Source organism: Mya arenaria, chromosome 10 (assembly GCF_026914265.1).
Source record: "Mya arenaria isolate MELC-2E11 chromosome 10, ASM2691426v1".
NCBI classification, from domain to species: domain Eukaryota; kingdom Metazoa; phylum Mollusca; class Bivalvia; order Myida; family Myidae; genus Mya; species Mya arenaria.
The window spans coordinates 38,341,108-38,402,055 of NC_069131.1; the positions used below are offsets into that span (position 1 = coordinate 38,341,108).

The following is a 60,948-nucleotide window of genomic DNA, read 5'->3' on the forward strand; positions in this document are numbered from 1 at the left end:
TTTTGATAGCAGCACGTGTGTTCAAGTTCAAAAACGATTTGCTTAGGGATGATGGTGTTCATTTACCCTATCAATTAGTATGTACACAAAACGATATTTGTAGGTTTTATTTAGATGCTCACTTACAGTGCAATATTACTACTAATAATGGTAAGCTTGCTTAGTTGCAGGTGAGTGTTTGGACATGCTTTGGTTATAATTACTTGCCTTCCTTATATCTTTAAACACTACGGTATTCTTAACTTTAAAGAAACACTAATCCCATCACTTTTGCCGACATAATGCTGTTCTGATTGCCAAGTAGATATGTTTCACTAATTGTAAGTTTCTGAAGACTTTAAATGCAATAATGGTACAGAAATGGAAGGATCCATACCAATTGTTTAATCGAAACACTGCATCATAGAAAGGTGGCCTGCTTCCCTTTAACATAATGTACAAACGACGGTTTATCACCTGACAATCACGGTCTGATATGATGATACAATCGCAACATTTGGTGTAGACTTCCATACAGGTGCCTTTGTTGATGAAAGTCTAGCTTACATTATGAATGACAGTTTATTTTATTCAGCAGAAAACAAACACTTAAAATACTTGGTAAGCGTAAATGTAAATTAGCAAAGTTACAACTTTAATATTTTGTCCCAGTACGATTTTGTTTACTATGAAATTACTCAAGTCAACTTCCAATCTCACTCTCAATGGCAACAACTTAATTTATCGCATAACATCAACAGGTTTTTAAAATGATATATGCTTTTTTACCTGTTACAATCACATTCTCTCATAGAAAATGTTGTATTTGTTTATCGGAATAACAACATGAAAGTGATGTCAGAACAACTGCTTGTAAAACAACACGATACATAAACGGATTACAAAATGACGATATTTTAAGAACAAATGGATAACATTGACAATGACAGTTTTTTGATTAATCAGAAAAAAACTCAAAATTCTATATAAACGTACTAATTAATCAGACGAGATTAGTACAATTGAAAAATGTAAGCCTTGGGCGAGCCCCATACCTACCATACATTGTTTACCTATGCTTATATGCCTTTTGTCATTAGTGGTTCGTTTAATTTCCCATATTATACTAAATCATATAGTAAGACATTAAAGCTCTTAACATAATATATTTTGAAATTATACAAGTATTTTGTTGTCACCAGGACCTAAATATTCAAGTCAAATCTCAATCTTAATCTCAACTCATTTTTCCACATAACATCAAAAGTTATTAAAATAATATATGGGTTTTTGTATTACTTTTTAGAAACTCGTTCTCTCATAGAATATGTTGATAATTATATTGGGTCACGACTCCAAGAAAAAATATTCTACAGCAAAAATGTAATTGAGTACAATTTATTGCTTTAACAATCATTCAAGTATAATTTTGCTATATAATAAGTTTTCTTTTAAATATTGACATAGTTTTTATCCGCACATTCTATGGGAAAAAACCTTCTTAGATAAAGTAAAATCATACAAGATTTTAATTAAACTTAATATGCTTTTATGAGGTAAAATAAGTTTAATTTGAGGATGTGATTTGACTTTACTGTGATAATGCGGCCAGGACTCGAAAAATCATATCTATTTGTTTATACAACATGAACGTTTTGTCTAGAAAACTTTGTGTAAAACAATACGATACCAATATTGATTACTAACAACTAAAGAAAGGGTCGTTTATTGACCACGAATTGAATTTGGCCCTCTTATATTATAAGCTTTTATAAAAAGCAAACTATTCATCATAATTTATTTTTGATTCTAATTACCATCCAAAACAACACATCGTTTATATATATAAGTATTTTTAATTATGTTCATTGTAAGAAATGGCTTACTTTGTATACTATCATCTTATTAAATGAGGGTTTCCATTTGTAAGAGACCTACTTGAAATGATTGTGGATAGAGCTTTTGATTATGCAAACTGCCCATCCTTTGTCTATATAAAAGTTAATGAAATATCAAGCAATGATTCGTGCAGACCATTGAATGTCCGTTAAGACCAACGATATTGTATAACAACATTTCAAGTACTGTCTTGTGTGACAAAAAGGACAATCGTATCTAAATTAGGAGTTAGAGAAACTGGAAGACTTTTAAATGTGAACTTTAACATGACCAAAATTTTCATAACATAGTTTGCATAAACTTGTTAAGATATGTTCCGGGAAACGATTTGGCGAACTGAAGGGTGCTTATGTGAAATGACACACATCATTACATTTTCTATGGACATTTAATGGGCATAAGTAATATAAGAATACAACCTACATTTTCAGCCAATGAAATTGCAGATAGGCAGTCATTAAGTTGTAGACTTAATCGTTAAAAATTTCAACTTCCGCGCGTGTTTAAAGATCCGCCTACTGCCAAGCATCCGATACACACTCCCTGCGCCAGTTTTGCGTTGACAATATATCAGCCAATGAGGTTGCTCAGTCAGTAAGATGACATAAAGTGATTTCTTAATGTTTAAAAAGGACTCGCTCGCTACGCTTACTCCGCCTGTTTTAATCATTAAGAATTCACTTCATGTCATCTAACTATTACATAGCTGTAATTTAAGTCGTGCTGGAAGGTAGACCGTTCGGTGTAGAAGTTCATCCCAAAACATTTTCTGACTTACAATAAATGTCAGATAATATAAAATGTATAGAAAAAAGTAAACATATTTTAGCACACGTTAATTAACAGTCGTATGTATTATATTTACATACAGACACATCAACATTTCGACTATACAACGCAGTGAACAACATATAAAATACATTATACAATGTAATTGGCATAAAGAGGCTAAGTTGGAAACATACAAATCACACATATGCTTTGATAATTGTAATCATTTACACTTTGGAACAATTATTCTTAATATATGACTTACTCAAATAAAATAAATATTGTTTTAAATATCAACATGAAGGCAAAACTTGATTTTAATAGACTTAGCGGTCATCATTTAATTCGTCAAAGGAGCTGAATTTCTCATATTCAAATACATTTATTTTGGTAATTCAGAAATAAGCAGTTATTGATTTTTATCAGGTGAAGCGATGTGTATAAGCGGTGACTGGTAAATTTAGTAAGTTTTCTACACAATAAAACGTAGACCACTGAAAGGTTAATGCTTGTTTATTGAAACAAAATACATGGTAAGTTGACTTGTGTTGCATCAATTATTTGTGTAAGTTATCATATTGCACATGCTAGTAGTGTGTCATTCTGGATTGTGCTTGACCTTAAATGATAAATGAGCGAAAATGATAACCGATATTGTACACCAAACGTCCACAATTAAGGATAAAGGCTTTATAGTAAGTTTCAATTAGATACTATTTATAACTTTTATCTTTCCATCATATGACCCGTTTAATATCTATCTAGAACGCTGATAGAACATTAAACACCAAAATGATATATTATCACCAGGGCGGTTCAAATATGAAGTACTCATTTTGTGTATTTTTACAATAAGGTGATGTTTTTTTATTGATTGTAAAAAGACAAATTGCGTTTCAGTGTTGAAACGTTCACAGTGCAATTTAGAGCGATTGCTGCACACCCTTCACTTAGCCTTTGTAAAAGGTTATAAGTATGTATTTACAATAATAAACTTGCATCGCAAACACGCAACCATTAATAGCAATGCAGTAGGCAGAGTACTTAACAACAGCACACAGGCATAGCAAACATGCAACCATGAATAGTAATGGGGTATGCGGGATAACTTAACAACAGCACACAGGCATAGCAAACATGCAACCATGAATAGTAATGGGGGGTAGGCGGAATACTTAACAACTGTACACAGTCATAGCAAACATGCAACCATGAATAGTAATGGGGGTAGGCGGAATACTTAACAACTGTACACAGTCATAGCAAACATACAACTATGGATAGTAATGGGGTAGGCGGAATACTTAACAACAGCACACAGGCATAGCAAACATACAACCATGAATAGTAATGGGGGTAGGCGGAATACATAACAAAAGCACACAGTCATAGCAAACATACAACCATGAATAGTAATGGGGGTAGGCGGAATACTTAACAACAGCACACAGTCATAGTAAACATAAAACTATGAATAGTAATGGGGTAGGCGGAATATTTAACAACTGTACACAGGCATAGCAAACATACAACTATGGATAGTAATGGGGTAGGCGGGATAACTTAACAACAGCACACAGGCATAGTAAATATACAACTATGGATAGTAATGGGGTAGGTGGAATACTTAACAACAGCACACAGTCATAGCAAACATACAACCATGAATAGTAATGGGGGTAGGCGGAATACTCAACAACAGCACACAGTCATAGTAAACATAAAACTATGAATAGTAATGGGGTAGGCGGAATATTTAACAACTGTACACAGGCATAGCAAACATACAACCATGAATAGTAATGGGGTATGCGGAATAATTAACAACAGCACACAGGCATAGCAAACATACAACTGTGAATAGTAATGGGGGTAGGCGGAATACCTAATAACAGCACACAGTAATAGCAAACATACAACCATCAATAGTTATGGGGGTAGGCGGAATACTTAACAACAGCACACAGGCATAGCACACATATAACCATGAATAGTAATAGGGGTAGGCGGAATACCTAACAACTGCACACAGTCATAGCAAACATACAACCATGAATAGTAATGGGGGTAGGCGGAATACCTAACAACAGCACACAGTCATAGCAAACATACAACCATGAATAATAATGGGGTAGGTGGAATACTTAACAACAGCACACAGTCATAGCAAACATACAACCATGAATAGTAATGGGGGTAGGCGGAATACCTAACAAACACACACTGTCATAGCAAACATACAACCATGGATAGTAATGGGGGTAGGCGGAATACTTAACAACTGTACACATGCACAGCAAACATACAACCATGGATAATAATGGGGTAGGTGGAATACTTAACAACAGGACACAGGCATAGCAAACATACAACCATGGATGGTAATGGGGTAGGCGTAATACTTAACAAAAGCACACAGGCATAGCAAACATACAACCATGGATAGTAATTGGCTAGGCGGAATACTTAACAAATGCACACAGACATAGCAAACATACAACAATGGATAATAATTGGGTAGGCGGAATACTCAACAACAGCACACAGGCATAGCAAACATACAACCATGAATAGTAATGGGGTACGCGGAATACCTAACAACAGCACACAGTCATAGCAAACATACAATCATGAATAGTAATGGGGTAGGTGGAATACTGAACAACTGCACACAGTCATAGCAAACATACAACCATGAATAGTAATGGGGTAGGTGGAATACTTAACAACTGCACACAGGCATAGCAAACATACAACCATGAATAGTTATGGGGTAGGTGGAATACTTAACAACTGCTCACAGGCATAGTAAACATGCAACCATGAATAGTAATGGGGGTAGGCGGAATACATAACAACTGTACACAGGCATAGCAAACATGCAACCATGAATAGTAATGGGGGTACGTGGAATACTTAACAACAGCACACAGGCATAGCAAACATGCAACCATGGATAGTAATGGTGTAGGCGGGATACTTAACAACAGCACACAGGCATAGCAAACATGCAACCAGGAATTGTAAAGAGGTAGGCGGAAAACTTAACAACTGCACACAGGCATAGCAAACATGCAACCATGAATAGTAATGGGGTAGGCGGGATAAATTAACAACAGCACACAGGCATAGCAAACATGCAACCATGAACTGTAAAGGGTAGGCGGAATACTTAACATCTGCACACAGGCATAGCAAACATACAACCATGAATAGTAATGGGGTAGGCGGGAGAACTTAACAACAGCACACAGGCATAAAAAACATGCAACCATGAATTGTTCAGGGGTAGGCGGAATACTTAACAACTGCACGCAGGCATAGCAAACATGCAACCATGAATTGTAATGGGGTACGCGGAATACTTAACAACAGCACACAGTCATAGCAAACATACAACCATGAATAATAATGGGGTAGGCGGAATACTTAACAACAGCACACAGTCATAGCAAACATACAACCATGGATAGTAATGGGGGTAGGCGGAATACTTAACAACTGTACACATGCACAGCAAACATACACCCATGTATAGTAACGGTGTAGGGGGAATACTTAACAACTGCACACAGGCATAGCAAACATACAACCATGGATAGTAATTGGCTAGGCTGAATAATTAACAATAGCTCACACGCATAGCAAACATACAACTATGAATGGTAAAGGGGTAGGCGGAATCCTTACAACTGCATACACGCATAGCAAACATACAACCATGAATAGTAATGATGTTGGCAGAATACTGATCAACTGCACACAGGCATAGCAAACATACAACTACGCCTAGAAACTGGGTAGGCGGAATACTAAACAACTGTACACAGGCATAGCAAACATACAACCATGAATAGTAATGGGGTAGGTGGGATACCGAACAACTGCACACAGGCATAGCAAACATACAACTACGCTTAAAAACTTGGTAGGCGAAATACTAAACAACTGTACACACGCATATCAAACATACAACCATGAATAGTAATGATGTTGGCAGAATACTGAACAACTGCACACAGGCATAGCAAACATACAACTACGCTTGGAAACTGGGTAGGCGGAATACTAAACAACTGCACACAGGCATATCAAACATACAACCATGAATAGTATTGGGGTAGGTGGAATACTTAACAACAGCGCATTGGCATAGCAAACATACAGCCATGAATAGTAATGGGGGTAGGTGGAATTCTTAACAACAGCACACAGTCATAGCAAACATACAACCATGTATGGTAATGGGGTAGGTGGAATACCTAGCAACAGCACACAGGCATAGCAAACATACAACCATAAATAGTAATGGGGCTGGCGGAATACTTTACAACTGCTCACACGCATAGCAAACATACATCCATCAATAGTAATGGGGCGGGCGGAATACCTACCAACTGCACACGTGCATAGCAAACCATTAATAGTAATGGAGTTGTCGGAATACTTAACGACTGCACACGTGCATAGCAAACCATTAATTGTAATGAGGTTGTCGGAATACTGACCAAATGTTGATGCGTGTGTGATTTATTTGTGAAGTTTGTAGGTATGTGACGCTCGTGTAGTAGTGTTTGGTCCATACTTGGTGCCTGTAAACAGGGCTCATATTTGAGTTTTACTCATGGGTTTGTCTCTGTAGTTGTCAAGGTTTTCTTCTAAACACTGGTTTCTTTTTTCGTTCGTCGTCGTAATAAAACTCAAGCCTTGGTCGTAACTTAAACATGTCAGGAACTTGGTTATATGCTCCCAGACATCAGGCAAATATGTAGCAAAGTCCATAGTCAAATATGTTATTTTCCGCCAATTTTTGAGATCCTTTTATACCGTACCAAAATTTAACTGAAAACAATCTCATTAGCATATCCCGTAATTTACTGCAATGTCAGTTTCTTTCTCCATGTGAACGTCACTTTCATACTTGTTTTCAATACAAAGTTGATCTATTATCATAATAAATAAGATATATATGGTACGACGAAGGCGTTTTGTTTTTATTATTAATATATTTTATGAGATAATAAAATAATCAAACTGAAAAAATATATTTAAAGTCCAACACATGTCGTGGTTTTATGACCTTGTCGCTTACATTTAACCTCAGTTTACTCCTTGACGCATGATAAATGTAACACGAATATCCACTGTGTATGAATAAATTTGGCATAGCCGTGTTGGTTATATTTTATAAACGATGTTTGATTAGTGATTTTAAACCCTGGATTTGCAGATAAGATATTCACTCAGGTACTATAAATAAGCGTATTTCTACAACGTTAAGTGGCGTTATCATCATATAAGACTTGTGTGGTGAATTAAGCTTAGTATAATGAGTGTAATGTAACCGACTCACGGTTGCCTCCCTTAGTTATTAAGAATCCATTTGCTGTCATAAACAAGGTAGATATTTCTCGTCATTTAAAAGGTTAGATATGATCAATTAAGTCATTTTACACGAACATCAGGTTGAACGCATTTGTTTAAAGAGGTAAAAACGGGCAGTGAAATACCGACTTTAGAAGACGAATAGTATTGATAAATGACATAATAAATATTTAGATTCCATTATAAAGATTCACACTAGTTGTTCAGTTTGGCTCCGGCCGGACTCAACGGAGTGAAAAAGTAAGACTTCGACAGTGAATCGTTCACCTTGCTGGGACAAAAGTGACAATCACTGATAATTGTTTGTTTTCACTGTGTGGCTTTCCGTTAACGACCTTGTAATGTTGTTGAAAAGTAGGGGCGCTGTTCATAAATTTCTTAAGTCATTTCTTAACTTAACTCTTTCCTATGTATCTAATTTCCTATTTTTTCATAGTCAAATTACATAGGATGGTATTATTTTTTATAAAATTATTGAAAAATAAGTATTTCATATATAGTGAAGTTATTATATCATATGATAAGAGATTTACATAAGTTAGGTAAATGACTTCAGTTAGGAAATGACTTAAGACGTTTTATGAATACAGACCCTGAAGTGTGTTGAAGGAAACAGTAAATTAATTCAAGGTTAATAAGGTGATAATGCTTAGTTTTCTCTTTCTGGTGTCTATCCTGTGTGTTGGCGTTTGAAGTCAGGCCCTGAACACTTTGTACTTGTTTATACTTGGTTCTTTGAAAGGAAAAAGGGGTTTTGTGCCAAAGTCAACGCATTTGGAATTGGGTTTTTAGGTGCGGTGTTCTGTAATGCAGGTTTATATGACTTTTTAGGTAACTCAGTAGGTGTATTGGGGCTTTGTTGAGTCATAGGAACAAAGTAAGTGTCCAAGTTAGGGCAGTCCTATAGAGGCAAGTAAAACAGACACTGTAACTATTGAAGTTATTTACTGATACGCTTCTGGCTAGCTCTTTCTCTGTCCTGTAGGCTTTTGTCTAGGGATAAAGCAGGCGTTGAGGTGAGGGAAATGTCAACAGTTTCCATTATACAGGCAATTGAACAGTCAAAGTAACTAGTGATGTATTATACTGGTACGCGTCTGGTTTGGATCTATTGTTTGGCGCTGCAGGATTTTGACTAGGGGTTAAGCAGGCATTGATGTGAGGGATGTTTACTACCATTATAGAGGCAAGAGAATAGTCACTGTAACTATTAAAATTATATATACTTAAAGGTTTCTGGTGTAGACCTATTGTACGCAGTGATTATTTTTGGAATTATTTTTACCGCCCGTGCCATGCAAATTGGGAAAAAAGTTGACTTTGGGAAAGGTACAAAATCAGGCCAAAATAGCTTATATTATGGCAAATATACATGTTTTCACTTTTTTATGAACACATGGTGCTGTGAAAGAGTTAGTATTGTCAAGAGTATGTTTAATCTTAAAGAAATGAAATGGTTTTTATCCACTTACCAAGTCGGCATTTATCAAATTTGGAAAAAAAATCAAATTTTGGGGTGAAAATGGACCTTTTTTTCGGAAGGGGAAACAACCTTTAGAAGGCAGTAAATTGCACCAAATAATCACTAGTACGCAGTTTTGTGATTCGCTTTACTATTTGTAAACGTTATTTGGTTGATTAGAATGTTATTTCTTTTCTAATTTAGCAAACCCCAATAAAATTGTTTTTTGAATCATTGGTATCTTATATAAAAGCCCAGGAAACTAGAGGGAAATTCTTTATATAAAGACCGTTCGGAATACGTTTCATAAATTGGTGGGAGCGGTTGGATTATTTATGATGAAAGAAAAATACCTCACACATGCAATCTTAATGTTTAGAACAATCAAAATACTACCTATTTATTGGCATCCTTATGACACATGTTTTATATTTAATTGTATGCAATCTTTTATTGGACATGGATCGATAAATGAAAGAAGTCGTGTTGTTGTAATATGATATGTTTGTATTGATGCATTCGCGTCACTCAACTTTAAGTATATTCCATTAGTTGTATATTTAAGAATTGACCTTACTTATTTTCGAAAATTTATTCGACAGCAAACACATGTTATTGTGTACAAATTATTGTTTTTAAGCAATTTCTCAAATACATGTTTTGTTCTAGTTATATTATCCCCGAACATTTAAGAAGGGGTATATTATTTGGGCGTCAGTCCGTCCGTATGTACGGGACTATATCTAGGTAGGAATTGATCAGATCATGTTAAAACTTGGTCAGAATGTTCCCCATGGAAAAATATATGCCGGTTGTAAAGGTTGGTATGAGGGGGTCAAAAACTACGTCATTATGTCAAATGTAAGAGAAATCTTGGGAACAAACCGAGGCAATATATTCGTTTCAATATTAATGAAGCATATTTAGGATGATGAACTCTTTGACAAATTTTAAACTGGATCCCATTTGATAAAAATAATGTCAATAGGTCAAATGTTACATTGTTTTGTCTCGAACCATATAATATGAACCATATATTGGTAGGAATTGGTAAGATTATCAGAAACATTTAAAACTTTGTCACATGTGATCAAAAATTAGGTCACTTGGTCAATTCTTCTTTGGTCTCGAACCATACCACAGTAATGCACAAAAACTCGTCAGAATGTTACCGTTTTAGAAATTTCATCACATTTTTAAAGTTTGTAATATTGCGTCATTAAAAGGTCACAATATCAAATTTGTAAAGATTTTTTTTGAAATATACTTAACGCAATATATATTATTGTCCAATATTGATCGATCTCAATCAAGATGTTTTCCTTAAAAAAAAATATTGACTTGTTTGAAACTGGGACACATGAGGTCGGAACCAAGGTCATTAGGATAAATCTTAGAGAAAACTTGGTAAATAATTAATATACACGCTCCAATTTTTATGAAACCAAATCAGAATATTTGCCTCGATTCAATATTTAACTATATAAAAATTACTTCATATTGGGTCAAAAAAGGTCCTATGTCAAATCTTAGAAAAGCCTTCTGATAACTCTAGAGGCTATATAATTTCTCTAATGGAAACTTTAATCAGTTTGAAACTGGGTTATGTGGGCTTAAAAACTGACAAGTATACTTTCACTTACAGTTACTTGGTCAAATCTTTATGCTTTACTATAAACAAAAGTCTTACATTTTAAACAGATACAAACAAACGGGCGAAGATAAAATGCCCGTATGGAACTCCTTTTTAATGGTCGCCACATTGTAATTACCTCCCTTGTTGAAGACTGTCGCCGGTAGCATCTCGGTAATAAATTATTTTGCTTCAAATGTCACCTTAAAACAGTTTTCACGCATCATTTAAGAAATAATGCTTTACTCTTCTTAGAACTATTTAAAGACCGATTTGACTATTAACATAATCTGAATCACTGCGCGCAAATCCATGACAACCTCGATTTATGGCATATCCATACGCAATTAATTTTACTAAGCACAAAAGAGTTCCAGCAAAAAAATACAGTTTTACTTAATTTTGTTAAACTGAGGTGGGAGAAAAAGTATCTACCATAGCCGCTCGTGTAAGTAAGTTCATTCCGACCCTCGCGCATGGTGTTTTGCGGAAATTCGGTAAATCTCGTTTCCGCAAAACTCCCTACGCTCGGGTCGGAATGAATCTATCTTACACTCTCGGCCATGGAAAAACTTATAATCTTTATCAACTCATAATTATGCTCCTATGCTCGATATTTCACTTTCATATTTTGGTTGAATTATGTAGGGCCTATATTGCATGCTGTAGACATTAACAAATCACCCAAATGTCTGTTTCAATAGCACCGTCAGTTCGTCTGCTTCTGTCGTAATATTTCCCGGGCTCTTGTAAAAATAGCATGTAGAAACTATATTGTTTGTAATTAAAGAAGGTTACAGGTAGTTCGGAAGAGAGAACTTATTTAATAGGAAAGGCTACACATTTACATTTTGAATTTTTACTTTTTCGAAACTATTTTCTTTCATATGGCAAGTTATTTGTTGATTAAACAAAACACATGTAAAATATATCTGCAGGGGGAGGGGGCTCTCAAATGTATCAGCATAAGTGCAGGGGGAAGGCATTTACACATGTATCAGCATAAGTGCAAGGGGAAGGCACTCACACATGTATTAGCATATGTGCAGGGAAGCGGGGGCAGTCACATATGTATCAACATAGCAGCAGGGGGTAGCGGCACTCAAAGATGCATAAGTACAGGGGTAGGTCACTCAAACATGTGTTAGCAAAGGTGCAATGGGGGAGGGTTCTCACATGCATCAGCAGTGGGAGGGTTCCCTCACATATACTAGAATAAGTGCAGGGAAGGGCGGTTCTCACATGTATCATCATGTGTGTGGGGAGCTTCACATATGTATCATATTGTGTGAACGTGCGTGCGGGGGATTGAAAGGGGATATGAGGGTATAGGGGACACTTAAACGTGTATCAGGGCAATTGGGGAGTGTGCGGACATGTGGGTATTTACACATGTATCAGTTGCGGTGGAGCTTGCACAAATGTATCAGGGCGATGGAGTTTGTTGGTATGCCCGGGAGAGGCACATGCATCAGTGGGGATGTTTTTTCTTTGGTGGGGATGCCCGGGAGGGGCACATGCATCAGTGGGAGTGTTTATTTTTTGGTGGGGATGCCCGGGAGGGGGTTGGGGAAGTGTACGGAAGTCGGAGGTATTCACATATGTATCAGTCGGGGATGGAACGTGCACAGATGTATCTGGGCGATAGAGTTTTGTTAGTGTGCCCGGTAGGGGCACATGGATCAGAGGAATGCGGAAAATGCGGACGGAATTTGTGGGCGTGGTGGCTATTATATATGTTTTAGGGGAAACGGGAAGTGTTTGGGAGTGAGTGTCTATAAAAAATGTATCATGAGAACTGGGAGGAGCTGTGCGGGTGTGGGGGTCACCTACACATGTTACGTTTAATGTATCAGGTGAATTTGGGGCTCCCCATGTGTGGGGGTTTGGGGGCACGCATATATGTATCAGAGGGATGGGGTGCTAGCATGTGGGGAAGACTACACATGCAACACGGATATTGAAGGGTTGAGGGATGTTCGAGGGTTGGGGTCACGCACACAGGTACCATAAAGAATGTTTGTTTCTCCATTAAGCCGTGGTTCGAAATAAGCAGCTTTAATGTAATAACATATCAAGATAAAAGCGCATATTTTAAAATCATTACGATCATACTTATATTATGAACAATATACATTATATTTACATTTTTGTTTGATTTTACAACTTCAGATGAGCGTGAAACACTATGCTGAAACGTCGACGTAGACCTTCGCCTAACATCCAGCACATTTGGAAGTCACTATAGACATTCAATATATTGATTTAAATTAACAAAAAATGCGAATCTTATATTTAAAAAATAAACTTTAAATTTTACGACTTAAATTCTAAGAAAGATGTCAATCGTTGAAGAAAATTAGTTGGTTAAAACGAGCTTAATACAAAAATATACCGTTCATATAAGAAATACAAAATAGTAATCATGGGGAATAGTTTGAGAAAAACAAGACGAAAAACTGATCTTAGGACGCATCGAGCAGAAATACGTGATAATGTGCGGTCGCATCAGATGGATAGACCAATAGAAAATATACCGATTAGAACACAAGAATCAAGTATCAATGAATTAGTCATTGACATAGAGAGACACATCGAAGACACAACGAGACTTCACCAAGAGTTGGAGAACAAAGCACATGTGGTGGCTACATACATGGAAGAATTTGTTGATCGCATTGGTGAGGACGTAGAAGCCCACAAGCAAGACTATGACGCCCAGAAGGCTGAGATTTTAAAGCAGCAGAAGCAGGTGGATGAAGCCTTCAGAACGGGTAGGTAAAATGTTAACACTATTGGAACGACGCAAACCGGTATTTAAACGATAAATTTGATTTTTTACTTAATCACTGTCAATTGTAACCATATCAACATTTCCGGATGTGTCTACTATCATTTTAATATATTGAAATACCGATTAGTAATTACTACGCAATTTTAACTGAATATAGAGTATATCTTCACACTTTGTATCCCTTTGAGCGGCGAAAACACTTGTAATCTCACAGTATACAATATTAAAATTACAATGGCAAGTATTATTGTCAAAATTGAACAATGATTATTTAGATTGTTCAGCCTTTGCTTCAATAAAAAGGCCAATCAAATGTCAATAAGCCTCTCGAATGTTAAATAGTTATAATTGTTGCATTCATTTAAAGATGCAATCTTACTCCCAAAAAGATTTACCACAATTAATTATATTGTTTTAATATTCCCACAATGATGAATAAATGTCGAAAATAATAGTTCTTATGAAGAATACCGAGTTTAATTTGAAAGAAATGAGCATAAAACACGGTATTTCTACCTTGTGAGACTAATGTAGATCACATTAAATCTTTTAGCATTCACCAATCATTTAATATTTTTGCGCTTTCTGCTATTGAATACATTGTTACAATCTTGTTATCAGTAATTAATATTTTCCATAAATGCATTATTTAGTAAGAAGTTCAAGTTTTATCTGTCAAAATTGGTGTTTGTTAAACATGTGTATGTATTGATATTGAATAAGAGTGTCACTTTAAAAAAAATGCTTACCATAACACCCTTATCGTGTGTACCTTTCTTATTTTATTTCTCTTTCGAAAATTCAAAACCTATTTTACAAACCTCCAGAAAACGCTTTTGGATAATTAGGCCATATTAATTCATTTCTATGTTTAGCGTCCGCGGGAGGATAGGTTTTATTTTTCCCGGTCAAAAAACAGCACAATTTATATGATCATGGATCTTACCGAAATATTTCCAGTTTATTTTAATTTCGATGACCAAACACAAGTGTCTACAGTATGCTCATACGCTGTACTTGTATTCATGGTATTTGATATCTGAAATGATGTGATTCCCGTGACCAGCCCACTAAAATAAAAGTTTTATTGGTCTGTGGAAGTCTATCTAAAAAATGAAGATTGTCCAGAATTGAGGCTCTAGAGTCTATATTATACATCGAATATCACTAATTTGGTATTTGTTTCTTCCGGGGTCCGTTTTTTTCAGGATAGTTAAACATAAAATACAATTTGGTTAATTTTACCTCAGGTGATTTGTCCATGTTAAAATCTAATACACATCATGAGTAACATCATACGGCACTTTTTTTTAACCAGTTGACATGATTCTGTCACATAACACGCGCGTCTTAAAATAGACTTCTTTGGTTTCAAAAGTCAGAGGTTGATATAACACTTATGGTGGGGTTTCTTTATATGAGGTTGCGGTGGTTGCAGTTGTGTTTACATTTCCCTTGCTTAATTTATCTTAAACTTGTTCTAGTTGGCTTGCTGTTTTTGCATTAATCACGCTGCTCGTGCTATCGTTAATGAAATTCTAAAATACACATTCCTGGGTGACTCGGTGCGCAAAAAGTACACCTTCCTGGGTGACATGTGGGCAAAAAGTACACATTCCTGGATGACGTAGGTCGCAACATGTAAACATTCCTCGATGAAGAAGTTGCAACATGTACACATTTCTTGATTACGTGTACAAGTAGCCGTACAAGTAGTGTTTCACAACCTTACTATTGATCGTGAAGACATATACAATTTAAAATCACAACAAACACACAATTGAATAAACAAGTACAAGTTATGTGTTCAACATGTGTTTTGTAATGTCAATTTCACCGTTGTCGTTCTCATTTGTGATCGCGTGCTATCTTTACGCCTCACAGTGTCACTTTAATATTCGTTCAATATCAAATGTAGAATATGACCAAAATATAACATGTTTCAGACCTCAAAACAACTCTACTTCAACACCATTTAACAACCAATTCTACCCTTTCGCTGGGGCCGTTCTTTCGTCATGGTGACTCCCGCCTGAAGGATTTTTACATGCCTCCAAGGCTTTTTGAAGTATTGCAAAAAATAAAGATTGATACCAAGAACCGGGCACCAGAAAACCAGAAATCTCGTATTACATCACTTGAACAGCTTCTGACACCTAATGATAAAACGAACAAAATCACAATCATAACCGCGAATGCTGGTGTTGGTAAAACCTCATTTTGTAAGTTTGTAGCTGTTTTGTGGTGCGCATTGCATGACGACCAAACGGATACAATCAGCAAATTTAAAGAGAGGTTTGACATTCCCTTTGATTCTTTAGAAGACATACCCTATCTCCTCTACATTCCAATGAGGGATATTCCGCCGGACCACACCCATTCCATTGAAGACATCATCTTTGCTCACTTGGAAAATGAGATTGGATACCAGAAGCAAGACCGAGAAAAACTGGAAAGGGTATTCATTAACGAACGTTGTTTGGTCATCTTAGATGGACTGGACGAGGCTTCTTTGTCAATGTTGAACTCACCAATGGCAAACCGGAAGTACAGCATAATTATAACATGCCGCCCATGGAAACTCGCAGATATGGCATTGCCGAAGTGCATGCATGTTAGTATTGACGATCTCAGCCAAATTTCACAAAAACAGCTGTTTAAACACGTGAATCAAATCTTAAACATTTTTTACGGGACAACTTTTGAAGTTGAAGACTTCTTTGCCACTTTAAAAACACTGAAACTCCAGTCACTTTCCTCCAACACGCTCGTGGGACTCCAACTGTACTGCGTCTGGCAAGACCGACGTATGGACGACGAAACACCAGAAAATAACAAAACTAGTTTAACGCTTGGACCAACAAGATCACACATCTATGCAGATATATTGGAAATGATGTTCAGCTTAGTAAACAACAAAAGCAAAGAAAACTCAGAACGTCCACAAACACCCCCTCCAATACAAAGGCCTCTTCCTACATGTTTCGAGGGACGGCAGCTGTGTAAAGCAAAATCTTCTTTGATTTATGAAACAGGAAAAGTTGCTTTTGATATGTTAATTAACTCGAAGAACGATTTTAACCAGACAACTATGAATTCGTTACAAGATGAGCAATTTCTTTTAAATTCAGGACTGATCTCAGCCGATAGGTCACACAAGTGCAGTATTGAAAGCAAAGTGTACCGATTTCTACACAAAACCTACCTGGAAATGTTAGCAGCATTATATATTTCGTCACTGGATTTCAAGAGTGACGACTGGCTTGCGTTTGAGAACAACTTTAATACTGCGTTTTCACCGGACTTAATGTCCTTCCTGTGCGTGATGAATTACGAGCATGGCCGGCGATGTTCGGAAATGTTCGGGGATACGGAGCGTCAGTTTTACAGAGGAGATACAATTTATAAAAATGAGATCATCGAGTACCAAGACGCCGTGCTACTTTCGTACAACGAATGTGTAAATAATGGTCAGTCAAATCCGCAACTAACGTTAAGACATGCATGGCTAAATAGGAAACACTTTGCGGCAAAACATCCACTCTTGCAACACAGCCGTAAAGGATTGAAGTCGTGCGCTATTCAATGTTCCGAAGAATACCCTGTTAATATCAGCATGACAGGCATGGAACAACTAAGCACACTATATATATCCAGTGAAAATGAGAATGATACTTATCCACAAACTATTCCAACATGTTCTTTAAACAAATTATCAGGCCTATTTTTTTTCAATTTGTACATAGAAAATGACAATTTACACCTGGCATTATGTGAGAATCTTAAAATATTGGTTCTGGAATACGTCCACGTCGATCATGTGACTATCGCCCCTGCCCAGCTGGAGGTGTTCTGGGTCAACATCAAGAAACAAATGGAAGAGAACACACCCCCTATTGAGGTGACGTTCGCACAAGGGGAACAGTTTACAGACAAATTACGAATGCTCACTCTGGTCAACGTTACTTTAAATGAAGCCCTTAATATAGAGCAGTGTTATAAACTAAAAATTCTAAACCTGGACACATTAACACTTCCTGACGACTTCCACCTGGACCTGTCCTCATTCACGGGCCTCATTGATGTAGTACTACATGACCTCCGTCTCCACCATGTGACCATAGCCCCGGCCCAGCTGGAGAAGTTCTGGGTCGCCATCAAGGATGACATGGTAGAGAAGACACCCCCCATGGAGGCGACATTCGCACAAGGGGAACAGTTTACAGAGAAATTACGAAAGCTCAGTCTGGCCAACGTTACTTTGAATGAGACCCTTAATATACGGCAGTGTGATAAACTACAAGAACTGCAGCTGGACACATTAGCGTTTCCTGACGACTTTCACCTGGATCTTTCCTCCTGCACGGACCTCACTGAAGTTACACTACAGAATCTCCGTCTCCACCATGTGACCATAGCCCCTGCAAAGCTGGAGAAGTTCTGGGTCTCCATCAAGGATGACATGGTAGAGAAGACACCCCCAATGGAGGCGACATTCGCACACGGGAAACAGTTTACAGAGAAATTACGAAAGCTCAGTCTTGTCAACGTTACTTTAAATGAAACCCTTAATATACGGCAGTGTGATAAACTACAAAACCTGTGGTTGCGCACATTAACATTTCCTGACGACTTCCACCTGGACCTGTCCTCCTGCACGGACCTCACTGAAGTTACACTACAGAATCTCCGTCTCCACCATGTGACCATAGCCCCTGCAAAGCTGGAGAAGTTCTGGGTCTCCATCAAGGATGACATGGTAGAGAAGACACCCCCAATGGAGGCGACATTCGCACACGGGAAACAGTTTACAGAGAAATTACGAAAGCTCAGTCTGGTCAACGTTACTTTAAATGAAACCCTTAATATACGGCAGTGTGATAAACTACAAAACCTGTGGTTGCGCACATTAACATTTCCTGACGACTTTCACCTGGACCTGTCCTCCTGCACGGACCTCACTGAAGTAAGACTACAGAATCTCCGTCTCCACCATGTGACCATAGCCCCTGCAAAGCTGGAGAAGTTCTGGGTCTCCATCAAGGATGACATGGTAGAGAAGACACCCCCAATGGAGGCGACATTCGCACACGGGAAACAGTTTACAGAGAAATTACGAAAGCTCAGTCTTGTCAACGTTACTTTAAATGAAACCCTTAATATACGGCAGTGTGATAAACTACAAAACCTGTGGTTGCGCACATTAACATTTCCTGACGACTTCCACCTGGACCTGTCCTCCTGCACAGACCTCACTGAAGTGACACTACAGAATCTCCGTCTCCACCATGTGACCATAGCCCCTGCAAAGCTGGAGAAGTTCTGGGTCTCCATCAAGGATGACATGGTAGAGAAGACACCCCCAATGGAGGCGACATTCGCACACGGGAAACAGTTTACAGAGAAATTACGAAAGCTCAGTCTGGTCAACGTTACTTTAAATGAAACCCTTAATATACGGCAGTGTATTAAACTACAAAACCTGTGGTTGCGCACATTAACATTTCCTGACGACTTTCACCTGGACCTGTCCTCCTGCACGGACCTCACTGAAGTTACACTACAGAATCTCCGTCTCCACCATGTGACCATAGCCCCTGCAAAGCTGGAGAAGTTCTGGGTCTCCATCAAGGATGACATGGTAGAGAAGACACCCCCAATGGAGGCGACATTCGCACACGGGAAACAGTTTACAGAGAAATTACGAAAGCTCAGTCTTGTCAACGTTACTTTAAATGAAACCCTTAATATACGGCAGTGTGATAAACTACAAAACCTGTGGTTGCGCACATTAACATTTCCTGACGACTTCCACCTGGACCTGTCCTCCTGCACGGACCTCACTGAAGTTACACTACAGAATCTCCGTCTCCACCATGTGACCATAGCCCCTGCAAAGCTGGAGAAGTTCTGGGTCTACTTCAAGGATGACATGGTAGAGAAGACACCCCCAATGGAGGCGACATTCGCACACGGGAAACAGTTTACAGAGAAATTACGAAAGCTCAGTCTGGTCAACGTTACTTTAAATGAAACCCTTAATATACGGCAGTGTGATAAACTACAAAACCTGTGGTTGCACACATTAACATTTCCTGACGACTTCCACCTGGACCTCTCCTCATTCACGGGCCTCATTGATGTAGTACTACATGACCTCCGTCTCCACCATGTGACCATAGCCCCGGCCCAGCTGGAGAAGTTCTGGGTCGCCATCAAGGATGACATGGTAGAGAAGACACCCCCAATGGAGGCAACATTCGCACACGGGGAACAGTTTACAGAGAAATTACGAAAGCTCAGTCTGGCCAACGTTACTTTAAATGAAACCCTTAATATACGGCAGTGTATTAAACTACAAAACCTGCAGCTGGCCACATTAACATTTCCTGACGACTTCCACCTGGACCTGTCCTCCTGCACGGACCTCGCTGAGATCTATTTTGTGAACCTTCGTCTCATGCATGTGACCATCGCCCCGGCCCAGCTGGAGGTGTTTTGTGTATCTATCAATAATCAGATGCGGAAGAAGACACCGCCTATGGAGGTGACATTTGCAAATGGTAAACACTTTACAAAGAAACTACGAAAGCAAAGAATGGACAATGTTACTTTAAAAACAACCCTTGATATACCAGAGCGTGATAAACAAAACAATCTTCGCCGTACCACATGTACATTATCGTAAAAGATAAACGTGAAATTAAGTTATTTGAAAAATGCTAAGGGTAAGTAATCTGGACGTTATCAATATATATGTCATTTTCATGAACAATATTTTCTTATTAATATATCCCACAGTTAAATCAGTTGAATAGCTATGATTTGTGCAAGTTATCCAATATATCTTAAACATTTAAAAAAATGAATTTACTTTTCTTTTTTACTTCTTAAAGCTGCACTCTCACAGATTAACCATTTTTACAACTTTTAATTTTTTGTCTTGGAAACAGCAATTTTTTACGTAAATATCTGCAAACCAATGATAAAAGAATGCTGACAAATGATCGGATCGCAGATTTGTATATTTCCGTTCGAAAATTAATGTTTAATGGCTTTAACCTTACTAACGGTTTAAGTAAAATGCATAAAACCTTGACCTAAATCTAAGATCTAATATTTTGTCAGCAGTTTTATATAACTGGTTTCCATGGATTTTCGCAAAAATTGGCTCGTTTCAAGACTTAAAAGTTGTCAAAACGTTCAATCTGTGAGAGTGCAGCTTTAAATATGTTTTTCATATCTTGTAAATATTTTGATTTATTATTTAATTAAACATTGTTTTACCCCGTGAATCACAGTCCTAGGAACAACTTTGCTGATAGGTGTATTATATCGAAAGACATATTTTGTGCAAATAGTTTGTTGGATCAAGTGGGATACTTTAGATAAACATAAAATATTCGTGATATTGTATATAACTACTCGGGTTTATGAAAGTAATACTAACTGTGTAAATGTGAGGATAATTCGAATACTTGGCCGATTGTTCGGAACATTGTTCAAGTTAACAACGTTGTTAAGGTCATCGCTTACGTTCAGATCGTTGCTGCTCTGAAAATCTAATGGATTTAATCGATGTCTGCTGTATATTTTAAAAAGGATTTAAGACCGCCCAAGCAGCTGTATGTTATATATTTCATATAAATACGCTAACACATAATGAAATTGTTATTTTTTTAAACGTTATTATCGATGTCGTAAATCACATTGATTACTTCGACAAAGTTCTGAACAATCGAGCCAATGTTTACAACTCCAGTGAAAATCAATGTGGTATAGCCTGAAAAGATCATCAATTGTACATAGTGTACATATATAACTAAAACTTATAACAATATTCATTAACATTGATAGTTATGGCAATATTTATAAACATTTATAGTTACACCAATATTCATTAATATTTATAGTTACACCAATATTCATTAACATTTATAGTTACACCAATATTCATTAACATTTATAGTTATAGAAATATTCATTCACACTTTTGTAATCTGATGACATACATGTTTAATTAATGATGGATTGCTTATCTTAATGCACTAACACATCTTTGTATCCTAAAGATGGATGGCTTATCTATTGGCGTACCCTTATGCACTTACACGCCTTTTCATCCTAATAAAGGATGGCTTACCTTAATGCAATTATACATCTTTGCATATCGATGATGGGTTACTTACCTTAATGCACTAACACGGTTTTGCAATCGAATATTAGATAGCTTCTTTAATACATTAACACTTCTTTGCAGCATAATGAAGGATTGCTTACCTTAGTTCACTCACACCTCTTTGCAGCATAATGACGGATGGCTTACCTTAATACATTAACACTTCTTTGCAGCATAATGAAGGATGGCTTACCTTAGTTCACTCACACCTCTTTGCAGCATAATGACGGATGGCTTACCTTAATACACTAACACATCTGTGCAGCATAATGAAGGATGGCTTACCTTAGTTCACTCACACATCTTTGCAGCATAATGACGGATGACTTACCTTAATGCACTAACACATCTGTGCAGCAGATAGCTTACCTTAGTTCACACACACATCCGTGCAGCCTTATGATTGATCATTAACCTTCATGTTGTTCTAAAAAACGAACATTCAACAATTCGCATAGATACCGTCCACGCAAATATTGCTGAAACTAGTTTTGTCACTTTTTTAAACAATGAAATCTAAAGAAGTGGTGAATGTGTTTGAAAACGAAAACTATTGACATATCAATGTATATTTACATGTATTTTGTTTAGAATTGACAATTATATGTCCATTAGAATTTGCCATATAGTTCGCTATATGCTATCTCTTTGGTGTAATTCTCTGTAGATTATGTTTGCCATGAACTTTAAATTATGCATGTATTCACATTAACTGTTGGATCTCATGTAGATGGTAGATATTGTCAATCATATTGTAATTTTCATTACGAACCTATGTTTAATAATGTTGATCAGATGGTCATCTATTAAGACGTTATTTCATATGTAAACACACTTAAGAGTGTACTTATTGTCAACGAATCTATTTTTTTCATGTATTGTGCTTGCATTTTATCATTATTTGATTTGCAATTTAGAATGTAAATTTGAAGATGAAGCATATGTTTCATCTGTTATGATAAAAGAAGGAACTTTTAACAAAAGGGTTGATTTTCGTCGGTTAAAAGTGGTCACAATGTGATCACAGTCACTTGGAATTTCTAAACCAAACATCTATTTAATGAGTGGTCAACATTTTATTTTGTCCTTTCAAAAGGAAATACTTCTCAAGTGTTCTGATTTTTCTGACATTTATTTCTGTAAATAAGCAGTTTGATTTTTATCAGATAAGGCGGTAAAAATGAATATTGACTGGTCAAGAAAGTGGGTAGTTTACAAAATAGTATGTTGACCACTAAAACATTTTATATGTTCTTATGTTTGTAATTACGTACTTACAATTATTAACCATTACATAATCAGTAAATATATCTTTACTTTACAACGAAATGGACATGAGCATGAGTCATATAGTTGTTTATTTGTGTCTTTTTTGAACACATGAGGTATTTGTAGTGATCTTTTTCTTTATCCATCTGAACACCTCGGCCATTTTCCATCGAAAACTACCTCTGATGTATATTGGCGGTTTAGATTGTCAGAATGTTTACATTTAAGTACGCTACAAGTTGATCGCGTAGTAATTAAAATGTAGCAGTTTAACCCAATGGCTTTCCTCTAGGAACCTTAATAAGTTATGCACTAATGCATTTCAATTGCAATCCCTTTGAACATAGAAGTATACAATACACTTTTAACACTGAAATTAATTGATCATACAATTCAAAATTTTACGAACTACTTCTACTGATGTACCGGCCTACAACCGAGTATTTTCTATGGAAAATGGCTGATGTTTTGCAAATGTGTATGAAGTTGCGCCAGAAGACCACCAGACATCTCTGGTACCTAACTCTCAAAACTCTGGTGTCTCCTTGCGCCAGAAGAGAAACCAGACATCTGTGGTGCCTGTCTCTCGGCACTCTGGTGTTGCCATGCACCAGAAGACCACCAGACATCTCTGGTACCGGACACTCAGCACTCCGGTGTCGCCTTGTGCCAGAAGACCACTAGACATCTCTGGTACCGGACTCTCAGCACTCTGGTGTCGCCTTGCGCCAGAAGACCACCAGACATCTCTGGTTCCTGACTCTCAGCACTCTTGTGTCGCCATGCGCCAGAAGACCACTAGACATCTCTGGTACCGGACTCTCAGCACTCTGGTGTCGCCTTGGCTTTAGGTATGTACTCGATATACATTTGTAAACCACAAGCCATCTATTAAATGAACAACTAAAACCACGAAGAAATTAGGCTGGTCTGTACATAAATAAAATACATGTAATTTATGATAAAAATAATCAATCATCCTGTTTTATGTGATAAAATAAGTTGCGCAAAAAATGTTCACACAAACCCATATATTCGTGTGTTTTTTTGTAAAGAAGACAAAACAAATACCGAAAACTTTCTAATATTTTTTATAATGTTTGTAAAACCTCTAACTGAAATATAAACATTCTCCTTTTAGATTAATGGTTCACTGGGTATTTATGTAATTGCAAGAAAAATAAATTATAACGAATGATTCTCAGCTTGCTTAAACAATGTTGTCGTCTGCAATCATGTTTTATAGACAAAGATCTAGCGTTCAGTCTTTGTGAAGTGAAACCAACAAAGTAGCAGACATCAGACAGTGGAATGCGAACCACTGCAGGGAAATACAGTACACGTTTCACATACGAAAATGTAGAGATACCAGTTGCTACTTACCAAAGCGGACCACGAGGTCAGAGATTATTATTACAGGGACTTCCGGATTCTATCCTGGACAAAGATGACCAACATTATAGGTATGATGCTCTGGCGATGTAAATCAAAATAATAGATAACTTAAATTATGTCACTTGTGTTTTGTTTATCATTATTATTATTATTATTATTATTATTATTATTATTATTATTATTATTATTATTATTATTATTATTATTCATAGTTTAAAGGTCACACAAGGACAGTATCGTCAAGGTGACTGATAAATCTGATCGGCCTCCGTCAAAACCTATGGTAGCTTCAGCTCAGACACTCGGGATGTTAATGCATCAATGAGACACCAGCATAACAAGGAAAACCTTCCCTTAAATACTGTGTACAAAACTGGGAGTGAACGATCTTTTTTCTTTTACATCTATTGTAATTGAATATTTCTAGTAGTGCTTATATAATATTTAAACAGATCAATTGTCATTGTATTTCTTGTGTTGAAGTTTGTTTAACTGTGCATTTAGTACTATAAACGATAACACTTACTGACTTTTTCATTTAGTAATTGTGATGTGTTTTATTTCTTCAGCGAGCTGTCACTCACCAACATCAGGAAACATCCCTGATCAACGTCTTTTCCAGTTCATGTTGATACTGACCAAGCCAGCAGCAGTACCGCTGATCTTTATCCATATGCTCTTGAGGATAAATAAGAAGGTGAGGAAAAAACATATACTTTTTTCAAAAGTTTATGTGTTTGCGGCATTCAGTTTTTATAAAGAAGATGATATCCTTTTAGTGTACAAGTGTTCAATACATTCTTGTCAAATGCGTGCGTCAAATCTGTTTTGCAAAGGAAAGTAATGGTATTGTTATATCCTTTGTTGGCATTTGCTAACCAAAAGTATGCTTTGGCCTTATTAACTAAAAACTGTAAAGAACATTCATAGAATCTCTGTATACTTTTTAGCAGATAAAAATAAAACACATGTTCAGCAAGGGGCATAAAATTGTACATAATTCGGAAAGTTCTATGTTAAACTTTGATATAAGTAGTTCCAATTGGTCAAGTCAGGCCTGGCGTTGTCGTCCTAAAACGTTATCTCATAATTCAAATTATTCAAATGAATCTGAGTACACACATTGGTTTATACGTATTTATCTGGTTCATTTATGACGAAAAGATACTAGCTCATAAGTTCACCCTCGCGTCTGTAATCTGTGCAGAAATCAGTAATGTGTCCTTTTTGAGACGCCATGGGAAAGAACCCTGGTGGGTATCGAACCCACAATCGCTAGGCCGTCTTTGCTGTGATACGGACACCTTCAGCGCTAGAGCAATTTCACCCTCTGTATAAACATAGGCCGGGACAATGTCATAATTCTTACTAAGGGGCATAACTCTAATTTAAATACAGTAATATTTACTAAATAAAATACTGAGGTATGCTCCCTTTTTGTCTTCAAAAATAAAGACGAGCATTGGCGTCCGCTCCGTGGCGTGTTTCCAATGTTCATTGAGACTATTCCGAGTACATTGCTTCTTTTATGGGTTTCCAGTTTTATATTCTGTGTTACAGAAGTCTCATCTGATACGCCTGCCCATTCTGTTGACCATACCAATCCAGCTGCGGAAGACTTATTGGACCAACTTACGGAACCAACCATCTCATTGACTGCTCCAACAGGACATTGTTCACTGTCATGAATGTAACGAACTACAGTCGCAACACGTTAACATACGAACCAAACCTACCTACTGATTGCTACTTGTATATCTTCAATTCAATTTTACCTGTGGAACTCCCATACCAGAGTGGTAGTAGCTAGAAAACGTTTGGAAACTCCATAGTTATATCCTTTTAGGCAAGCAAATTAAGTAACGGAATGAACGTGTGTTGTGATTCTGGGACATTGGTGGTGTTATTGATAGCTCTTCGAAAACTAAAAACAAACCTGGGTGTCCCATTTATGAGATCTGCATAGAAAATGGAAAAGATCCAATCGTCAAGCGCCCATATTGTAAATAAAACATGAGTAGACAACTGGAACATTCATAAGAATATGTTGCAATATGAATAATATTCTGCAATGACAATTAATGTGTAAAGCAATCAATCAGTTTTTTTGTTGGGAATATTAAAAACCAGAGTTCTGTTTAGATTTTGTATACTATTATAGCAAAAGATACTCTTGGTATAAGGGATTTGTAAGCTGTTGTGTACTCAAGAATTAAATTCAGGCTATTGTGTCAGCCATGGTATCGTTCTGGCGAACTCTATGCAACACGATTAGACTTCATCATAACTTTAGTAATCATTTAAATTTTTCAAATAAAACTTGCTAACAACGATCAAAATACACAAGTATAGAAACCTTCATTACTTGTTTGTAATATAATTAAAATGCCCCTTTTAAACGTTGAAATGAGAAACGAGCAAATGCAATTATGGGTGACTCTTGTATTGATAGCTTTAGAATCTGTGAATCCCAAACCAAAGTTTGTTTTTATGTTTGAAAGAAGAAAGTGTGTTTTTGTATGATTTTAATTAGATACAAAGCTGTTTTCGTTGTTATAATGTCTGATCATTTATTTGATATCTTGTTATATCTTTGTGTGTATAAACTGAATTGCTTGTATAAAACACCCTGACCTAATGTTTAAATGTGTGGCTGACTGAAAAAAATGTGCCTTTTTGTGTATTTTTGTAGGAATTTCCGAAATAAATCTGAATAAAATGTTGAATACAGAATGTGTTATTTGTGTAAACAAATGGACAATTAAAATTATGTTATATTTGACCTGTTTACATCTCAATTCTTATCAATTAACCAATATAGTCATATGCCTTGATTTAGGACTGTGTGTTTGGTGTATAATGCCGGCCTTAGAAAAAAAAGAAAAAAAGTTATACCTACCTACATCAAAAGCAAAAAGAAGACGTAAAGAGAAATTAGTCTAGTATGATGTTTTCATATTTTGTTGCAATATATTTGAATAAAAAGGCAACAACCCAGTTTAAAGTATCTACTCCTACAAGTAGTGGAATACACGTAAAAGTAGTAAAATATACGTACAAGAAGTAAATAACACGTACAAGTAGTGTAATACAAGTACAAGTAGCGAACTACACGTACAAGTAGTGAACTACACGTTCAAGTAGTGAAATTCACGTACAAGTAGTGGAATACACGTACAAGTAGTGGAATACACGTACAAGTAGTGAAATACACGTACATATACAAGAAGGTAAATACAATACACGTACAAGTAGTGGAATACACGTACAAGTAGTGGAATACACGTACAAGTAGTTGAATACACGTACAAAAAGTGAACTACACATACAAGTAGTTAAATACACGTACAAAAAATGAAATACACGTACAAGTAGTGAAATACACTTTCAAGCAGTGAAATACACGTTCAAGTAGGGCATTCACGGACTGGTAGTGGAGGACACACACAAGTAGTGAAATACACGTACAAGAAGCGAAATACACGTTCAAGTAGTGAACTACACGTTCAAGCAGTGAAATTCACGGACTTGTAGTGAAATACACGTTCTGGTAGTAAAATACATTTACAAGAAGTGAAATACACGTTCAAGTAGTGAACTACACTTATAAGTAGTGAAATACAAGCGCAAGTAGTGAAGTGCAGTTACATGTATTAAAATACACGTACAAGTAGTAAAATATATACGTATAAGTAGTGAAATGCACGTACAGATGGGCCGTCTTCAATAAGCAATTTCGATTGGACTTTAATTTAAAATTAGAAACTGAGCGTTGTTGTTGTTGTCGAGTTTATAAAAGTCTGCCCGCGCCCTATAGTGCCTGCATTATGCCTTGACCCCGTCACATCCTTAAGTGAGACTGAAACATTTTTTGAGGCCAAAGGGGGAGTTTTATTCCAACCATTTGGTGGGATATACGCCAAACTAGTAACTTTGAACAAAAATTGCAGCGGGCAGAAACTGAGCGTTTTGATTGTTCTTAAGCTGACCAATAGGCTTAATGGATTCACTGAGGTATATCTAAGGATAAAAATAAGATCAATATTGTAAATTGACCCTGGTCATTTCCGGAAAGTTTCGGGAAAGTCTGTTCTTTTGGGTACTGGCCGAGGGATTTTGATTGAAATAACGCTTTTAAATCTAATCGGAAATAAATCAGCGTCATCGAAGACCATGTCGAAAACATGGTATACTGGAGAAAAACCGGAGGCATAGCATTTTCGGGACAATGTCTACGGCGTTGGAATATCAGTATAAATGGTTAATATTATTGAAATTGATAAAAATTATGGATAAAACCGCGCGATCAGTATATTTGTCCAAATATGTTGACTGGCAATCACAAACAACTAATATAAAAAACGCCCCAAAACTTGTGGTATTTTCCCGACTCTGATATAACAGTCTACAAATATTGTACATGAGAAGGTGATGAAACATGCGTTAATTATTATAAGCCATTTCGAAAAGATGATCATACATATTAAAGCGTCGAAAAATAAATCCTTGTATTAGTCGCAGCTCTTTCGCAGCAAAAATCAGTAAATACTGAGGTTCATATCTTGTTTTCTTGACATTGACTGACCTGACTACTCAAACTCCAATATACGATCGGGTGTTGGGAATAAAGCAAAGAAAGTGTGAACAAGCAGGGGCGGCTCCAGGATTTGACTTCAGAGGGGGCGAAACTTAGAGGCGCAACCTTTTGACTTTTTTTACTTTTGACGGAATTTTCTTTGATTAAAATAATGGTAGGAGAGTTTGGGATACTTCTGAAGAATGTTTAAACAATTTTTAGTCCGAAACGGTGCATTTTGAAAGTATATTATTCCTTTTTCTCTCCGATATTCACATAAAAAGAAAACTAACTTGGACGATACCAGGAGGTGGAGGGGCACCGCCCTCTAATTCTGCCGGTGTAGTACTAAGATCAGGGTGTAAAACTGAAGAAGCTAAAGCAAAGCTGTTATTTACGATCATGTTTCGAACAATAGGATCGCCGGACAGATTGTTTTTTGATAATTTAGAAAGCTTCAGACGAAAACGACGGCCAATTTAGTCATTACTTGTTTTTATCAAGTGTGTTATTCACCGGATAACGCATGCGTGCTGGATGTACGGTTGCCCTCAACCCCACCCGCTCACGCGTAGATTGAAAAATAGAAGGACTAAAGGGAACATTACCCTTAACATTGACCGAATAAAGCCCTACACAAAGATGTTAAACCGTTCGTGCGAGATAAGTAAAACTCTTGATGAATTTAAAGAACTGTTGTTAAACTCACCTCTCTTTAATTGTTACCTTCTTAATGATTCTGAGTATGGGTTTAAGGACTTGATGAGTGGCAATATGTGGGCGTAACTGGCCCCAGATATCAACTAGAACGTTTTGAAGTACAAATAGAAACACTTAATTCATATTGAAATATTTGGAAAATACGTTCTTATGGTAACAACTTCTAGTGCAACTCGAATGCGATTATTCACAATAATGATTATATATACTGCCCATAGTATAGCAACTATATTATCGTTCTACAGAAATATGCGACAGAAAGGTAATATAAAACAGCGGGGAGCAGGCCTTAAAGTGTGTCAACATAATTATTAATTATACTTATCATCACAGGACTATAATATATGCCCTAAAGCAACTATCTCCAAGGAGAGAAGTCTTAATATAAGCTCTAAGCTATCGCTTCAATCCTTTTCCCTGTATACTTGTAATATGCTGATATACGTACTACATATAGAACTCTGTATGTCGTGGCACATTTTATAATTATAGTATTTGACATCACTATATCACAACACCAACTAATTAAAGAGACTGTTTGTAGGTAGCCCTATGTCAGATATACTAGCGGGGAAAAACTCTGCCCCCAATTTATCGAAACTTCTTAAGCTTAACAGGCTTAAGTCGCTTATTTCAATTAGCCAAAATGCATACTGAAAATGGATTTTGATAAATGAAAAATAATGGTTATTCTGATAATAATGCATATTATTCCTACATAATTTCTAAAATAAATCTGGAAGAAGTTAATATAACACAGTTTATAGAACAACAAAAATAGTGAGATTAGCTTAATCCTGTTATAAGGGACTTAAGAAGTTTCGAGATATTGGGGCCTGATTATTAGAGAAATTGTCTAAAAAGCGCCAAACCTTTCGCTGCTTACATGATGTTTTTCTCAATTTCTTGAGATACTGAGAGGTAATACCTCAACGTTCGTGACAATTTTCAGAATTAATCTTCGTAGATCCGTGTTCATATTGATAAACCTTAATATTGTTATTGATTGGATTATATTTTTTGAATAATACCATAATATGTCACTGCCGCAATCAGAATAGGTTGTGGAAGTTTGGAGTAGGATTTTGTTATTGTTTCCAGCTATAGGTCGAACTTTATGAAAGTTTATTCAGTTTTGAATAGTTCAATATATACAGGGGTCATCTCATCGTCTTCATAATTTACAATCCAAAATGTATTTATATTTGGTCACTATGAACAACAGCAAGCATAAACTATGTTAAATTAAAGTTGTTGACCGGCATGAAACATCTAACAGTGAAACTAGATTATTAGGCATTGAAGTACTGAATATAAAATACATATACAGTATGCATAGCATATGTATGTCAGCTATCGTAAGCGATGATTAATCACAAACTGAAGTCAAAGCAAGATATCCATTGTTTGCAACGAGTCGTCAAGAGAACTCGTCAATGACAATGTGTTCTTTTAAGGGAAGTAATTCATGAGGAGAGTTGATGTGCATTTTTTAGTTGTTTGTAACCATTGCCTTTGCCAAAATTTTAATTCGTGAAATATTTAAATGATGTCACGTGACGCATTAAAATGGCGTACATCATGTTGTGAAAATATGCAAAGTAGAAAAATGTGGGTTTCATGACACTTGGGCGCATGCATGCAGTATTGTTATGTTAAATCAGCATAATAATTAACATTTATCATTATTGCATGCGTAAGTTGTGTAAATCATTTTGCTTTAGCTGTTGTCACGATGCACTTGTAGTTTTTTGTGTTTAGAACATCGTTATGATTTCATTAGTAAATTAATATTCCACACGTTTTTTTTATAAGCTCTCTGACGTTAACATGTCCATTGATTTGATAATGTTGTAAACAATTTTATTTCCAAATTCATGGGTATGTATTATTTCTCCTAAATAGTGTAGTATTTTTACATTGACATTGGCTTATCCATGAACGGAAAAGGGCTAGTCTAAAATAATAGAGGGAATGTGCAAAAAACAGGGGTGTTTTAAAATTATTGAAATTGTTTAAGTGAATTATTTTAAGGTTGAAATTGATCATAAAGAGTTATATTCATATTAAACCATCATAAGTGAAATGTTATTTTGCACTAAACGAGCATTTACCGCATTAAAACAAGTTGTTTACCTTTCCAATAAAACGAAAGTTGACTGACAGAGACAACAATTATGCGAAGGGGAACAACTTGATACAATCGTAATAACTCGGCCTCCTCCGACAAGGCTTCTAGATAGACCTCATTATAAAATTGTAACAACTCGGCCATGGCCGAAATGTTCCGAGCGATTTAAAACTGTGTCCTGAAGCCTTGCAGGTGCCCTTCATGTATATATCGTTACGTTTTGACAGAATGAAATGAAGGAAAGCCGTCAAGCTCATAATTATAAGTTGGATATTTATTTTTTGTGTACGGAACTAATATAAAATAACATTATCTGGTAATATTTCTTGTTTTTATGATATTTTATAGACGCTTTATGCTTTAACCCGGAATCCTGATCGGGACAATTACCCACTTTTGATACTAAACAATTTGTACGTGAAGGATTTGACATATCAAAAATCTAAAAAAAATGTCAACGAACAATTATTTGGACTAGGAAAAGGGCTAGATATTTACTAGGAAAGTCTTTATATTTCTCTCTGGTCTTCAAACATTGGTGGAAACCCAAAATGTGATGTCAATTGTCAAGCGTGTTCTGCATCCCACTCTGTCCAGCCTTCATAAAAAAGGCAAGAACTGTGTCAGAATGAACTGATGCAAGGGCCGGCATCTCAACTGCTCTAGCCACCTTGCTGTCTTTGCTTTGTTACGTCCGTGTAATTCCATACACCATTAAACTGTACAAGGACTGCTGTTAAGGTTCTGTCCATCATTTCAAAATAACATGTAACTGTGCCTTTGGATTGTGGTGAAAATATCAGATGCCATTTCCTGCCTGGGCTTCTTTGTCAGACCACCTCTTTATCTTTGGAGTATTCTTTGACTTTAATTGTCACTTTGTCTTTTGCCAGCCTGTCAGTGGCAATACTGGCGACTTGTTTACAGCAAAGGAGTACCCATTGTGTTTATCTAGGTTTCAAACCGCATTATTTATAGGCTGGTATCTTTTACCCGGCCATACCAGCCACTATAATGCGCGTTAAGGGAACTTTTTAACATTTAGATATTTATTTTTATTAACGCCACAAGTGGACTGATACATACCAATGTAAGATATATTCTATGACTGTAATTCCACAATATGTTACACTGCATTGTTAAATAAAAACGAAAAAGTAATAAGGAAAAAAATCAACCTTATGAATAATGTATCGAGAATATCAATGTCCCGACAGGGGAAGTCAATGCGTAGGATAAATATACTAATCATAAATGGCTAACCCAATATGGCAGTGAAAAGTTGACAGAAGCCGATCAGCGTCAGTTTTTCATGGAAAACTAAAGTTATAAGTAAAAGGTATTAACCAGTATATTATTTATGTGTCCCTTTTATGTTTTTTTATCAATTCAGTGTAGTTGTAGATTAATAGTCAAATATTTTATTTTACATTGGTATAAATCAATCGACTTGTGGCGTTATATGGAACAAAATGAATATCCAAATGTTAAAAAACGTTCCCTAAATGCGCATTATTGTGGCTAGGTAAGGAAAAGCCTTGACAATTATCAAAATCTAGATGGTAGTGTAGACTGTTTCTCTTAATCGCGCCAATGATAATTCATCTCATGATTGTTTTCCAGCTGAGACCAGAATATACCAATACCCAAGGTCTTCCCTGTAAGGTCTTGTAGGCATGATGCAACAGCATGTGCCATTAGGGCAAACAAAGTTTTACACAATTGCCTCTGTTATTGCATGTCTGATGTGTTAGACAGTTAAAGGGAAATGCAATGTATCAATAAACTGTTGTTGGCTTCTACATACATGTATATTAAATGATAATATGTTATGGTAAATACTAATAATAGTGTCAGAGACTCAAGCAGATGTTGAATTCACAATTATCAGGGATACCAATTTTTCTCTTTTCAGCTGATTTCCTCTTTTTTGGCCACCAAACTTGTAAATTAAAATTGAATTAAAATTGTTACCTTTAATCTGATCTATTCCAAAAAATGATTTTTTATGCCCCCAAAGGTGGGCATATTAAAATCACACCATCCGTCCGTGTGTCCGGCTCAATAACTTGTGTCTGGGCTGTAACTTTCACTTGTTATATATCAAGTGTGATGGGGATTCTCTTATTTCATACTGGTTTCCCTTTATTTTTTTACAAATTTGTGTAGGCATCCTTGGATTATAGGTTCTAGTATCATTGCCCTATTTTTCCTTGACTTTGAACAACTTGGTGTAGAATTTTCAAACTCATTATGCACAATTTTCATGGTCAGGTCAACAGGTGACCCAAGGTCAAGGTCATGATGGCCTTTATCACCAAAAATCCATTTAATTTCAAATCAATATTTTTTTAACAACTTGGTGGAGAGTCTTCAGAATAAGTTAGCACATTAATTTTTGTCAGTTGCTGACCTCAAATAATTTAAGGGTCAATAGATGTCAGTCCAAAGGGCAAGGTGACCTTTTATGAAGTTATGGGCAACAGATAACAGTTCTAATTTTATGAATATTTGTATTTTCATTCTTTTAGGTTTTCAGTAATATGCGATGAATGGTTCTTCAGACAAATTTCATAACCAATCAGATTCAAGAGAGGGGTCAGCTGATTTGGGAAGCCAATCAGCTGCTGCTTCAGGGTCAGTAAGCCAAACAGCTACAAAAGAGGCGGAGTCTAAGATCACAAAGGCAGAACCAAGTGACCTATCAATTAGCCAGAATCCACAAAATTTAAATTGGAACTTTGATGACAGTATGGAGGTATGAACATTCAACAAGATTTAAAAACAAAATGGAGATACTTTTACTCTTTAAAAAAACGTGTAATTGTCAAATGAGTATTTTTAATATTTTATTATTGACCACATCAAGCAATACCAGGTTAATTTTATTTCAACAAGTTTGTGTTTTCCATTTTAGCCATGAATTTTCAGCAAAAATGTTTTAAAATTTTGTTCAACATTTTGTCAAACTGCAATATTTTTCTTTTTGATCTCTTTATAGAAAAACCCGTTCAGTGGCTTCTCAGAAGAACATTTGACCAAACTGGACGAGGTTCTCCAATCAGCTAGCGTCCAAGAGTTGTTACAGCAGTCAGGAGGCGGGATAGACTTGCTCGCTCTGGAACAATCAGAGGCCCAGTTTACAGCCACGCCTATCACTGTGAGTGGAGGGGCTGGGGATGGCGCTATACCCTCAACATCAGCTCACGGTAGGGATAACGATGACATCCTACCAGTGAGTAAAATATAATCATTTCGAGTGATATTTATTAAGTTATTCCTATTTTTGAATACACTATTACAATTATGGTTGCTTAGATTACAATATAAACTACCTTAATTCCAAGTCAGGAAAATTGAGTACATGTATAGTTTTGCAAGCAACTCCAAATGTACCGGTACTATATTTAGACGACCAGGGAATTTTCTATAGTACCCACGGGTCCAACTATCGGACCAATTCTCAAAGCAAAATATAATATTTTTCCCAATCTTCAGAAAAAAATCCCAATCAAAAATTTATTTTTTATTTTTTTGATGAAGTCTTTTTACCTGTACTGGTTCATTTTCAACATCCTAGTAAATTATGTGATGTAGATTCCTTGTTGTAAGATGGTCGTCAATAATTCTGCGTAGTATTAAGTGCATTGAATGAAGGGTATAGAAGGTTTGTTTTTTTAAAAATCCCAACTTGCCCTCAAACTTTAACCTGCCCTTAGACTATAACCATAGTCAATCAGGGGCCATAACTTGTATTAAGGATACTATGGAGTTATGTAACCTCCTTGGGTGATGGTCCTGAACAATTTTTTGAAGTATTAAGTAAATTGAATGAAGGGTATAGAAGTTATCAATACATATCCGAATCTGTCCTAAAACTTTAACCTTAGTTCAATAGTCAATCAGGGGCATAATTTGTATTAAAGATAATATGGAGTTATCTAACCTCATAATGTGATGGCTCTGAACAACTGTGTGAAGTATTAAGTCAATTGAACGAAGGGTATATAATTTATTAACAAGAGATGTTTGTCAAACATTATGCCCCCCTGAGCGCCATGTTGTCAGGATTATAAGGACAATTGAATGAACTATGCATGGACCGAAATGACAGCTGATTTGTCACTGACATTGGATGCCGTTCAGGCAGTTTTAAGATTATGACCATTCAAAGTTTGAGGATAGAGTGTGTTATGATTATGACCTTTGACTCTTTGACCTCAAAATCTATATGAGTCATCAGCTGGTCACCAAAAATCTTAATATCAAGTTTGAAGGCCATGGGAGCAGGCATTGACAAGTTATCACACAGACAAGCTTTTTTCGTTCAAGGTCACTGTAACCTTGACCTTTGACCCGATGACCCCTAAAATCATAAGGGATCATGTACAGGTCAGACACAACACCAAGTCAAGTATGAGGGCCATGGGTGCAGGCATTGTCGAATAATCACTTAAAACATTTTCGCATTCAAGGTCACTGTGAACTTGACCTTTGACCCAATGACTCCTTAAATCAATAAGCTACCTTCTGGTCAGGCCCAACTTCCATGTCAAATTTGATGATCATAGGTTCAGGCATTGTTGAGATATCACTGGGAAAAGAGTTGTTAATTTTTTTGTGTTAAAGGTGACTGTGACCTTGACCTTGGCCCGATGACCCCCAAAGTCAAGAGGGGTCATCTACCGGTCAGGCCCAACCTTCATGTCAAGTTTAATGACATTAAGTCAAGGAATTGTCAAGTTTGCTTTCAAGGTCACTGTGACCTTGACCCCTAAAATCAATAGGGGTCATATACTAGTCAGGCCCAACCTCAAAGTCAAGTTTGAGGGCCATGTGTGCAGGCATTATTGAATTATCATTCGGACAACCTTTTATCGTTCAATGTCACTGTGACCTTGACCTTTGGCCCAATGACCCCTAAAATCAATATGGGCCATCTACTGGTCAGGCCCAACCTCCGAGTCTAGTTTGATTGCCTTGGGTGCAGGCATTGTCGAGTTATTACACGGACAACCATTTACCATTCAAGGTCATTGTGACCTTGCCTTTGGCTCGATGATACCCAAAAACAATAGTGGTCATCTACTGGTCAAGCCCAACGTCCAAGTCAAGTAAGTGGCCCATAGGTGCAGGCATTGTCGAGTTATCACTCAGACAACCTTTTACCATTCAAGGTCAGTGTGACCTTCGGCTTTGGCCTGATGACCCCCAAAAACAAAAGGGTCCTCTACTGGTCAGGCCCAACCTCCATGTCAAGTTTGAGGGCCATAAGTGCATGCATTGCTGAGTTATCACACGGACAACCTTTTACCATTCAAGGTCACTGAGACCTTGAACTTTGACCAAATGACCCCTTAAATCAATAGGCGTCATTTACTGGTCAGGCCCGACCTCCAAGCGAAGTTTGGGGGCCATGGGTGCAGGCATTGTCGAGTTATCACTCAGACAACATTTTACCATTCAAGGTACATGTGGCCTTGACCTTTGGCCCGATGACCCCCAAATACAATAGGGGTCATCTACTGGTCAGGCCCAACCTCCAATTCAATTTTGAGGGCCATGGGTACAGGCATTGTCGAGTTATCACTTGGACAACCCTTTACCATTCAAGGTCACTGTGACCTTGACCTTTGACCCGATGAGCCCAAAACAACAAGGGGTCAGCTACTGGTCAGGCCCAACCTCCAAGTCAAGTTTGAGGGCCATGGATGCAGGCATTGTCGAGTTATCACATGGACAACTTTTTACCATTCAAGGTCACTGTGAGCTTGACCTTTGGCCCCGATGACCCCCAAAAATAATAGGGGTCATCTACTGATCAGGCCCAACTTTCATATCAAGTTTGATGACCATAGGTCTAGGCATTGTTGAGGTATCACTCGGACAAGCTTTAAAAATATGTTATCATTAAAGGTCACTGTGACCTTGACCTTTGACCCGATGAGCCCTAAAATCTATAGGGGTCATCTACTGGTCAGGCCCAACCTTCATGTCAAGATTGATTACCATACGTCCAGGAATTGTTGAGTTATCACTCGGACAAGCTTTGGTCTACCGACGGACCGACCGACCGACATACCGACATGCCTGTGCAAAGCAATATACCCCTCTTCTTCGAAGGGAGGCATAATAAGTATCCCAACGTGCCCTAACACTTTAACCTAAGTTCCATAGTCAATCAGGGGCTGTATTTTGTATAAAGGATAATATGGAGTTATCTAACCTCATTATGTGATGGCCCTGAACAACTGTGTGCAGTATTAAGTCAATTTAATGAAGGGTATTGGACTTACTATCCCAACTTGCCCTAAAACTTAAACCAAAAGCCGAAGCCGACGACGACGCGAATAGTATAGCCCTCCTTTTCTTCGAATAGTCAAACTAAAAATGGTTAAGGTGAGATTAAAAGTATATTCCATGGCCAAGAGTGTAAGATAGGCTCTTCCGAACCCGAGGGTAGGGTGTTGTAGTGGAAATGAGGTTTACCGAGTTTCGCAGAAAACACCATGCACGTGGGTTGGAATGAACCTATTTTACATGAGCGGCTATGGTAGATGCTTTTCATCCCTTCATTTAAACACAATAAAGGAAACAATGTGTTTTCGCCCTTCAGACAGCATAACAATCACATTTGACATTACGGAAAAATGATAACTAAAGGTACATGTAAGTTTATAAAGGAAAAGTCACGTTAGGTAACATAACATAGAAGACAACTCACTGGGGAGTGAGTGGTAAATGTTCCATCGATGTAGCGGCTGATAAGAGATGTCTTCCCAACTGCGTAGTCCCCCATTATGATGACTTTGGCATCACTGAAACAACAAACATTTACATACATGAATACATGGCACGTGCAGCTGCTTATCGGTGTACTATTGTTTGTAAATTAACTGATCAAAAAGTGCTCATTTAAATCAAAGATAAACAAAGAATGATAACAACGCAATTTTGTATGGCAGACACTGTGAATTTTTACCGCCTTCAACAGCGTTTTCCAACACTGAGTTTCATTACATTAAAGAATTTTCTTTTGTTACCGCATCATTTCTGTGAGCATCATTTAAATGTATGATTTAGTTGGTCAGCGGAAGAGAAACCAGTTTAAACTTTACATCTTTGGATGCTTTGAGGGGTATGAGGCTGACTTTTCGGTCCTGTTCATGAAAAAGGATACCCCTGAATCGCTGATGCCAGAAGTCAGTGTCCTTTGATGTATGCATAGCAGGTACATAGCTGACTGTACGCAAATACGCAGTTGCATATGAAAGTTTTTGTCATACACAAAACCCCGAGTTTTAAAAAAACGTTGATCAGTGTAATCCCAAATTGACCCTAGCTATGCGCCTGCATAGGGAAGTACAAGGACTTGACATTAAAGGGGGCGTAGTATACGGGTGTTGCATTTCAACTTATGCACCCCTGTCTCACAACAAACAATTATTTTGTTTTAAGTTATGGCAGGAAGCTTTGGGGGTTATCCCTCAAGAAATTGTTAACAATTTCTAGATCGAAATGGTGCATTGTGGGGATATGTTATTATATAAGAGGCAAAATTTAGAGATAGTCAGAAATTGTACATACTTGGGTATTGTCTTTACAAGTGGAGGCTCTTTTACAACAACTTTTGATACATTAGCAGGACAAGCATCTAAGGCTATTTTTAAATTAAAGTCATATTTAATAAAATTCCCCTCAATTTCCATGCAAAATTAACGAAATCATGAAAGTAAGAGCTATGCTAAACGAAGAACACTTTTTATTGACTGATTACTAATAAGTACTAACATTACGAATCTTCTCTAACAATGATATATTTGTTGTTTATATGCACAAATGATCAATCTAGGCCGCTAACTTCACGCCGCTAGGCCGCTAGGCCGCTGAATCGCTTGATCGACTTATTTTAAAAATTGTTGAAAATCGCTTCAGACTAATGATTTTAGAAGAGCAGGCAGGTTTGCATGCTTTAAATAGAAAAATGTTTGATCAACGTTTTTGAAAAAAATGTTGAAAATCGCTTCAAATTAATATGTTGTGCATAAAAACAGTTAATATATCATTGTTTAAGAAGAAAAGGCATGTATCCATGCTTTAAAATAAGATACCATATTAGGCCGCTAGGCCGGAAAATGATATTTTGTGCATAAAAACAGCAAATATATCATTGTTTTAGAAGAGAAAGCATGTTTGCATTCTTAAAAATATATGAATGTTTGATCGACGTTTTTGAAAACAAATATTGAAAATCACTCCAAATTGATATTTTGTGCATAAAAACAATTAATATATCATTGTTTAAGAAGAAAAGCCATGTATCCATGCTTAAAAATAAGATACCATATTAGGCCGCTAGGCCGCTTACTTCACGTCGCTAGGCAGCTAACTTCACGCCGCTAAGCCGCTAGGCCGCTAACTTCACGTACATAAGCTTTTATGTGTTTTAACAGTCTTGGAAGAAATTACAATGACATCTATATGGTACACAAAAATTGAATTCGATAATGCTGGGTGGATAAATTCACGGCTAGGGCTCGGGAATAATTAGTTTCCCGTACATGATGATTACACTGGCGTGTACAAATCTCGTATATTATAGATGTGCGGAAATATACAAGTAACATTACCCATACAAAATGGAAACACGGACATGTTGTGTTCCCGTATACGCTTAGTGTTCGGGAATGTTTAGTTTCCCCGTATATGATGAATATACCCATGGGGCATATACAGTATGAGGGGAGGGGCTCCCTCCTAAATATTAGGACTTTATACATATATATACCCATGGGGCATATACAGTATGAGGGGAGGGGTTCACTCCTAAATGTTTGGACTTTATACATATATATACCCATGTGGCATATACAGTATGAGGGGAGGGGTTCACTCCTAAATGTTTACTTTATACATATGTATACCCATGGGGCATATACAGTATGAGGGGAGGGGTTCACTCCTAATGTTAGGACTATATACATATGTATACCCATAGGGCATATACAGTATGAGGGGAGGGGTTCACTCCTAATGTTAGGACTATATACATATATATATACCCATGAGGCATATACAGTATGAGGGGAGGGGTTCACTCCTAATGTTAGGACTTTATACAATTATATACCCATGGGGCATATACAGTATGAGGGGAGGGGTTCACTCCTAATGTTAGGACTATATACATATATATACCCATGGGGCATATACAGTATGAGGGGAGGGGTTCACTCCTAATGTTAGGACTATATACATATATATATATACCCATGGGGCATATACAGTATGAGGGGAGGGGTTCACTCCTAAATGTTTACTTTATACATATATATACCCATGGGGCATATACAGTATGAGGGGAGGAGTTCACTCCTAATGTTAGGACTATTTACATATATATACCCATGGGGCATATACAGTATGAGGGGAGGGGTTCACTCCTAATGTTAGGACTATATACATATATATACCCATGGGGCATATACAGTATGAGGGGAGCGGTTCACTCCTAATGTTAGGACTATATACAAATATATACCCATGGGGCATATACAGTATGAGGGGAGGAGTTCACTCCTAATGTTAGGACTATATACAAATATATACCCATGAGGCATATACAGTATGAGGGGAGGGGTTCACTCCTAATGTTAGGACTATATACATATATATACCCATGGGGCATATACAGTATGAGGGGAGGGGTTCACTCCTAATGTTAGGACTATATACATATATATACCCATGGGGCATATACAGTATGAGGGGAGGAGTTCACTCCTAATGTTAGGACTATATACAATTATATACCCATGGGGCATATACAGTATGAGGGGAGGGGTTCACTCCTAATGTTAGGACTATATACAAATATATACCCATGAGGCATATACAGTATGAGGGGAGGGGTTCACTCCTAATGTTAGGACTATATACATATATATACCCATGGGGCATATACAGTATGAGGGGAGGAGTTCACTCCTAATGTTAGGACTATATACATATATATACCCATGGGGCATATACAGTATGAGGGGAGGAGTTAACTCCTAATGTTAGGACTATATACATATATATACCCATGGGGCATATACAGTATGAGGGGAGGAGTTCACTCCTAATGTTAGGACTATTTACATATATATACCCATGGGGCATATACAGTATGAGGGGAGGGGTTCACTCCTAATGTTAGGACTATTTACATATATATACCCATGGGGCATATACAGTATGAGGGGAGGGGTTCACTCCTAATGTTAGGACTATATACAAATATATACCCATGGGGCATATACAGTATGGGGGGAGGGGTTCACTCCTAATGTTAGGACTATATACAAATATATACCCATGAGGCATATACAGTATGAGGGGAGGGGTTCACTCCTAATGTTTGGACTTTATACATATATATATAACCATGAGGCTATATCAAATAAGTCCACAGACGACTGTTTCAATTTACCGAAGAAATGGGGTGCATAACTAATATATGTTGATTTTATATTGAAAGGTGGCACCTTATATATTTTAAAAGTGTCCGCACTGTCTTTTTTTGTCGGGTACCTTTATGGCCTTTCCAATTAGTGCATGTCGCGCGTAGATCATTTGTTATCGTAATCACATGGCCAGTGGGTCATAAATCTGCAAAACACAATTTATTAAATTTATTAATTAATTTCAACGACAAACTGCGGAAAATATTATTATCAAATTAGGCATGAATTGAATAATAAAAAATAAAAAAAATAAGTAAAATGTTAGGACTATATACAAATATATACCCATGGGGCATATACAGTATGGGGGGAGGGGTTCACTCCTAATGTTAGGACTATATACAAATATATACCCATGAGGCATATACAATATGAGGGGAGGGGTTCACTCCTAATGTTTGGACTTTATACATATATATATAACCATGAGGCTATATCAAATAAGTCCACAGACGACTGTTTCAATTTACCGAAGAAATGGGGTGCATAACTAATATATGTTGATTTTATATTGAAAGGTGGCACCTTATATATTGTAAAAGTGTCCGCACTGTCTTTTTTGTCGGGTACCTTTATGGCCTTTCCAATTAGTGCATGTCGCGCGTAGATCATTTGTTATCGTAATCACATGGCCAGTGGGTCATAAATCTGCAAAATACAATTTATTAAATTTATTAATTAATTTCAACGACAAACTGCGGAAAATATTATTATCAAATTAGGCATGAATTGAATAATAAAAAATAAAAAAATAAGTAAAAAAAATGAAAATAAATAAATGAATAAATAAATCCCTGATTGGCGGGGATTTTACCAGCAGTTTGTCCCTCCATGGCGGTGATTGTACAAGCAGTTCGTCCCTGCATTGCGGGGATTTTACCAGCAGTTCATCCCTGCATGGCGGGGACTTTACCAGTAGTTCATCCCTGCATGGCAGGGGTTCTACCAGCAGTTTTTCCCTGCATAGCGAGTATTTTACCAGCAGTTCGTCCTAGCATGGCGGGGGTTTTACAAGCAGTTCGTCCCTGCATGGCGAGGATTTTACCAGCAGTTCGTCCCTGCATGGCGGGGATTTTACCATCAGTTCGTCCTTGCATGGCGGGGGTTTTACCAGCAGTTCGTCGCTGCATGGCGGGGATTTTACCAGCAGTTCGTCCCTGCATGGCGGGGATTTTACCAGCAGTTCGTCTCTGCATGGCGGATATTTTACCAGCAGTTCGTCCCTGCATGGCGGGGATTTTACCAGCAGTTTGTTCCTCCATGGCGGGGACTTTACCAGCAGTTTGTCCCTCCATGGCGGGGGTTCTACCAGCAGTTCGTTCCTCCATGGCGGGGGTTCTACCAGCAGTTCGTCCCTCCATGACGGGACTTTACCAGCAGTTCGTTCCTTCATGGCGGGGGTTTACCAGCAGTTTGTTCCTCCATGGCGGGGATTTTACCAGCAGTTCGTCCCTGCATGGCGGGGGGTCTACCAGCAGTTCGTCCCAGCATGGCGGGGATTTTACCAGCAGTTCATCCCTGCATGGCGGGGACTTTACCAGTAGTTCATCCCTGCATGGCAGGGGTTCTACCAGCAGTTCGTCCCTGCATGGCGGGGATTTTACCAGCAGTTCGTCCCTGCATGGCGGGGATTTTACCAGCAGTTCGTCCTTGCATGGCGGGGATTTTATCAGCAGTTCGTCCCTGCATGGCGGGGATTTTACCAGCAGTTCGTCCCTGCATGGCGGGGATTTTATCAGCAGTTTGTTCCTCTATGGCGGGGACTTTACCACCAGTTCGTCGCTGCATGGCGGGGATTTTACCATCAGTTCGTCCTTGCATGGCGGGGGTTTTACCAGCAGTTCTTCGCTGCATGGCGGGGATTTTACCAGCAGTTCGTCCCTGCATGGCGGGGGAGTGTGTATCGGATGAGTGGCAGTAGGTGGACCTTTAAACACCCACGGAAGTTGAAATTCTTTTTGATCAAGTCTTGTACTTATCCGCACTTTCATTGGCTGGACATGTGGGTTGTATTTTAAAAATGATGGTAATGTTAAAATGGCCATATTTATACAGCTACAGTGAGCGAGGAGCAATGCGCTAACAACCAGGGTTGTCACAACAGCACCGTTACAGTATGTGCCTCTACTCACAACGATAGTATGTTTGATAGTAATGTTAAAATGGACGTATTTATACAGCTACAGTGAGCGCGGAGCATTGCGCTAACAACCAGGGTTGTCACAACAGCACCGTTACAGTATGTGCCTCTACTCACCTCGATAGTATGTTTGATAGTAATGTTAAAATGGCCATATTTATACAGCTACGGTGAGCGCGGAGCGTTGCGCTAACAACCAGGGTTGTCACAACAGCACCGTTACAGTATGTGCCTCTACTCACAACGATAGTATGTTTGATAGTAATGTTAAAATGGACGTATTTATACAGCTACAGTGAGCGCGGAGCGTTGCGCTAACAACCAGGGTTGTCACAACAGCACAGTTACAGTATGTGCCTCTACTCAACACGATAGTATGTTTGATAGTAATGTTAAAATGGCCATATTTATTCAGCTACGGTGAGCGCGGAGCATTGCGCTACCAACCAGGATTGTCACAACAGCACCGTTACAGTATGTGCCTCTACTCACCATGAGATCTGTAAGAGCCACCAGTGCGAATGTGAACGTAAGTATTATATCATAAATGAGGACTGGTTGCTTTTTTTGTTCGTTCGTTATAATTCTCATATCGGAACGGAAACCAGAAGGCGGAAGTCTTACCGTCCAATAAATAACGTACTGATACAATTTAACGCAAATTTACTTACACGTACGCTTCTTTTTAAAGTGACTCGCTCATGTTTTTGGACCCAAAAAATACAGTGTGTGTATACCACGTGGTTTACGTGGTATACACACACTGAAGTAGTTTTACCGGACATGCATCTGAAAACAGTGATATCAACATTTGCTGAAGGGTTCAAGCTTTTGGTATTTCTGTTTAAACCCTCTTAATGATTTGCCACACTTTATTTCGTACTTAAAAAGAAAATGTGTATTTTACAAACCACGAGCGAGTCATTTTAAAACCAATCAATTTAAATATGGTGCAAAACAGATACTCCAACCACTACCGCTGCGCTCGATCTGTATAATTTCAATAATTCTGGAGGAGAGTAAAGTAAATGTGGCCAGTCATGGGATTTGAGGCCCGAAACCACCTTTTGTGTGAAAATGAGATACGAGTTCTTCCTGACAGTCTTAATCTTAAGGAAAACATACTAAGGGGGGAAAAATATTCAATTATTGTTTTCGATTTTTATTTATCCATTTCGGCAAATTAAAACAATTGAATTATTTGTGATATTGCGCGATATAACCTCAATAACTCCACTTGTTTCTTACAGCTAACACTATTTGTTCCTTCAAGCGAACCATACATGTACCGATGTAGCCTTAACTTCACTACGTGGTCCTTTAAGCGCACCTAAATGTACGACTGTAGCCTTAACTACACAACTTGTTCCTTACAGCGAACCCTACATGTACCGCTCCAGCCGACTGCCCGGCCCATCATTGCAACCACAATGGACGCCAATGGACATGCGAGGCGGGTACTTGCCACTGTCACCGCGTACAATGAGTTTTGAAAGACATGTGTGTATAATAAATACATATACACATAAAACGTTAGATGTTTTGTTCTATTTATCCAATCACATGTTTATATGAAAACTGGATATTGTCGAAGAAGATTATAAGAACCTTCCATGGCCGAGAGTGTAATTTAGGTTCATCCTAACCCGAGCGTAGAGTGTTTTGCGAAAACGGTGTTTAATGAGTATCCGCAACCCACCCAGCGCGTGGGTCAGTATGAACTTGACTTACACGAGCGGTTATGGAAGATGCTTTTACTCCCACCTCAGTTAAACAAAAAATGAAAAATTAAAAAAAAAAAATGCTGGAACTCTTTTGTGCGTAGTGAAAATAAATGCGTATAGATATGTGATAATTCGTGGTTGTCATGGATATGCGCACAGTGATTCAGATTATGTTAAAAGTCAAATCGGTCTTTAAATACTTCTTAGTGGAGACTGCAGCTTTATTTCTTGAATGGTGCGTGAACAGTTTTTTTCATGGTGTCATTTTTAGCTAGAAATAATAAATTAGCATACTAAATATTGCCATAAGACAAGGTTTCCATGATGCTACAGGCGACAGTCTTCAACAAAGCAGGTAATTGCATGATGAAACTAAAAAAGGAGTTCCATACGGGTACTTGTTTTATCTTTGCCCGTGGGCAGGAGAAGAATTTCTAGAACGGTTGAATTTTTGGATCTACTAATCTGAGGTGGGAGAAATGTTCATCCCAACCCGAGCAGACGTTATTTTTTGTGGAAACGAGGTTTACCGAGATTCCACAGAAAATCCTGCGAGCTTGGTTGGGATGAACCTGTCTTAAATGAGCGACCACAGTAGATGCATTTCTTCCCACCTCGTTTAAACGAACTATAGTAATACTCTATATTTTCTTCTGTACGTAGTGAAAAAAGTTCCATACGGGTACTTTGCCCGTGGACAGGGAAAGGATTTTCAATTTGGCCATCTCCTTATTTTAGGCCTGAGGAAAAAAGTCAGAACTTACACGAGCGGTTATGGAAGATGCTTTTACTCCCACCTCAGTTAAACAAAAAAAGAAAAAAAATTTTTTTGCTAGAACTCTTTTGTGCGTAGTGAAAATAAATGCGTATTGATATGTGATAATTCGTGATTGTCATTGATATGCGGGCAGTGATTCAGATTATGTTAAAAGTCAAATCGGTCTTCAAATAGTTCTAAGTGGAGACTGCAGCTTTATTTCTTGAATGGTGCGTAAAGACTATTTTTATGGTGTCATTTGAAGCTAAAATAATAAATAAGCATTTTGAATATTGCCATAAGACAAGGTTTACATGAGTCTTCAACAAAGGAGTTAATTGCATGATGCAACTAAAAAAGGAGTTCCATTCGGGTACTTGTTTTTTCTTTGCCCGTGGCCAGGATAAGAATTTCTAGAATGGTTGAATTTTTGGATCTACTTATCTGAGGTGGGATAAATTTTCATTACCCGAGCGGACGTTTTTTTGTGGAAACAAGGTTTACCTAAGTGGCATTATTTTAAAAATGTTTAAAACAGCTGGCATTTGTTTGAAACGTTTTAAACAGCTGGCATTAGTTTAAAAGTGTTTAAAACAGCTGGCATTAGTTTGAAAGTGTTTTAAACAGTTTGCATTAGTTTGAAAGTGTTTTAAACAGCTGGTAGTAAGTTATATGTGTTCAAAACAGGTTGCACAAAGTTAGGTGTTCAAAACAGCGTGCATTAGTTTTTAATATTTCGTAACAGCTTGCATTAGTTTGTTGATATTCATAAAGATGGTATAATGTGAAGTGTGTTCGAACAGTGGTCGAGGGATTTAGTTATAGTTTTGTCCTCTGTGATTAAATGACAGATCTTTGAATCAAATTCGCACGCACGCAAACAAATTTCAAACAAAGGATGCGGATTCCAAAAGTATCATTTTTGTTAAAGCTGCACTCTCACAGATTGACCGATTTGTTTTTTTTTGTCTTTGAATGAGCAATTTTTATGCGTTATTGTCTGGAAACCAGATATACAAAACTGCTGATAAAATATCAAATCGCAGTTTTTCATATTTACTTTCGAAAATTGATGTTTTACGTTTAAGAGCCTTACTTACGCTCAAAGAAAAATGAAAAATATCGCGAGTTTTTCAAACAATTATGAACTGTATCAGTGTGCGTTATCTTATATTAATGAATTAAAGGCAGTGGAACCAAAATCAGCTGATTCTGAAGCAAAGACCAAAAACTGTTTCAGTAAGAATTGTATTCGCTATTAGTCGCACATTGATTTCTTGTCATATAAGAATATCAACAATCGTATTTCTATAACAAATTTCATGAAGCATTGAGTTGCAAAAAAATTAACAAATTCCCGATGTACGCCAACAACGTACGCAACGTCCATAGTATTATATATATGCTTCATATCTGAGTGAAATAAACTTTAGCCAATATTATATTAAAAATAAACACAAAGTTCAAAAATGAAAAAAAGTTATATCATTCAATTAAAGGGGGAAAATTCCCCAAAAAGAATTTTGCATATTTGTGGCGTTTAATATCTTCTGTGTGTGAAATAAGAAGTATAGAAAACCAAAGGTGATTTTTGGGTAAAATGATGAAACATGTAAACAAAAGTATGAATTTCTGGAATTTGTTTTTATCAATAAAAATACCAGAATAACTGTACTTAATAGAGATTAAATAGCACCATTACCTACCTCATATGCAGACACATCATATATCTTGAAAAAATTATTGTTATTATTGGGGTTAAATGTTAAAATGGTGAACAATATGAAAATGATTTTTAGGATTTTGTCTTTATCAAAATTAGAATAAGCAATTCGCTCGAGTGCGAATAGAATAAACTCAAAACCACCACGCCCAAGAAAATTTATAAGTGCACACCGGATAGGTATTTCTGGGTGCCGTTTATGTTTTTTATTGTGCTATAATAATAATAATAATAATAATAATAATAATAATAACTTTATTTATAGAAGGAAACACATTAAGACATAGGCATCATGTTATGAAAAACATAACAACTATGCTATGACATTCAATAATATTTTTGTATCAACAACTTCTTTTTTCTGAGATATAGAATGTTTTCTTTACTTCAATAAAGCACGTAACATATGTATACGCGCCAGCTATTCCATATGCTGGTTGATGGACATAATCACGTATTGCTACAAATGTATTTAATAAAGGTTAAAATATCCGTCAACTTATGTATCATTCGTTATATTTTATTGACTCTTACCGGAATGGGTTGCTTACCATTAGTACCAGAATATTTTTCATACTACAATTACATTTTTTCTCTATATCATTTCGGTATCAAAGAGTAAAATATTTACAAAACACGTGTTATAGATGCATTACCGGGAAAGTTATTTTTGTCCCACACCATTAACGAGTCTCTTTAACACTCTGAAAGAGAATGTGTATTGCAGTATAAATCCAGCAAAGACTCGTGTTAGTTCTAAATCAGATTGTGTAGCTGCCAACCAAATTGCACTAAAACAATACAAAACTTAAACAGAAACTGTTTCCAGCGTCTATAGAAGACATGTTTCCTTTCATATTCCCAGACAAAGTATTCACACTATTTTGTCCAGCAAACCCAAGTCCTTAATGTATTTGTACTGGTCGGGGATTTCCATCAGGGCCGCCAGCGCAACGGCCGCTTGGGGGTTCCGCGCGCCTTGTTTCACTTTGTTAAAATCCACAAACTGGAAATTGTCAAACTTTCGCTCTGATATCTTGTCATCAAAGTCATTCATCATGTCCCAGGGTCCGTCCCCTACCCCTGAAAATAGGTGAGTCGTGAAATGCCCATGCCTCGTATACCATAATTTTATAATAGCGTTGTTCAGACCATTACGACAGTTAGATACTAGCATGTAAAATGCCATTTTCAAAATTAGATGGAACATTATATTCCGAAACCAAAGGTACAGTCGAACCGCGTTGGCTCGAATTCTTAGGAACCGGCGAAAATGCTTCGAGCCTCTAAAAAAATCGAGGCAAGCGGGAGTTATTACCGTTAGTTGAAAGAAATGGGTTTTTAACATCCAATTCGAGCCAACGATGAATTCGAGCCAAACGAGTTCGAACCAATGTGGTTCGACTGCAGAATAGAATATAATGTTAAAACTTTAATACAATGGACATAAAGAAGAAAGTGAAAGTCGTCCTTTACAATATATTTACAATATGGACAATATCGATATACTATAATCTAAATGTAAGGATTGTGTTATTGTTTTCAAATCTGTACCTTTTTTAAAACTTTAGAGACACTTGCCTCCCTGAGGTGTATGTGTAATGTATCTCACTATAGCAAACATCTCCCAGTAATAACGGAGATGAAAAGGTACAACTCAAAGGTATCGGTTACCTTTCACCGATTTGAAAGAAAGAAATTTTAACACCCACTGTGAGCTATATTCATTAGCATTTTTACAATTAGTGGAAGACGCACACTCGTGGCCATAGCTTGCAATATCGATCAGTGAAGGTCAAAGTTTGATTTAATTATATAAAACATAAGTCTGTTTTAATCGTATTATGCATATATTGCCTGGCCGATATTTTCTGACCGATACTGCCTGACTGATGCTCTCTAATTGATCCTGCCTGACCGAAACTGCATAACCGATACTGCCTGACCGATACTCTTTGACCCCGCCCGACTGATACTCCCTGACCGATACTGCTTGACCGATACTCTCTGACCCCCACCTGACCGATACTTCCTGACCGAAACTCCCTGACCGATATTCTCTGCCACTGCCTGATCAATACTCCTTGACCCTGCCTAATCGACAAGCCCTTACCGTGTCTGTTCGATACTCTCTGAGCGATACTGCCTGACCGATACTCCCTGACCGATACTGCCTGATCGATACTCTCTCACCCTGCCTGACCGATACTCTCTGACCCTGCCTGAACGATACTCCCTGCCCGATACTGCCTGACCAATACTGCTTGACTGATACTCTCTGACCCTACCTGACCGATACTACCTGACCCTGCCGGATTGATACTCCCTGACCTCCCTGACCGATACTGCCTGACCCTGTCTGACCGATACTCCCTGACCGATACTCTCTATATCTGCATGATCGATGCCCCCTGACCCTACATGACGATACTACCTGGCCCTAACTGACCAATACTACCTGGTCCTGCATGACCGATACTCTCTGACCGTATCTGACTGATACTACATAGTCCTGCATGACCGATACTCCCTAACTCTACCTGACCAATACTCTTTGACCCTACCTGACCGATACTACATGGTCCTGCATAACCGATACTCCCTGATTCTACCTGACCGATACTCTCTGAACCTGCCTGGTCGATACTTTCTGACCCTGCCTGACCAATACTCCCTGATTCTGCCTGATCGATACTCCCTGACCCTACATGACCGATACTCCCTGGCCGATACTGCCATCTATGCTCATGGTAGGGAAACATACAGATGCCCAAATGATGATGAACACGTTTCCCTGAATCCCAATTATCAGCAAAATGTTGCATTCCTACGTAGCATTTATGTCGTAATTAATAACGTGGTTTACACACACTCATTATCGAAGCTACCATAAGCTCTAAGGCAACTTTTTTCTCTCACCAATGACAACGATGGAAAGTGGAAACTCGGACGCCTCCACGATTGCTTGGATGTTCTCCTTTTCGTCTGTCACCTGGCCGTCTGCGACAATTACCAGTATGTGGTACTGCGCAATTACCGGAAATAAAAGTCAGTCACTTGTGAAATGCGTCACATCATTACATTGGCAATAGTCACTAGGAAGAACTGGCGTTGTAATGATAGAAACCAACTTTAAAGTTGCACTCATGCAGATTTACCGTTTTTCAAGATTTTTATTTAAATCTTGGAAAGAGAATTTTTTTGCGTTCATATCTGCAAACCAATTATAAAAAAAAAATGTTGACAAAAGATCAGATCGCGTTCAAAAATCAATGTTTTATTGCTTATACCGTTACTAACGGTTTAATAAAAATGAATAAAGCATCAATATTTGAACTTAAATATAAAAATCTGCGATCTAAATTTTCGACAGCAGTCTTATATAACTGGTTTCCATGAATTTTCGCAAAAATATGGCTCGTTCCAAGACAAAAAATAAATAAAAATTGTCAAAACGTTTAATCTGTGAGAGAGCAGCTTTTATGTAGAACATTAATTATAACATGACGGCGACCATATTTGACTACAAGATTTGATTATATTTCGGTTTTTTATTTACGCAAGACAGACCAAATGTCTATAGTCTCGTTGTCTTTAGTTAATACGTTAAGCTATTGTTAGCCATGTTCAGTCCTCAGCTTACTGACCTTTTTATTAGAATGAATATAGACAATCGTATCAAATCGGCAATCTCCGGCAAGCTACGGAAAAGACTTTAAGATAAACGAAAATGTGATGAGGCCGCCAGCGATTAACTCATTTATCATAACGCTAAGTAGACCCACTCAATAACAATGTACTGAAATGATTTTTTTGTTAAGTGTCCTAATTTCGGTTTGAAGAAACATGGAAAAAGATTACAATTAAAAGAAAACAACTCAATACTCTTCGCAATGGATTCAATTTAAAAGCCCATCGTCGGTTTAAATACATACAACACGTTTCAATATTGACGCCGCTATGATGGACTATTGTTTAAGACACATATTATTTCCACGGTCATATCTATTGGATAATGGTCGAGGCTATGATCCACCTCTGTTGTAGGATAGTCGTATTCAGTCAAATCAGTAAGGCTTCATTAGGTAATTATTATCTATAAGGATATTCAAAGAAACCAAGTGAAGCCTGATACCTGTTGTTTGTCCTTGACGATATCCACAGCCTGCCGTATGAGGGGGGCAAAATTGGTCGGGCCTCCCAGCTTGATTGAGGGAGTCACTTCCGTGTATACGTCCAGGACTTCCATAAAACCGTCACACTCACCCTGCAGGTAGAAAACAATAACTAAATTTCACATCTTTCTGTTAAAAAAGTTATTTATAAATAAAGGGCAAATAATTGTTTGTTTACATCGGTTGTGACCCGTGGCGACTCATGTGAGAACCCCATTAAGTCACGTGATTCCTCAACCTGAATTAGTATCATTCCAGAATCTCCTGATTTTAGTTTAAACTTATTTATTTTAAAACGATAATGTGAAACAAGTTATTACAACATTGTATTAATCACTCTCGTTGGCACGATTTTACACGAGAGTGAGGTCTTGTGTTGTGGGGAAAACTGGAGTACCAGGAGGAAACCGACTTGTCCGGCTTGGTGAACACAAACCAAAGTCACATGCGCCCAGGCCGGGAAATCGAACCCGGGCTGCTTAAGGTGACCTAAATATCCTGATTTTGATACTGTTTCCCAAATGAATGCCATTTCTCTTCTCCTGCTACTGCTTTTGTCAAATTGAGTTTGTGAGTTTGTTTCTTGTTTCTTGTACTGCATGATACTATATACTCTCATAGTTTTCTTTCTTGTATGATCTTCTACAACTTTTATAACTAATGGTGATGTTCCAACGCATTCAGAACACTTCGGACATTTTCCATCAAAAACAACCTCGGATGCATTCGGAAGTCTTCGGCCATTTTTCTTTAAACAAAAACAACCTCGGATGTATGCCGGTACATCAGTCGAAGTAGTTCGTGAATTATTGAATTATATCATTAATTAAATGTATTGTTTTAGCTTGTACATGTAGATCTAAATCTAAACTGATTGCCAGTGAAGTGTATTATTGCAAACATCTACTTGCAGCGTTGTTAAAGTGTACCGATTTCGGACAATGTAAACCGCCCATTACCATCCGTGGTTGTTTTCGATAAAAATGGCCGAGGAGCTCCGAATGCCTAGGATGTATATGGACGATTTACAATGTCAAAAACTAAACATTTAACTACGCTGTAAGTAGATCGCGTAGTAATTTCAATTTAGCAATTAAACCTAATGAATTACCTCTTGTGAATCATCATTATTTACGTAAAGAAAATCAATTTAGACTTTGTAATACATAATTAAAACACTGAAATATAAAAGTTTACGGGCAACTTTTACTGATGTACTGGTATACAGAACAGAACAGAATATTTATTTAGATACAAGCATATACAGCTTATGATCATAAACATTAGGGATATTTAGTAATGCATGCACATACAATACATATGATAACATAAATGGAGTAAACAAAAAGCAATTGAGCAAATATTAGCAAAGTTAGAGTACATATTTTAACATAATTTTCATGAGAGTAAATTTCTTATCCCGGAACGTTTAAATAAGCATCTCTATGTTCATTTGCTTTAAGAATAAATATCGCTAATCTGTGTAGTATGTAGCCGGGTATGTTTTCGATGGAAAATGGACGAGGAGTTCCGAATGACATCAACGGGTATAAACCCACTATAATTGGAACAGTTAAAACGCCTGCAATAGCTACTACAGTAAAAACTCGATATGTCAAAATTGTTGTGACTTCGGGGAATACTTTGAGATAACGAAAATTCGATGTATCCGAAATACCAAATATCTCCAACCGAACCCAACCCATTTCAAAATATTTCGACATAATTAGAACATCGAGATAGCATAATTCGACATAGCCAGTTTCGACTGTACTTATTTAATGGTTGTTGCTGCTTATCTGAACCCGTGGTCTGTTTCGTATACGAAACTGTAGTGTTTTTTTAAAGTTATTTTTTTCAGGTAATGGCGATATTTATACTCACGTCCTTTTTGAGCGGAAATATTCCCTTGCCCTTCACAATCCTGTCCCCAAATCCGTACACCGGGATGATTCCGTCATCATCAAAAGGTTCCAGGGTCTCTCCAAGTATACAAATAACCTGTAAAAATCCTAAAAGGGGCTGTACTCCGTATGATAAAATAGCGAAAAGAAGAGAAAATTGTCGAAAACTGACATAAACTTGGCATCGATGTGTACAATGCATTGAAACTAACTAACTGAAGTACCACATAGTTTATAATTTATTTAAGTTTTAATAGCAGGTATTTCGTATTTTTCCATTAAAAAAAAAGATTACTGGGTATGTCTACCAGGTAGATTTCATACCTTATGCGTGATTGGCTAGTCGGTGTTATCACGTGATATTACCGAGGTAGATGTATAGCTTAATTATGTCACCCAAATAGAGTAAGCCGTCGTAGCTCTGTGGATACGACGCTGGACTGCATTTTTTACACTTTGGTACCTTTTTTACAATTATGATATCAAAGCGTAACACATTCTATTAGATAATTGTCCTGAGATTCGTTACAGAATAAAAACTTTTTTGGTGCCAATCTGGTGTACAGTCCCTTTAACACTCTCTGTATCTTCTATTATTAACATGTTATTATTATGGGCACAATTGTGTACAGTATCTATTCATGATCACCGAACGATCATATACATTGTTAGAAATTATCATTAACAATCCCTATAACAATCAGTAGTAATCACCAGTACAGTCGTTAACAATCCATAGAACAATCAGCAGTAATCACCAGAACAGTCGTTAACAATCCATAGAACAATCAGCAGTAATCACCAGAACTGTCATTTACAATCCCTAGAACAATCAGCAGTAATCCCTTGAACTGTCATTTACAATTTATAGAATAATCAGCAGTAACCCCTAGAACTGTCATTTACAATTCCTAGAACAATCGGTAGGAAACCCCTAGAACTGTCATTTACAACCGCTAGAACAATCAGTAGGAAACCCCTAGAACTGTCATTTACAATTCCTAGAACAATAAGTAGTAACCAATAGAACTGTCATTAACAATCCCTAGAACTGTCATTTACAACCCCTAGAACAATCGGTAGGAAACCCCTAGAACTGTCATTTACAACCGCTAGAACAATCAGTAGGAAACCCCTAGAACTGTCATTTACAATTCCTAGAACAATAAGTACTAACCAATAGAACTGTCATTAACAATCCCTAGAACTGTCATTTACAACCCCTAGAACAATCGGTAGGAAACCCCTAGAACTGTCATTTACAACCGCTAGAACAATCAGTAGGAAACCCCTAGAACTGTCATTTACAATCCCTAGAACTGTCATTTACAACCGCTAGATCAATCAGTAGGAAACCCCTAGAATTGTCATTTATAACCCCTAGAACAATCAGTATGAAACCCCTAGAACTGTCATTTACAATCCCTAGAGCTGTCATTTACAACCGCTAGATCAATCAGTAGGAAACCCCTAGAACTGTCATTAACAATCCCTAGAACAATCAGTAGTTTTAGTTATCTTTAATACCGTGCACGATAATTTCGAGTAATCCCACTAGCCGATACATTGTAATTAGAAAGGCCGTGGTAATAATCTAAAAAATATTGCTATTTATCTACTTATCAGTCTGTATTTATTTATTTGTTAATGCATTTATTTGCTCACTTATATATGCAATGCACTTATCGTCGTATATGTCAGTTACGGTTACTCGTGTTTTTCTTCTTACAGACGTAATTTAAGAAACCGTTTCGCTAAGACAAAGACCAATTTCGCCTCGGACAAAATTGGTGTTCGTCCTAGCGAAACAGCTTCTTATGTCAGTTAAAGGACACTTTTGTAGAAAATCTCGTACTGTATCTATAACGTGTAATTAAACGTGATTTAAACAGAGTGTTCCTCCTACAAACTGACCTCCTGGTAAGGGTTGGTCCTGGACGGCTGGACGTCGTGGAGGGAAAGGCCATCATACGTGTCCTTACCCTGCATACGGTTGCTCAGCGTGTAGTCGATACCTGGATGATAGTACACGTATGAGTACATGTAGTGATGGGTATCTGGCTAACCCTGATTTAAATGCAGAAAATGATGATAAGAATATTGAATACGATAATGAAGACGATATTGAATACGGCAAATACTTCGTAACTGAAACACTGCTGTTACTGCTGCTACTGCTTCTACTGCATTTACTGCTTGTGGTGTGTGGTGCTGGTGGTTTTTACTGCTGGTGGTGCAGGTGGTGCTGTTGTTGTTTTATTTTTGTTGTTATTGTTAGTGATGGTGGTGGTGGTGGTGGTTTTGATGATGATGATGATGATGATGATGATGATGATGATGATGATGATGATGATGATGATGATGATGATGATGATGATGATGGTGGTGATGATGGTAGTGATGGAAGTAATAATGCCGGTGTAGATGCCTACCAAATATAAGGCCGCACTCCTTTAGGCCGACGTTTTGTATGGCGGTGGTAACCTCCTTGAGAGTTTGGAACTTGTCTGCAATTGTCCGGAACATGACTTTCTCGTCAACATCCTCACACTCGCTCATCGACTCCAGGAACACCGAACGCCTGTAATCGAGACGAAAGTTGCGTTTGAACGACGACTTTTCAGGTCACGAGTAAACACTCCCACCACCTTCCCTTCATCCCCCAAACCCGTTATAACCGTCGCTTTAGCAGTCCATGACCTCCGCATGAAATAAACATTTTTGTACAACAAAAAACAATAACATTTTTTTTTCTGTATAGAAAAATAACCCCAGTTATTATTGTATAGAGGGATACTGGGTCAGTATGTCGTACCAGCCGCCTTGAACCAGGGACGGTGTTGCCTGATATTGTTTAAAAATTAAAATGTTAAATGTGGTAATAAGAGAGTGATTGCGAAACATTAGTTGTACTTGTTCGTGTAGCCTGATTGCAGTTGACCTAATATTGTCTTTCAAGGACGGATCCGATGGGAGAGGGGATTACTCAGGCACACAACTTTTTGACATCCGGCCGTCCCTACCAAAATGTTGGCACGGGAGTTGGGGTATTTTTAATCAATATCTAGTCCGGAATGCGCGTATAGTATAACTGTTTTCTCCGATATTGCCATAAAGAGTAAACTTGGACTATTTTAGGGTGGTGCGCCCCCTCCCCCTAAATTCGCTATTAGTGCCGGTAGGTTCACAAAACCCTGCATTAAAGCTGCTCCCAATGCTCATGATTTTGAAGATGACAGTACGGTCCACCTTGTATGAGCCGAAACGTTGTCAAACAAAATTCCGTTTTTTTAAGAATTTATGCAGCTGATATTTATTTTATTAAGATTTTATTTCAGCATACGTACCACAAAACGTCATCTGGGCCGACAGCGCGTTACTATGTTGCATTTTATCAAGTTGTTTCTCACTATGCTATGTCATGCTATGTTATGCTATTCTAATCAAAGCATCCAATAGAAAAAGGTTTACTCTTTCAAATGGTACCAATTAAAAATGTTGCAAGTAGTATAAAAAAGATGGGACCAGTCTACGTAATTATTGATCGTCCCTCGAACATGTATGGAATAGATCACACATTGAACAAATTGTGAATCAACTAGATTGACACGCCGTGTCCATGATAAGCATGTTTTTGTATACGTGTTGCGAGAAATATCTTAAAGGCCTAGTTTAAGGAATGTGTGGCATTTTAATCCCCTGCTGTGCATCTGCACTGGTGTCACAGTAGGGGCCAATTTTCTGTGTATTTGTTTCATTGGCTCAGGGCCATTTAGACTCCATTTTCATTATAAAACTTCTAACAGGATACGCAGATCGGAGATCTGATAAGAGGGATCAAGGCAAGTAGATAAAGATTAATAAACAGAGGTTGAGTACTATACACAGTTGAGGGGTGGGTGGTGGGTGGTAGGTCACTTATAGAAGGCTTAAACTGCATTCGCTAACACTCTACCTTTGTAGTTGTACTCTAACAGATTGACCGTTTTGACAACATTTCTTTTGTCTTGTAATAAACCAAATTTTGCGTAAATGTCTGAAAACCAGTGATACAAGACTGCTGACAATAGATCAGATCGCAGTTATTCATATTTATGTTCGAAAATCGCTATTTTATGGATAAAAGCGGTACTAACGCTTTATGAAAAATGAGTTTTTCGGGAGTTTTCCAAATAATTGTGATATGTTCTAATGTCAGTATTGGTTAAAAAATCAGCTGATTCTATGACAAAAACTAAAAATTGTCAAAACTATCATTCTGTGAGAGTGCAGCTTTAAGGCGACAGTTTCAGTCAGCTGCGGTTAAGCATAGCAAAGCTACCTTAAACAAGACGAAATCTTAAACAAATTCACGACTTGCCTTTTAAGTGATACAAGACCATAGGCCATGTATAAACAATGAACTTAGCGTTGATTGAAAAGTGTGCATTTATCAAAAAAAGCCTTAAATGATATTTTAAGATATCGTTGAGTGTATTGAAATATTTGCTGTATACTGTATTTTTGCAAATTTGAAAAGCTACATATCTTATACCTGTAGTTGATACGCGAATTTTAGTTTCATCAATAAACTCCACATCGAGGGGTGAAAGCGAAAAGGTTCACCTTTTTCTTTATTTAATGTCACTTAGAACCATTTCGCATAAATCCATCGATATGTACAGAACATTTCACAATAATGTTATACATACTGAGTACAGTACCATTCGAATGTGAGTTTAACCTTGTATACACATAGGTTAATATAGTCCATAATTATGAAGTGAGTTTAAAAACAACCCGTAAAACTCAGCATAATAATGGAGTGAGTTTTATAAAACGACCCGTAAAACTCGGCATAACTTGAAATGGAGTGAGTTTTAAAGTCAGGTAAATGATGGAAGTTAATTCTAAATTAACCCTTAAAGCTTTAAACGCATTATCATTGAAACATAATCTATAACGTTTAAAATCTTACCTTCCAGATTTCCTACCTCCGACCTCGCCTGCCATATATTAAAGTTGACAAAATTCAAATCTCACTGAGTTGAACAATTCCTTTATCAAAAAGGAAGAAACAAATCCTTTCCTATCACGAAAGATAGGTTTTTGTCCAAAATCAGATACACTTTAAATCAACCGTTCAACATTTGTAGCATTGTTTATATTCAAAATACTATTGACAATTGAGTTTTTTTTTATTATTTCTTAAGTTACAGAATTAACCAGAGCGAAATATTTAGCGAAAAATTAACTTTAAACTGTGTTTTAAGTTTAACACGGTAAAGACAAGATCGGTATTACATACCTGATAAGATAAAAGAAAAAAAAACGTGACCTGTAACAGTGAAGTACGGAAGCGTATGTCGTACATACAGTGAATGTTGTTATGTAGAGCTGTCGGTTTGTTATGAAAGCGTATATCATAAATAGTGGTAACACTATCATGTAGTCTAGTCGGTTTGTTATGGAAGCGTTTATCATATAAACTGGTGATTTGGTCAGGAAGCCTAGTACTGATGATGTGGCCATGTAGTGTATTCGGCTTATTATGGAAGCGTATTACGTATATACTGATGTTGTGTTCATGCAGTCTTGTCGGCTTGTTATGGAAGCGTATATCGTATATACTGATTAAGTGATCATGTCGTCTTATCGGCTTGTTATGGAAGCGTATACCGTATATACTGATTAAGTGATCATGTACACTAGTCGGCTTGTTATGGAAGCGTATATCGTATATACTGATGACGTGTTCATGTAGTCTAGTCGGCTTGTTATGAAAGCGTATATCGTATATACTGATTAAGTGATCATGTAGACTAGTCGGCTTGTTATGGAAGCG

At 37.3% G+C, this 60,948-nt stretch overlaps 3 protein-coding genes and 1 long non-coding RNA gene across 9 annotated transcripts; 3 read left to right on the forward strand and 1 right to left on the reverse strand.

Moving 5' to 3' along the window:
* The first annotated feature begins 13,459 nt into the window (after positions 1–13,459).
* LOC128204251 (uncharacterized) lies at positions 13,460–27,469 on the forward strand. 5 transcript variants are annotated; one of them, XM_052905645.1, is made up of 5 exons: positions 13,460–13,903; positions 15,870–24,834; positions 24,979–25,175; positions 25,336–25,463; positions 26,327–27,469. In XM_052905645.1, the coding sequence occupies exons 1-2, from the start codon at positions 13,555–13,557 to the stop codon at positions 20,609–20,611; spliced, it is 5,091 nt and encodes a 1,696-aa protein (XP_052761605.1). In that variant the 5' UTR covers positions 13,460–13,554; the 3' UTR covers positions 20,612–24,834; positions 24,979–25,175; positions 25,336–25,463; positions 26,327–27,469. The 5 variants fall into 5 exon arrangements, with proteins under 5 accessions (XP_052761605.1, XP_052761600.1, XP_052761601.1 ...); XM_052905640.1 differs by having other exon boundaries at positions 15,870–24,222; positions 24,618–24,834; positions 24,979–25,463; XM_052905641.1 differs by having other exon boundaries at positions 15,870–24,222; positions 24,637–24,834; positions 24,979–25,463.
* Positions 27,470–34,730: 7,261 nt separating this feature from the next.
* Positions 34,731–39,410, forward strand: LOC128204676 (uncharacterized). Its single transcript, XM_052906074.1, has 3 exons — positions 34,731–34,951; positions 35,195–35,402; positions 39,277–39,410. The coding sequence occupies exons 1-3, from the start codon at positions 34,742–34,744 to the stop codon at positions 39,408–39,410; spliced, it is 552 nt and encodes a 183-aa protein (XP_052762034.1). The 5' UTR covers positions 34,731–34,741.
* Positions 39,411–45,238: 5,828 nt separating this feature from the next.
* Positions 45,239–46,377, forward strand: LOC128204266 (uncharacterized). The gene is made up of 2 exons (XR_008256142.1): positions 45,239–45,370; positions 46,218–46,377. It is a non-coding gene; the product is annotated as an uncharacterized LOC128204266 (long non-coding RNA).
* A 2,992-nt stretch (positions 46,378–49,369) lies between these two features.
* Positions 49,370–60,229, reverse strand: LOC128204258 (copine family protein 2-like). 2 transcript variants are annotated; one of them, XM_052905663.1, is made up of 7 exons: positions 60,082–60,229; positions 57,557–57,705; positions 57,039–57,139; positions 55,105–55,221; positions 53,181–53,312; positions 51,965–52,070; positions 49,370–50,128 (listed from the first exon to the last, which is right to left on the reverse strand). In XM_052905663.1, exons 1-7 carry the CDS (start codon positions 60,114–60,116, stop codon positions 49,920–49,922), a joined length of 849 nt encoding a protein of 282 aa, XP_052761623.1. In that variant the 5' UTR covers positions 60,117–60,229; the 3' UTR covers positions 49,370–49,919. The 2 variants fall into 2 exon arrangements, with proteins under 2 accessions (XP_052761623.1, XP_052761624.1); XM_052905664.1 differs by lacking the exon at positions 60,082–60,229 and adding an exon at positions 59,659–59,704.
* Between the last annotated feature and the right edge of the window lie 719 nt (positions 60,230–60,948).

Excerpts from the sequence above, each read along its gene's own strand:
- LOC128204251 (XM_052905639.1), top strand. The coding sequence starts at position 13,555 with ATGGGGAATAGTTTGAGAAAAACAAGACGAAAAACTGATCTTAGGACG. Across the intron at positions 13,904-15,869 it reads GGATGAAGCCTTCAGAACGG|ACCTCAAAACAACTCTACTT; the intron begins GTAGGTAAAATG and ends AACATGTTTCAG.
- LOC128204676 (XM_052906074.1), top strand. The coding sequence starts at position 34,742 with ATGAATGGTTCTTCAGACAAATTTCATAACCAATCAGATTCAAGAGAG. Across the intron at positions 34,952-35,194 it reads ACTTTGATGACAGTATGGAG|AAAAACCCGTTCAGTGGCTT; the intron begins GTATGAACATTC and ends ATCTCTTTATAG. Across the intron at positions 35,403-39,276 it reads ACCCTCAACATCAGCTCACG|TTGGTCAGCGGAAGAGAAAC; the intron begins GTAGGGATAACG and ends TGTATGATTTAG.
- LOC128204258 (XM_052905663.1), bottom strand. The coding sequence starts at position 60,116 with ATGGCAGGCGAGGTCGGAGGTAGGAAATCTGGAAG. Across the intron at positions 52,071-53,180 it reads TCGTCAAGGACAAACAACAG|TACCACATACTGGTAATTGT; the intron begins GTATCAGGCTTC and ends GTAATTGCGCAG. Across the intron at positions 50,129-51,964 it reads ACTTTCCATCGTTGTCATTG|GGGTAGGGGACGGACCCTGG; the intron begins GTGAGAGAAAAA and ends ACCTATTTTCAG.